At 52.1% G+C, this 63,701-nt stretch overlaps 1 protein-coding gene across 1 annotated transcript; it reads left to right on the top strand.

Moving 5' to 3' along the window:
• Positions 1-3,222: 3,222 nt before the first annotated feature.
• LOC123357889 (zinc finger protein 675-like) lies at positions 3,223-25,021 on the top strand (the record flags this gene model as incomplete). Its single annotated transcript, XM_045000806.1, has 3 exons — positions 3,223-3,442; positions 8,753-8,878; positions 24,494-25,021. Coding segments are annotated over exons 1-3 (874 nt in total), but the record flags the coding sequence as incomplete, so codon positions are not given.
• Positions 25,022-63,701: the final 38,680 nt, after the last annotated feature.

The raw sequence follows: 63,701 nt of genomic DNA, 5'->3' as shown, positions 1-63,701 counted from the left end.
TTCCAGAACTTCACCCCTCTAATGGTTAGAAACCTCCATCTAATTTCAAGTCTAAACTTCCTAGTGTCCAGTTTATATCCATTTGTTCTTGTGTCCACATTGGCGCTGAGCTTAAATAATTCCTCTCCCTCCCTGGCATTTATCCCTCTGATATATTTATAAAGAGCGATCAATCATATCCCCCTTTATCAACTAAACTTGTCATCTCCTCAAAAAATACACCAAGCTAGATTGACAGGATCTATGTTCTACAAACCCACGTGGATTGGCATTAATTACGTTGACCTCCTTTGGTTCTTTATTGACTCCCATATCAGCCACTCCATTATCTTGCCCAGGATCGATGTCAGGCTGAGAGGCCTAGAACCCAGTCATTTCTTTCTTCCAGTCTTCCGAAACTTTCCCAGTGTGCCAAGACTGATCGAAAGTCAACAGTAATGGCCCAGTGAGCTCCGCAGCCAGCCATTTAAAAACCCTTGGGTGTAAGTTATCTGAATCTGCTGATCTTAAAATGTCTAACGTTAGTAGCGTCTGGTTAACAGCCTACAGATGGAATGGAAAGAGTGTTACCATCACCACCCCATGAGCCTACAGCATCTGCTTTTCTCCCCCAAATACAAAACAGAAAATTATTGAACATTTCTGCGTTTTCTGCATTATTATTAATAGGTCTACCATTTCCAGCTACTAATGGACCAAAACTATTGTCTAGATTCTGTTCCTGATTTTTTTTAAAATCCTTCTTATTGTTCTTAACTCTCCTGTCCATAGAGTTCTCCTTGTGCCCCTCGGCTTCCCTTATCAATTTTCTACAATTCCTGGCTTCTGATATATATTAATTACTATCAGATTCCCCTTTCTTCCATTTGTTTTATATAAATTCATTTTACTTCTAAACAAGATTTTTTTCAAACCATCACAGCCCTCTTCCTGAATTCATAGACTCATAGAAGTTCGGGGTTGGATAGGGACCTCAGGAGGGTGGTATCTAGTCCAACCCCCTGCTCAAAGCAGGACCAATCCTCAACTAAATCATCACCAGACAGGGCTTTTGTCAAGCCTGACCTTAAAAAACCTCTAAGGAAGGAGAGATTCCACCACCTCCCTAGGGAACCCATTCCAGTGCTTCACCTCCCTTCTTAGGAAATAGTTCTTTTTGTTTCCTAATATCCAACCTAGACCTGCCCTCTTGCAACTTGTAGACCATTGATCCTTTGTTCTGTCATCTGCCACCACTGAGAACAGTCTAGATACATCCTCTGTGGAGCCCCCTTTCATGGTAGTTGAAAGCAGCTATCAAATCCCCCCTCAGTCTACTCTTCTGCTGGCTAAACAACCCCAGTTCCCTCTAGCCTCTCCTCATAGGTCATGTGCTCCAGCCCCTAAATCATTTTTGTTGCCGCTCCGCTGGACTCTCTCCAATTTATACACATCCTTCTTGTAGGTGTGGGTGTCCAATAAACTGGACACAGTACCCCCCCATACCCCACAGATGCCGGCTCACCAGTGCGGAGTAGAGGGGAAATGGATCACATCCCTAGATCTGCTGGAAAATGCCCCTATCTTATACAAACCAATAATGCCATTAGCCTTCTTGGCAACAAGAGGCACACTGTTGACTCATATTCAGCTTTTCTTTACCACCGTATCCTCCTAGGTCCTTTTCTGCAGAACTGTTGCCCAGCCATTCGGTCCCTCGTCTGTAGCAGTGAATGGGATTCATCCGTCCTACGTGCAGGACTAGGCACTTGTCCTTGTTGAACATCTTCAGGTTGCTTTTGGCCCAGTCCTCTAATTTGTCTAGGTCCCTCTGTCATCCTATTCCCTACCCTCCAGCGTATCTACCACTCCTCCCAGTTTTAATGTCATCTGCAAACTTGCGGTGAGGGTGCAGCCAACGCCATCCTCCAGATCGTTAATGATGTGGTAAAAAACCAGCCCCAGCAACGACCCCGATTTCCTTCTTTGAGGGAAGAACTGGCTTTGTCACTCAGGGCAGGGCAGTGGAGCTAACACGCTGGCATGGTGACACCCAGGACTGAGCCGTTTTAAATTAGGAAGGATGCGTGGCACGGAGCGCTGAACTTGTCTCGGCGACGGGGTCAGCCAAGCGGTGACGTGGGGACCGTATGATTATTTACCGGGTAGCTGCAGGGTGTGATGGGATGCTCCGTGCTCAGGGTCTAATCCATCACCATAGGTCGGGCAAATTTTCCCACAAGTCAGGATTGGCAGGGAACGGGGGGGAGTTTCCCCGTCCTCGGCAGTGTAGGGTGTGCAGGGCACATGGATATCCGCTCTGTAGCCCCAGGTGCGAACCGCGGAGTGGCCCGTTCCCGCTATCCTAAACTCCTCCCAGGGTTAGGGAATTGGAGGACTTGTGTTTTTTTACCGAGAGCACTGGGGGGAGCCAAGCCCCCCAAATCAAAAACAGAGGCAGATTATTCAGCTCAGTGTAGTAAAGATGTGAAAAAAATGATCGAAGTTATGTCACTGGCCCCTGTTTTTGCCAATGGATTTCTACAGTGGCTGGGGGGCTGGGGGCTGGAGGATGATCTGGCAGGGGGTCTGTCTGGGCTTTTCCCCCTCTGGCTGCAGGGGTCCCTGCCACGCCCAGAGTCTGGAGGTGGGGGGTGGGGTAGGTCCCTGGGCTTGGGTCAGGGGATCTTAGGCAGGGGGGGGTGGCGTTCGTTTGGTCCCGCTGGGGGCAGGAGCGGTGGCCTCGGGTAGGCAGTGGGGGACTGTCCCTTCGGAGGTCCCGGACAGGCAGTGAAGGTCTGGTGGGAGGTTATCAGGCAGGTGGGATGGCGGGGGTACTGGAGGGGGGGCCCAGGCTTGGCAGGGGTTTTTGGGGATCCCTGACTGGTGGGGAGTTCTGGGGAGAGGCCTGGGGGCTGGCCCCTGGCAGGCAGTGTGGGTCCACAGGGGGTCTCTGGGTAGTGAAGTCTGGGGGGGGCCTATGAGTAGGGGCTGCTTCCGGCCACTCTCATCCTCACTATTCAGATGGTGCTGGACTCCCGGCATCCCCTGGCCATAGCCGGTCACCCGCCCAGCTTGGCCATTGGGACCTCTGGGCCCCTGCCTCTGCTGTCAGGCTAGGAGGTGTCTCTGCGCCCGCACTAGGGCAAGAGGACGGGGACACGGGACTGGCGGGGCCGATCTGGACCTGTGGTGCCGCGAGCCTGGGGAAACTCCCTGCCAGGTGGACCCCGCGAGCACACGATGGCCTCCAGCCGGAACTGGGCCATCCAGCTTGTGGCAGCCACCTCACCGCAACAGGGGACGGGAAGGGAAGAAACCACGGTGGGGGAGTGTGGGGGAGATGGGAGGATCCCCCCCCCCGGCTTCCCAGCTTTCTCCCACAACCCCATGAGAAGCAGTGAGCAGCGTCAGGTTACGCAGGGGAAACTGCAGGCACAGGGGGACAAAAACATCCCCAAAAGTGAGACACCAAAGACTTAGAACCCAAGCATCCTGGCTCCCAGTCCCCCAGCCCCTGCTCCTAACCACTAAGACCCCCACTCCCACCCCAGAGCCAAGGAGATGATCCCCAGGAGTCAGATGAGGCCTGGCCTGGCTTGATGACAAGGGGTGGTGGCCTCCAGGTCCGTCCTGTTCCTATCCTGTCCTTGCAGAAGGCCACAGGGCAGATCTCCTCCCCAATACGAACGTGAGCAGGTGGGCGATGGGGTCCTCCTAGCCTCCCCTCCGCAGGGCACCCTGCTCCAGAATTTATTTGCAAGATTAAAGGGGATGAGAGAGGACAATGCCAGCCAGGGAAGAGAACCCAGGAGGTCCTGGCTCCCAGCCCCCACTGCTCTAACCACCAGCCACCCCTTCTCCCCTACCAGAGCCGGGGGGAGAATCACACGGAGTCCTGGCTCCCAGCCCCCCCCCCCCCCCCCCCCCCGCTCTAACCCCCCGCCCCCACTCCCCTCCCAGAGCCAGGGAGAGACACCCAGGAGTACTGGCTTCCCGGCCCCCCCTGCTGCTAACCACCAGCCCCCACTCCCCCCCCCAAGAGCCGGCGAGAGAACCCAGGAGTCCTGCTGGCTTCCCAGCCCCACCTGCTCTGGACCACCAGCCCCCAGTCCCCCCCAAAGAGCCGGGGAGAGAACCCAGGAGTCCTGGCTCCCGGCCCCCCCTGCTCTAACCCACCAGCCCCCACTCCCCCCCAAGAGCCGGTGAGAGAACCCAGGAGTCCTGGCTCCCAGCCCCCCTGCTCTACACCACCAGCCCCCACTCCCCCCCCAAGAGCCGGGGAGAGAACCCAGGAGAGTCCTGGCTACCAGCGCCCAGCCCAGGACTTGCAAACAGCCCGGGTCCATCCCCATGCCTGTGGGCGGCAGCTCCCGGGGTAGGAGCTGGCGAGTGGTGTCACGGTCCCGGCTCCCCCCGGCTCCAGCGATCGCGGGCCGGCCCGGCTCTGAGCGGCGGGTGAGGGGGGTTTGCAGGCACAGGAAGGGGCTGGAGCAGCCGGGAGCGGGGGGTTGCCGGGCGGAAGGAGGCAGGAGCCGAGAAAGAAAAGCCCGCAGCTGGGCATCCAGGCGGGGACAGAGCCCGGGGTGGGTGGGTCCCCCCTTTTGCTGGGGGGGGGGTCAGGAGGGGGAGGAGTAGGGGATGGGGCCGTGGGGTTTGTTTGGGCAGGTTGGAAAATTCCCCGGGGGAAGGGGGGGGATAATTGGATCCTGTCCCTGCTTTGTCCCACTTGCCTCGCACCACGGTTCACCCTCCGTCCATCAGCTCTCTGAGTCTCACCCCCGGATTTTCCCCCTGTTCTTGCTGATAATCCTGATTTGGAGGGGGTGGTCAACACCCATTGTATCTGCAGCGATTTGTCCTGGGGCCCCCGGGGGGGGGTAGGAAATTGTCGGCCCTGAGTCCGTCCCCCCCAAAGGGGTCAGTTTGAGGGGGTAGCCCTGAGACCCGGCTGCATCTGGGGTGGGGATGGGGGGGGCCGGTCTCTTTTATTGCCAGGGCGGGGCAAGGGCGGGAGCACGTGTCCTCCCATGGGGACGGCCCAGACCCCGTTACACAATCCCCCGAACGGCCAACAGCCGCCCCCAGCCTCTGGCCCAATCCCCCGCCCCCGCTTGCCCCTTCCCTCATCCAAGGGGACCTTCCAGGCTCCTCCTCCCCGGCCCCCTTAAAACTGGCCCCCCCCAGGGCTCCCCTGCGGCCCGTGGTGAATGGTGGCGCTGGGGGGAACCGTCGCTTTCCGATTATGCATTGGACAGTCACAATAAAATCCTGTCCAACCGTCCCCCTTTTCCAAATAGTTATTTTAACAGCGACATAAAATCCTCTCGAGCTTGGTTGTTTTTTCACTCACGTGATCAAACTACGGAGTCTGTGGACACGTTTTCTCTGCAAATTTTGATATAAAATTCCCTCTAAACCTTTGCCCCACGGCCTCTCTAGGTGTCTATTACTCATTACGCCCGGTTAAAACGCTTTGCCAATGAGAGGGACCAGCCACATCTTTAAATACCCGTCCATGCCAGGAGGCCTCCCCCTGTTTGGGGATCAGTGGGTCCCGGCTGGTAGCGGGAGAGTTGGCTGGACCCTTTTCTTTTCTCCAGCTGGCACGGGATGAGGCGGTCTCACTCTAGAGTGCAGTGTGCGGTCCAGAAAATATACCACACCCCCCATAACAAATGGTTCTTCTGAGGGGTTGCTTCCCGCAGTGCTAAGATGCAGCCACCTCTGGGGTGGATCCACGGTGGGCCATTATTTGCTTAATGACAGGGCCTAGATGACGTGTCTTTCACTATTTTGGCCTTCCATTCCCCTGTCTTAAAGCAGCACCCCTCAGGGCTCCCTATGGCCTGTGTGATGTGGCGGTCGGAGGCGGGTTGGTAACTTTCTGTCCACTTCTCAGGACACTGAGGAGGTGAAACCACCAATCAGATTTCAGCTTCTCTCCCCTCTGGAAAACTGTACGAGCTTTCCGGTTCTGTGGGGAAAGTGCTGGGGACTGGCAGGAAAGTGACGCTGCACAAACAGCCCCTCCTCATTTCTCCTCCCTGTAGCAATTGCCAGGAGAAAAAAATCCAGCCCTGGGGGAGCAAAGCCCCCCAGGAATGGCAGGATCTAGGGTGCCTGTCTGCAGGGAAAGGGTCTGGGGCAATTCATGTGTGAAATGAACTGAAGACTGTTCTGAAAGCCCACAACTGCACTTCTCCCCCAGACAGGCTGCAGAATGACGGCCCATGTTTCGCTCCAGCTGATCCCGGCCTCCCATGGGACAGGGTAGAGAAGTGGCTGCCGAGGAGCAAGTTCAGGTAGAGATTATCGGGGGGTTGCATGGTGGGTTCACTGCTGGAGGAGAGGGAGAGCAAATACAACGGTGGATGGTAAGGTTTGCACAGGTCTGGTCTGGAGGTTGGAGCGGGGCAGGAAAAATGCACAGGTGTGGAAGAAAGGGGAGGAGGACAGGGTGTGGCAAAACCTGCTGGGAGTTGTTTAATATATTGGGTTAGGTTCTAGGAACAGACCCAGGAGAGTTTGGCGGTGGAAAAATGCTCCAGTTTGTGAAAAAAGAAAATAGCCCACATACCTGAGACTAGGGAAAACTGACCAGAGTCCCAGTGCTGGAGCCTGAGCTCACTAACCAGCTGGCTGCTGTGAGATATGAAGTCGGGCACCCATGAGTCAGGCTTATTGGGAAGCTGCCTCTCCCCCCATATCCCGCTCCTCACAATGAGGGAGGGTTGTTGGGCTTCCTACCAGGGAGCTCTCCCTGGAACCATGCTAGGGGCTCCATTCTCCTGTATCAGTCGGTGGCTAGTAGGTGTGTGATGCTGATCTGCTGGTGAGAGGACAAGGGGCTCTCTCTTTGTCCCTCCACCCTGGTATTTGATGGATACGCTGAGCGGGGTGGGGGTGCGGAATCTGTTGAATGCGATCCACCCAGAGCTTCCATTTGATTCGCTCCTCTATGCCACAAAATAGGGGGGTTGGTGAGTGGGGCAGCAGGTACTGAGTGGGGGGCTCTTGCTCTTTCAGGGGCCCGGTGACCTTCGACGGAGGTGGCTGTTGCATTTCACCAGGGGAGAGGGGGCTCTGCTCGGACCCCACTCAGAGATCCCTCTACTGGGATGTCATGCAGTGAGAACTAGGAGCCGGTGACCTCGCTGTGTATAGGATTCCCGTCACCCCTACAGTGTAACCATTACGCTGCCCTGTTTCAGCATCACCCCACATGCCAGTGACACACAACAAACCCCCCCCCCCCCCCCCCCCCCCAGCCCTCTGCCCTGCCCTGCTACACAACACCTGCGGGAACAGCACAACGTCACACCTCGTCTCTTTGCTCAGGTAAACCTTGCGGGTGTCGGGGGTCTCGCCTAAAGAAAAGGAAACTGTCCTTATCCACGGCCTACCCCTCCGCCGTGTACGCACACGTCTTTCCCGTCTCACTGGTTTTGATTTCTTTCTGTTTCCCCGCGGGCCCCCACGACCACGCCGATTACCGAGGCACAGACATGCGCTTTCTTCGGTGGACGTCCGTGACCGTTCACAGTGCAAGAGGGCCAGGGTGGTTGGTTGTATCTTGATGGACAGTTCTCCCACAGACATAGCCCTGTCCACACCGGGGTATAGGGTGCTGTAACTTAACTCGTCCCAGGGGGGGCGGCTTATTCAAACCCCCGGTTCTGAGCATCATAATTGACATCAACTGTAGCGTGTCCCTAGCCGAGGGATATCGGTAGAAAAGCTAATGAGATATTGTTGGTCGATCATCATTGCGTGGTGCATGGATGCAGGACACCGGGCAACCACTGCAGACGTGACAGGAATGATTGTCGGCCACGGGAATGGGCTTCCTGGGGAGGTGGGTGGAATCTTGGGTTCAGAGGAAGAAGAGAGATCATGAGAGCTCGCTGCACAGACAATAGACGCATTTAACCACCTCAGAATCTGTCAGTGGCTGAAATAAACATCTGGGATCCCCTACAATGACCTTGGAGCTCTCTTCGTTCAGCAGGATGTGGTGGCCTCAGTGCAGAGAGAGGGCTCATGGCTTTACGACAGATTGTAGCTGACACCCGGCATTAGCCTTGCTCCCTTGCCGCCGAGAATTTGGATGGGATGTGAAGGACTGAATTAATCTCTCCCGTTTGGGGTAGTTCAGTTCTTGATTTTTATTTGACCTCTCGCCAGAACCATTTTTTGGTTTTGCTCGCTTCCCTAATGCATCCCGTTTTGCGGTTTCTCTCTCTGTCCCGGCTGGTGACGCAATGCCACGCGAGTACGAAGGAGCAGACGCCTCAGCAGGAAGAGGTCTGAGCGGAGTGGATAAAACTCGGAGCATTATCGCAAAGATCGGAAGGGAATGTGGTCCACGATTCACGAGCAGGGGAAATCCTGCGAGAATTCAGCACAGACCAGAGAGAGAGCAGGGAAACAGGCCAGGGGAGAAAGTGGGTAAATTAAATTTCTGGTTGGGGAAACTCAGAAGGACCTCAAGGAAACCCAAAGCCCAGCAGGAAATCCCCAGAGGAAAAGAGGAAAAAATACTTGCAGTGAGAGCGGGAAAGCCTTTAGATTGCTGTTCAGCCCTTATTAAACATCAGCGAATCCACTACGGTGTGAGAAGCCTTATGAATGCAGCAAGTGCGGGAAAACCTTCACGCAGAACCTCAAAACCTCATTTAGACTTCAGAGGATCCACACGGGGGAGAAACCCTACGAGTGCGGCGAGTGCAGGAAAATCTTCACTAACAACTCAAACCTTCTTGTCCACCAGAGACTCCACACGGGGGGGAGAAACCCTACCGATGCGGCGAGAGCGGGAAAAGCTTCACCCACAGCTCAGAACTTACCACGCACCTGAGAATCCACACCGGGGAGAAGCACTATCGGGTGCCGCGACGTGCGGGAAGGAACGCTTCAAGGCTCAGCTCGGCGCTCACATTACGCACCTGAAGATTCCACACCGGGGAGAAGCTCCTATCGGTGCTGCGAGTGCGGGAAAAGTATCGCTGTCTGCTCAGCGCTCATTACGCACAATAGAGTCCACACAGGAGAGAAGGACCCTATGAATGCTGCCAGTGTGGCGACAAAACTTCAGTGACAGCTCAGCCTTTCCTTCAGCACCAGCGAATCCACACGGGAGAGAGACCCTACGTATGCTGTGAGTGCGGTAAAAGGCTTCTCACTAGCAGCTCTAGACCTGACTACGCATCAGGAGGATCCACCCGGGAGTGAGGCCCGACGTGTGCGGTGAGAGCGGGAAAAGCTTCACTCAGAACTCAAAACCTCATCGCGCACCACGAGAATCCATGCAGTCCGTGAGAACCGAGAAGCCCTACGGATGCGTCGTAGTGCGTGGAAAAAGCTTCACGCGGAGCTCAAACCTCATCGCGCAAGGAGGGATCCACACCAAAGGGAATAGCCCTATGAATGCTGTGAGTGCGGGAAAAGCTTCATCCGACAACTCGGCTCTTATCACGCATCAGAGGATTCCACACGGGGGAGAAAGAAACCCTACGGATGCCTGTGAGTGCGGGAAAACCTTCACTCAGAGCTCAAACCTCATCGCACACTCGGAGGATTCCCACACGGGGGAGAGGCCCTATGAATGCCGCGAGTGGGGAGAAAAGCTTCACTCAGAGCTCACAACTTTCTACGCATCAGAGAATCAACACGGGCAGAGACACCCTCCAAATGCTAAAAGACCAGGAGGCCTTGTGGCACCTCAGAGACTAACAAATTTATTTGAGCATAAGCTTTCTCGGGCCAGGAGCAAGAACCGTCCCCATCCCGGTGCCAGTGGTAAGCCCATAAAGCCAGAGGTAAGGAACTGGCAGCTACCAGCCACCCCCCCCCGGCAGGGCTCCATTTGTCGTTTCTCCAACGCCGGGTTATTCTTCCAGTGAAAGACAAGGAGGGGTAAGGAGCCTTCCGTGGAATTTTTGTTTTATTGCTCGGATCCTGTTTGTGGACGTGCTATAAAACACCCACGCCCAAAGCTGAACCTTAGTAATGGCTTTGCTCATTCCCGCGTTGGGAAACCGTGACGGCGGCTCGAACTCTCCGTTTATCCCGCAGTTGGTCCAGGCGAGGGGGCGGTTTGCGGTTTTTGTCCGGTCACGGCGCAGACCTGACTGTCCTTTCTATCAAACTCCATTGTCCCACGAGTCATGGGAGTGAGGTCCCTCTTGCCACACAGCTGGGTGCGATCGTTATTTATACCCATCCTCAGTTTGCAAAGGGTTCCAGTTAGCGTCACCAGTGATGCAGCTTGTATCACTCCCGGTTGTGATGGAGCAATTAATTTTGGAAACTTTTTTTTTCATTATATTTATATTAATTTTTAAACGAAGAGGAGCTGGAACAGGGGGGGGGAAACGTGTCATTTCGGCTTCTGTGACCCTGGAAAAGGAGATGGGGGTGACTCAGAGAATAGGTCCATCCCTCCAGAACGGTTCTGGGCCATGCAGAGTTTATCTGCACCAATCGGTCCCTCCACCTATCAACATGTCATGGGATGCAGCGTTCTCAGTCTTTGGGGGGGGCTACAGGGACCCCCGCCCAGGGACGGCCCACCCAAGGGGCGCGCGGGGGGCTGCATTCCCAGCTGACCTGCCAATGGAGGCTCGCTGGGCGACGGATGCGGCACGGGGGAGGCAGTGCCGAAGCCAGCAGCCTGGGGGCGTGGGAGAGGAAATAACTAGACCGAGCTGCCAGGGGGCTGTTTGGGACGGATCAGAAGTGGGAGCCAGGGTGACACCTCCGGAGCTGGGGGGCCCCCTCCTCTGTTTGGCCCTGGAGTCACCCCTGGCCACTCCGGACTGGGAGCCTCCTCCTGACTGCTCTGCAGGGGGGAGGTGCTGATTGATGGGGGGGGTGGTCCCTCCCCCCCACCCGGGGTACCCGATTTCCACTGCAGCTGGGGTGGGACGGGACGGGGTGGGGAATCTGCGTGAGGTGCTGCCTCCCTGGGGCCGGAGCTGCCGGCAGCTGCTTGTGTCTGATACAAGCCTAGTTCAGGCTCCTGATCCTGGTGGAACTTTCTTAAAGAGACAGAGACCACGCGCACGGGCGCACACACATACACACACACACACACACACACACTCTGACACTCTCGTTCACACAGTCCCCCCAACATCACACCACCAGGGCTCCCTGCATCCAGGTCACTTCCCCACCTCGGGTGCTAGGTAGGGGGATGCAGGGAGCTCAGGAGGGAGGGTGCTAGGGATTAGGGCTGAAGGGCGCAGAGGGCAGGGGTTAGGGGGCAGGATGGAGAGGTTCGGGAGTGTAAAGGGGGGAGCAGGATTAGAGGTTGAAGGGGGCCAGGGCAGGGTGTGTTAGGGGGCAGGAGGAGAGGTTGGGAGTAAAGGGGGAGCAGGATTAGGAGTGAAGGGGGGCCCAGGGCAGGGTGTTAAAGGGCAGGAGGAGCGGTTGGGAGTGAAGGGGGAGCAGGTATTAGGGGTGAAGGGGGCCCAGGGCAAGGGGTTAGGGGGCAGGGAGGCAGCGGTTGGGAGTGAAGGGGAGCAGGATTAGGGGTGATAGGGGGCCCAGGGCAGGGGTTAGGGGGCAGGAGGGAGAGAGTTGGGAGTTGAAGGGGGAGACAAGGATTAGGAGTGAAGGGGGCACAGGGGAGGGGTTAGGGGGCAGGAGGGGAGCGTTGGGGGTGAAGGGGGAGTCAGGATTTGGGGTGAAGGGGGCACAGGGCAGGGGTTAGGGGGCAGGAGGAGTGGTTGGGAGTGAAGGGGGAGCAGGATTAGGGGTGAAGGGGGCCCAGGGCAGGGGGTTAGGGGGCAGGAGGTAGAGGTTGGCGAGTGCAAGGGGGAGCAGGATTCGGAGTGAAGGGGGCTGTGGCAAAATACCTGCCCCTCTGCTTGTTAGCTCAGTCCGTCCTAGCTTCAGAGGCACAGGCTAGGCACAAGGGAAAAAAAACCCTTCTCAATCTCCCAAGGCCGGGCTGATTCCTTCTCAGCCAGCCTCCTAGTTCTAGTTTCTTTTCCCCCCTGGGGAGAATGCCCTCCGTCCTGCAGCGAGTCTCAGAGTTCAGCTGTCCCTCCTTGCTGGCAGCTGCCCTGCTTCTCTCGTCCTCCTTCCCCCTGGCTTCCTTGTCAGGGAGGGTTTAAAAAGGTCTCTAGCAACTGGGGCCAGCTGAACCTGATTAGTTTCTTCCCAACCCTGCCCCACTGAACCTTATTTTGCTGGCTAAGACTTCCTGGCTAATTGTTACCCCTCTCCAGGTAGCTAATTGGCCTGAGTTTGCCACATATCCCCCCCCCCCCTGCTCAACACTATGGGGTTGGGCCACTTGGGTCGGAAAACAATGTACCCTTGACAGGCCATCCGCATTGCCATGTTGAGACCCGGACCGGTGCCGAACGCATGAAGTGGAAGGGCTGAAAGCGAAGCGACAGGAACCATCTCGTCACTCCCGCACGCGTATTCTTGTCCTTGTTCCTGGTGCATCCATTAGGCAGATCGGGGCATGGTCCGTAGACTAGGGCAAATCTCCGTCGACGAGTAAAAATAATCCGGAGGCTTTTCTATACGGCCCCACTTTAACCGCCAGACAATTCCTTCATCCACGCTGGCGTACTTCCGTTCTCCTTAGGCAGGAGCTTTTCCCTACTGAGGGTAGAGGACGGGGTGTTCGTTCATCTCCGACCATTTGGAAAAAAAAAAAAGAGGAAAAGCACTGCCCCCAGGCCTACTTCCGAGGCGGTGTTCCGTTCTGTAGGATGAACTCCTGCCCCCTAGTCTGGGGCTACTAGGCAACAGGGTCCGTGCAGAAGGGCCGTTCGTAGATCCCACAAAAGCGGCTTCGGCCCTGCAGCAGACCTTTTCACTATGTCCGGACGCCCCGAGCCCTGGTCAGGTCCGATAAGGGGCATGCCTTGGTGGGCAAAGTGGGGAATTGAAACCGCCTATAAGTACCCCACGAGTCCCAGGGAACGCTCGGGACCTGCTTCTTTCCGCAGTTTGGGGGGCCCGGGGCCACTTCAAAATATGGCGTCTAGCTTGTTGAGCTGGGGCCTCACCACGCCCCTCCCCACTACATACCCCAGGTATTTGGCTTCAGCTAACCCGATCGAACACTTTAGGGGTTCTGCGGACAAGACCCGGCCCTTCTCAGGGTATCTAAAACTACGCACTCTTACCTTACCGAGATGCGTCTCCCAGTCGGGGCTATATATGATGACATCATCAAGATAGGCAGCAGCGTACTCCCTATGGGTCCGTAACATCTTATCCACTAGCCGCATGGAAGGTAGCGGGAGCCCCATGTAATCCAAAGGGAAGAACGGTGTATTGATATAGTCCTTCTTCCCGGGGTTGCAAAGGCCGTCTTCACCTTGTCGGTCCTTCGCCAGGGGGAACTGCCAATAGGCTCCTTGGTAAGGTCCAGGGTAGACATGAACCGGGCCTTTCCTAATCTGTCGATCAGTTCGTCGATCCTGGGTAAGGGGTAGGCGTCAAACCGGGATACCTCGTTCAGCTTGCGGAAGTCGTTGCAGAACCTCATACTGCCGTCTGGCTTTGGCACCAGAACCACGGGACTGGACCACTGGCTATGAGACTCTTCAATAACCCCTAGGGCCAGCATCTTCCTGACCTCTTTCCGAATTTCCTCTCTTTTGGCCTCCGGGATCCGGTATGGCTTGACGTGCACCTTCACCCCGGGCTCTGTGAAGATGTGATGGTGCACTTCCGTAGTTCGACCGGGCTTCTCCGAGAACACGTCCTGGCCAAACTCGTGGAAAGCGGGGAGAGGGTGTCCCACCTGGGCCGCCCCTGGGCCCACAGGGTTTCTCCCACCCTTCCTCCTCTTTCCCGGGGAGTAGGCCATCAAATCCCGGGAAGTCACGTCCGATAAGGACAGGGGTAAGGGAGTTTCGGAACGACTCCTACCGTCACCTCGGTGGGGTTTCCGAGCACCTCAATGCGTACAGGGACGGTCGGGTAGTAGCCGACATCCCCATGTACACAGGATATCCCCGAGCGCGGGGGCCTGGGATAGTTGGCCCGGCTTGACCAGCTTCCAGAGACCAGCGTAATTGCACTGCCTGAGTCTATTAATGCTGTGGTCCCCTATCCCGTTCAGCTTAACGGGCCGAGTGTATCTATGAGGGAACCATCGTGTCCCCGACCAGACTGATTAGCCCGCACGGTCCCATATTTCCCCTAGTTCGCACTGCATAGGCTCCCCAAGGTCAGGGCATTGGGCAGCATTGTGCCCTAGTTCACCACAGGCATAACATCGGTATCCTCCCTTGGGCAGCCCCCTATTTTTCGGGCTGCCGGGATGCATTCCCGGAGCCCTTCTTCCCCAGTCCTCCAGTCTTTCCGGGCCTGCCGGTGGTTCCTTCACCTCCTGCCTCCCCTCCATTTTCCGGCCCGGGGCTAGGGCGAACGGGTGGCCTCGGCGTAGAGGCTGGCCTCTGATATTGGCGCCTCCTCCCCCGGGGGTCTGAGATAGTTCTTGGGCTGCCAAGTGTCTCTCCACGAGAGCAACCAGATCATCATAAGAGGAGGGGTCGTTTTGGCAGACCCACCCCGTATGTCCGGCGGCAACCCTCTCATGTATCTGTCCAATACCAGTAGTTCTAATACCTTCTCCGGACCATGGGCCTCGGGGCGGAGCCACTTCCGAGCAAGGTGTATCTGATCGAATAGCTGGGACCTCGGGGGTTTGTCCTCCCGGTACTTCCACTCGTGGAAGCGCTGGGCCCTTATGGCAGGCGTCAGGCCTGCCCTCGCCAGGATCTCCGCCTTCAGCCGAGAGTAATCCATGGCTGCTTCCGCGGGCATGTCAAAGTAGGCTTTCTGGGCCTCCCCGCATAGAAATGGAGCCAGCAGACCGGCCCACTGGTCCTCGTGGCCAGGCCTCCCGCCCGGCCGTCCTCTCGAACGCGAGGAGATATGCCTCTACATCGTCCTCTGGTATCATCTTCTGCAAGTAGTTGCTTGCCCGTAGCGGTCGGGTCCCCTGGGCCCCCTGCGTCATCGTGGTCAGGGCCTTCAACTGATTCACTACCTCGGTCAGGTTTGCTCGATCTTGGGCTGCCTGGCTCATCAACAGCTGGTTGGTCTCCTGTTGCACCCGTACGGACTCCCGCTGGGCAGCCACCTGCACTCGGGTGGCCTCTTGTTGGGCCGCAGTGGCCTGCATCAGTGCCTTCAGCACATCCTCCAGTTTAGAAGAAAAAAAATTTTTTTTTTTTTTTGGGGTCTTCACCCTGCCCAGTTACGGCTTGCCATGGAGCCTCACTCACTGGGCGGATCCCACTTCTGACACCATGTGTGGCAAGATACCTGCCCCTCTGCTTGTTAGCTCAGTCCGTCCTAGCTTCAGAGGCACAGGCTAGGCACAAGGGAAAAAAAAACCCTTCTCAATCTCACAAGGCCGGGCTGATTCCTTCTCAGCCAGCCTCCTAGTTCTAGTTTCTTCCCCCCCCCCCGGGGAGAATGCCCTCCGTCCTGCAGCGAGTCTCAGAGTTCAGCTGTCCCTCCTTGCTGGCAGCTGCCCTGCTTCTCTCGTCCTCCTTCCCCCCTGGCTTCCTTGTCAGGGAGGGTTTAAAAAAGGTCTCTAGCAACTGGGGCCAGCTGAACTGATTAGTTTCTTCCCAACCCCTGCCCCTGCTGAACCTTATTTTGCTGGCTAAGCCTTCCTGGATAATTGTTACCCCTCTCCAGGTAGCTAATTGGCCTGAATTTGCCACAGTATATTACATCAATACTATTAGTTGCAACCAAACTTTTGATCTCATCCAGTAAGGATATCCAGTTGGTTTGACAATCTATTGTGTCTAAACCTTTGTTAATGGGTACTAATTATATTACCTCCTTTAATTCGTTATTAATGAACACCAGTATCGGCTGCTCCATTCTCTTGCCCATTATCGATTTTAGACTAACACTCTTCTAATTAGCTGCGTTCATCTCTTTTACACTTTTAAAATATTGGCACAGCATTAGCTTTATTGCAGTCTTATGGAATTTCCTCAGTGTTCCAAGTCCTAATGAAAATCAACACTAACAGTCCTCCACGCTTCTCCACCGGGTCTCTCAAAACTCTTGTTATCTGGACCTGCTGATTTAAACACATCTAACTGTAATACCTGCTGTTTAACATACTCATGACTTCTTGTCGGAATGGAAAGAGTATCGTTGTCAACATCTTATGATATGTGTTACATCATTTGTTTTCTCCATATCCAGGAGAGAAATATTTATTGAACACTTTTACCTCTTCTGCATTATTTTTGATAATTTTGCCATTTCCATCTAGTAATTTACCACTACCGTTGTTAGGATTAATTTTGTACTTAATATACTTTTAAAACTTCCTTCTTATTTTTCATTGATTGATCATTGATTTCTGATAGCTTCCCTTACCAATTTTCTACAATTCTGACCTTCTAACTTATAGTCTTTACTATTGACTTCCCCTTTCTTCCATATATTTTATTTGGAGAGTGTTGGGATTCCTACCAGGGAGCCACCAGCAGGGTCCAGAGACAGCCCCATCTCCTGTATCAAGCTCTGGCTAGTGGGTATGTGATAAATGTGATGACCCTGCCTCTGTCTGTCAGGTGGGAGACACAAAGATTCTCTCTTTCTACCCTCTGATTCCTCCTGGCTGTTCTAGGCAAGGTGGGGTGGGACTCTGTTAACATGTGCCTCCCGGAGCTTCCATTTCCCTGGTGCTGCTGTTCTGTGTAAACAGTGGGATTGTGAGTGGGGCAGCACGGTACTGAGTGTTGGACTCTTGCTCTTTCAGAGGCTGGTGACCTTCGAGGAGGTGGCTGTGTATTTCACCAGGGAAGAGGGGGCTCTGCTGGACCCCACTCAGAGAGCCCTCTACAGGCATGTCATGCAGGAGAACTATGAGACGGTGACCTCCCTGGGTAAGGAGTCCTGTCCTCTGGGTTATTAGAAGCTGTGGGGTCTCTAAAGAACCTGAGTAGTAGTAATTTTATACCTTTATTTGTCATACAAGTTTTGACAAGTTTCCTTGCCCCCACTATTTTTGCCTCATCTCCCACCTACTAGTATAATTTTTGGACATGTGCTTTTTTTGGTGCTGTCAATCATTTTAAAACTGCATTGAATGTATCCTTATTGGCTTACATTAATAACTACATTAATCACTGTAGCTTTCATGCCTTTTCCTCATTGTAAGAGGAAAATATACGGCCTGTAGAATTCTAAATTGAGTAAATAGGTGTATGAGTCATGCCTGGCTTGTGTGGACAGTCAGATGAGCCTCTTTTGATAGGAGAGTGTAATAATGTTCCCATTCAGGACCCCACGGTGTGAAGGGAGAAACAGAGCTGTGGGAGGGGAGGAGAAGGGGGAAGTAGATAATTCTGGGGTGCCAGGACATGGGGAGTGGGTGTGTGTGCAGGGTTAGAGCTAAGAAGCAGCAGGGAGGGAGGAGGTTGTGAGAGACGAGGGAACACAAGAATCTCCCAAGGTGCCGGGAGGTGGTGCCGGCTGCCAGTAATGGGATGAAGGGGAGGGCAGTGTGGGGGAAGGGCACCCAGGGTGGGCTGGGTGGGTCAGTGGGAGGGAGGAGAGGTTTGGGGATCCAGAGCTGTGGGGAACCCAGACCTTTAACCCCGGATCCCTACCCAAGCCTTGTTGGTTTAGAGCCTCCACTCTAGTTTTATTTCTGTTCAGTTTCACTTCTTTATACATTCCCCCCCCCATATTATTATTTTAACTCTTGACCTCCCGCTCATTACCCCCCTCCCTGTATAACCTCCCCGTCTCTGTGCACAGCGACCCGGCCACCGACCCTGAGTCCTTGCTGCATCCTCCCTCCCAGAGCAGGGCCCCTACCCAGGCACAAATGGGCACTTTGTTGATGATGTCACAGGGTGGTGGTGTAGCCTGTACAATTTTTACACCTACAAGATGACGTATTGGGGGTACAGCTCGCCCTTGTACATGGCTACTCAAAGTTAATGGAGGAGATGAAATTGGGTGAAACGCACAGACACTTGATTTATAGTTGAAATCATAGGCAAGGATCAGTACACCTAACGATTAGAGTCAGAGAAGTATAGTAAAGACGGGCTTGCACGGTGTGGACTTACAAGCTATGGACACCATTGGAAACAAAGATCGAGGCGCAAGGGAGCCCATCAGAAGGGAGGCCCTGCTTCAGTTTACACTGTCTTGGGGACCTGACAAAATGAAAAACTGGTAACTAGGAGAGTTATTTTCTCTGGTTTCTTATGCTAAGAGGATGGCGATATACCATATCTGCTCCTTTACTCTGATTACAGTAACGTCAATAGCTGCCCCAAACCATACCTGGCCTTTGGGAAGTCCATAATTAAGCATCAAGCCTCAATTCTCATGATTTACATCACTGATTTATTAATCATTCTAATATATGAATGCGTCCAACTGCTGAGATACTGCATAGCAAACTAATTGCTAGAGCCCGCCCCAGACTTCCTTCTTTCAGAATCCTGTGGCGTATTCCACCCGCTTGTGGTTCCTCATTAGTCTCTCAAAATGAGGGTGCGAAATATCTGACCTGGGATTGTCTCCTTAGGCCTATTCAGGTAAATCCCACACCTCCCACAAAGGCTCCACCAAATACAACACCACTGGCCATCACATACAGCCCCTCTCCAGTGCATTATCAATGATCTACAAGCTGTCCTGGAAAACGATCCCTCACTCTCACAGAGCTTAGGAGGCAGGCCAGTGCTCGCTTACAGACAACCCCCGAACCTGAAGCAAATACTCACCAGCAACTACACACCACACCACAGAAACACCAACCCAGGAACCAATCGCTGTAGCAAACCTCGTTGCCTACTCTGTCCCCAGATCTACTCTAGCGACACCATCAGAGGACCCAACCACATCAGCCACACCATCAAGGGCTCATTCACCTGCACATCTGCCAACGTGATATATGCCATCATGTGCCAGCAGTGCCCCTCTGCCATGTACATTGGCCAAACCAGACAGTCTCTAGGTAAAAGAAGAAATGGACACAAATTGGACATCAGGAATGGTAACATACAAAAGCCAGTAGGTGAACACTTCAATCTCCCTGGTCATTCTATAACAGATTTAAAAGTCACTATTCTTGAACAAAAAAACTTCAGAAACAGCCTTCGAAGAGAAACAGCAGAACTAAAATTCATTTTCAAATGTAACACCATTAATCTGGGCTTGAATAGGGACTGGGAGTGGCTGGCTCATTACAGAAGCAGCTTCCCCTCTCTTGGAATTGACACCTCCTCATCTATTATTGGGAGTGGACTACATCCACCCTGATTGAATTGGCCCTGTCAACACTGGTTCTCCACTTGTGAGGTAACTCCCTTCTCTTCATGTGTCAGTATATAATGCCTGCATCTGTAACTTTCACTCCATGCACCTAAAGAAGTGAGGTTTTTTTACCCACGAAAGCTTATACCCAAATCAGTCTGTTAGGGCTTGGCTACACTTACAAGTTGCAGCGCTGGGAGTTACAGCGCTGGTCATGCAGCTGTGTAGGGCCAGCGCTGGAGTGTGGCCACACTGACAGCTACCAGCGCTGCAGTGTGGTCACACTTGCAGCACTTTCCAGCGCTGTATTGAGAGGTGCATTGTGGGCAGCTATCCCACAGAGCACCTCGTCCCGTTTTGGTGCCGTTTTGGCGCTGAGTATTGTGGGAAGGGGAAGGAAGTGTGTGGGTCATTCCGCTTCCTGTTCCAACGCCCCGTGGTGCATCGCTTCACATCCCAGCATTCTGTCTTTCTGGCAACGTTTGGCGCCATTGTGAGTGTATTTCTGCTCTGTGTGTGAATCGCGATTTCTGTGGGAAATGGAGCCCGAGCTGCTGAGGACTGTGCTGATGAGTGTCGCTAGCACAACACGTTTGGCAGTCGAGCTATTCCTTCAGCTCCAAAGTGACAGTGAGGAGTCTGACGATGATATCGATATCGATTCTCCTGCCGCGTGTGACACCAAAGTGCTTGTGGCATTCACAGAAATGCTCAGCACCGTTGAACGCCGCTTTTGGGCTCGGGAAACAAGCACTGAGTGGTGGGATCACATCGTCATGGAAGTGTGGGATGACGAGCAGTGGCTGCAGAACTTTCGTATGAGAAAAGCCACTTTCATGGGACTGTGTGCTGAGCTCGCCCCCACTCTGCGGCGCAAGGACACAAGATTGAGAGCTGCCCTGACGGTGGAAAAGCGGGTGGCTATTGCAATCTGGAAGCTGGCAACTCCAGACAGCTACCGGTCAGTCGGGAACCAGTTTGGTGTGGGAAAGTCGACCGTGGGAATCGTTTTGATGCAAGTTTGCAAGGCAATTAATCGCATCCTGCTAAGAAAGACCGTGACTCTGGGGAGCGTGCAGGACATTGTGGATGGCTTTGCACAAATGGGTTTCCCTAACTGTGGAGGGGCGATAGATGGGACGCATATTCCTATTCTGGCCCCCCCCCACCTGGCATCAGAGTACGTTAATCGTAAGGGGTATTTCTCTATGGTTCTCCAGGCGCTTGTGGATCACCTCGGGCGTTTCATTGACATTTACACAGGCTGGCCTGGAAAGGTGCATGATGCACGCATCTTTCGGAACAGTGGCCTGTTCAGGAAGATGCAGGCAGGGACTTTTTTCCCAGACAGGAAGATCACAGTAGGGGATGTCGAAATGCCCACTGTGATCCTTGGAGACCCCGCGTACCCGTTACTGCCTTGGCTCATGAAACCCTATACAGGGAAGCTTGACAGGAGCAAGGACCGGTTCAACTACAGGCTGAGCCGGTGCCGAATGACTGTGGAGTGCGCTTTTGGGCGTTTAAAAGCCCGCTGGAGATGTCTGTATGGGAAGCTAGACTTGGGGGAAAGCAGCATCCCCGCGGTTATATGCGCTTGCTGTACCCTCCATAATATTTGTGAAGGGAAGGGTGAAACATTCAGTCAGGCATGGACCACCGAGATTCAAGTCCTGGAGGCTGAATATGCACAGCCAGAGAGCAGGGCTAATAGAGAGGCCCAGCACAGGGCTACAAGGATTAGGGATGCCTTGAGGGAAGAATTTGAGGCTGAAAGCCAACAGTAATGTTTGCTGCCTTGCCTGGGAGTGAATTGCACTGTTTACACTGTTATTCTATTATCCCTAATAATAATATGATTTGCAGTGCCTCTTTCTTTACTGGGCTAAGGTATCTTTAACTATCTGCTATAATAAAGACTGTTTTCAAAGCCAAGAATTGTTTTATTGAAAAGAAAAAAACTTCCTTGACAGACAGACAGACAGACACACAACATTTCATGAAAACAAGAGGGCAGGGGTGTGGGTTGGTGAACTGTACAGTCACAAGTTTGCATATGTCCTGTCTGGAGTGCTGTTTAACGAATCCTGCACTTCAGGGTGCATATACTGCATGGTGATGGGGGTTGAGTGCAGAGGGTAAGGGTGGTGGTAGGTATCAGGACTGGTTGGTGAACGTACAGGTGTTGGAGGCAGCTGGTGGTGGTAAGAACCTGAATGCTGGGGAAAGGCGGTTTGAGCTGACATTGGGGCACAAGGCAAAAAGCTTTGGGACGGGGGGGGGTGGGGGCAGCACGGGACTGCTCTGCCTGCATGGCTACGATAGCCTGGAGAGAGTCCGCTTGGCGCGACAGGATGTCTAGTAGCTGGTTTGTGCTTTTCCTCTTTGCCACAGCGTTTCTACGCCAATGTCTCTGGCGGATCATGCTTTCCTTCTCTCTCCACTCCTTCAATTCCTTTCTCTCTGTAGCAGACTGATGAAGAACAGTTTTCAGCATGTCCTCTTTGCTCTTTCGGGGATTTTTTCTCAAATTTTGAAGCCTCTGTGCAGTGGAACATCTGCTCAGTCCAGTAGTCAAGGTCACTGTAGAAACCCAGAAATGACAACATTTAACAGGGGCAGCATTGTATCCACTATCTCCAGACATGAATTGTTACACTGAGGGAGTTCTCACTTTAGCATTCTTTTACCACACGCATAACACGACAGAAGCCACGAAATGGTGAGTGAGGGGTGCTTATAGAGGGAGAAGTGGGGCTTGATTGATAGAGGGGAGCTGGTTGCTTCGGGTAATCTGGAGTGATAGAGGGGTTGAGTGAAGATGCAGCTGCAGGGGTGATCTTCACTATCTCCCTATCTCTTCACTAAAGAGTCTCCCAACATTTTTCACAGGAGTTAATCCTGCAAGATGTCTCCCTGCTGCGAGTCACTAGGGAACAGCGGGAGGCGCTTTTACAGCAATGTGGATTCCGCCCGGGACCCTACGCGGCTTGCCTGTGTTCAGAAATGGTCCCCCCCCACTCGCAGCACAGTGGCGCGGACGCGTCAGCGTGACTGGGACAAGGAACACAGTGGCTCTGCCTATAAACCTGCGCAGGCATATTGCCCACGCTCTGGCTGAAACTTTTGCTGAGATAACTGAAGCAGATTACCGCGACGTGATAGACCACATCAACGGGCTATTCTAGTCTGGCATGCATGCAGCCATAACCCCCCTTCCTCTCCAGAAACATTTCCACCCAGAAAATAAAAGCCGCTTACCGTTAACCCGCTCCTCTGCTTGTCCTTCTGCAACTGCTGGCTGCTGCGATTGGGTACTTTCCTCCTGGCTTGAGAAGAGCTCCTGGCTGCATGCCCACTCTGGGGTGTCTTCCCCCATCCCAGTAGCTTCACTCGCGGTTTCCTCCCCCGCCTCCGCCTCCGCCTCCTCCTCCTGTCCCCCAGCCTGCTCAGAAGTGTCCATCGTTGTCCTGGGATTGGCAGTGGGGTCACCCCCAAGTATCTCGTCCATCTCCCTGTAAAAACGGCAGGTCGTGGGGGCAGCTCCGGATTGGCGATTCCCCTCGCGGGCTTTGTAATAGGCACTCCGCAGCTCTTTAACTTTCACCCTGCATTGTAGTGCGTCCCGATCATGGCCCCTATCCAGCATGGCCCTTGATATCTGCTCAAAGATATCGTAATTCCTACGGCCGGAGCGCAGCTGTGCCTGCACAGATTCCTCCCCCCAAACACTGATGAGGTCCATCAGCTCGCCATTGCTCCATGCTGGGGCTCGTTTGCCACGTGGAGGCATGGTCACCTGGAAAGATTAACTGATTGCACTCCACACCTGGCTGCAGCAAACAGGAAGGAGATTTTTAAAATTCCCGGGGCATTTAAAGGGCGGGTCACCTGAGGCAAGAGCAGTAGAGTGCAAACTGATGAGCAGAGTGGCTGAACAGGAATTCTGGGATACCTCCTTATTCCCTGGAGGACAATTAAAGCGCTGGTGAGTGTCCACACCTGCTGAGCAGCGCTGGATCACCAGCGCTGCACTCCTTATACCCCTGCCGGGATGGGTTTTCAGCCAGCGCTGCAACCAGGGAGTTGCAGCGCTGGTTGTGCCCTGCAAGTGTGGACGGGGTGTAATTGCAGCACTGGAAAGCCTCCACCAGCGCTGCAACTTGTAAGTGTAGCCAAGCCCTTAGTCTTTAAGGTGCCACCAGACTCCTTGTTGTTTTTGTGGATCCAGACTAACACAGCTACCCCCTGATACTTGACGATTCTAACATGTCATAACATAATTCTCTAATCAATTATATCTGTAATTATACGTAATTTACTCACACTTAGCAACATGAATTTTACAGCAGATAGAAACAATTAAAGAACCAGACTGATTAACAAGGTAAAAGTGGTGACCATAAAGATAAGACAATAAAGAAAGGAGGGTTTCACAACCACAACCATTGATAAGGGATTTATTGCCAGAGAGGATTATTTATAATAATAATACTAACTCTTCTGCCACTTTGAGCCAAGGAAGATGACCTTGGTATTCTACTGCTTAAAAATGAGCAGGGATTACAACCATGGAATATTCTTTGTGACAAGTATCCCACAAATTCCACCGACCTCCCTTGTTTTCTTTGCCTGCAGTAGGGTTTCCGATTTCCAAACCTGATGTGATCTCGCAGCTGGAACGAGGGGAAGAGCCGTGGGTCCCGGACCTCCAGGGCTCTGAGAAAGAAGTGCTTCCAAGAGCTGCCTGCACAGGTGAGGACTTGGTTAAACCAACTCAAAAACTGTGTGGGAATGCAGGAAACATTTGGGATGCCCTACAAAGACCCTGTGAGCTCTCCAAGTTCTGGATTGTTCCTTGCAGATGTGGAATCATTATGGCAGATGTCATTCATGGCTTCCCTTGCAGCAGGTTCCTCCCCGGTCTCGCTTTCCCTTGAGTGTTCTGGTGAGATGCGGACCAAAACTGATCCTTTCTCTCTCCTCTGGGGAAGGGTTTGGGGAAAATCAGCTCCTGATAGGTTTGATCTCTCCCACACACATTTTGGATTGTTCATCCCTTTTTCCATTCCTCTCTCTGAAATTTCCTTTCTTTCCGGCACAGGGAGTGACCTATGTCTGGATTCTCTCTCTCTCCCATCAGGTGATGGGATGGTGAGTGAGAATGAGGAGGAGAAACCCCAGCAGGAAGACGCTCAGCAAGTAGAACCACATGGAACGTTATCGGGAAGATCCAAAGGGAATGTTTATGGGAGTTGTGCACTCCCAGAAAAAGCAAAAGCCTGTGAGATTCAGCAGAGGCCAGAGGAAAACTTCAGTAGCCACTCAGACCTTATAACCCGCAACAGAATCCACTTGGAAGGGAAATGCTACACATGCCATGAGTGTGGGAAAAGCTTCAGTCGGAGCTCAGACCTTCTCGTACATCATAGAATCCACACAGGAGAGACGCCCTACACATGCGCTGAGTGCGGGAAAAGCTTCAGTCGGCATTCAAACCTTATCACACATCGTAGAACCCACACAGGAGAGATGACCTACACATGTGCTGAGTGCGGGAAAAGCTTTAATCACAGCTCTACCCTGAGCGCACACAGCAGAATCCACACGGGTCAGAAACCTTATGGATGCTCTGAGTGCGGGAAAAGCTTTAATCGGAGCTCTGCCCTGAGCACACATAGGAGAATCCACACGGGTGAGAAACCTTATGGATGCTCTGAGTGCGGGGAAAGCTTCGGTCAGCGTTCACACCTTATCTCACATCAGAGACTCCACACGGGAGAGACGCCCTACACATGCTCTGACTGCGGAAAAAGCTTTAATCAGAGCTCTGCCCTGAGCAGACACCGGAGAATCCACATGGGTGAGAAACCTTATGGATGCTTTGAGTGTGGGAAAAGCTTCAATCGGAGCTCACACCTGATCACGCATCAGCGAATCCACACAGGAGAGAAGCCCTACACATGCGCTGAGTGCGGGAAAAGCTTTAATCACAGCTCTGCCCTGAGCACACATCGGAGAATCCATACGGGTGAGAAACCTTATGGATGCTCTTAGTGCGGGAAAAGCTTCAGTCAGCGTTCACACTTTATCTCACATCAGAGACTCTGCAGAAGAGAGACGCCCTACACATGCTCTGAGTGTGGGAAAAGCTTCAAAAAGAGCTCACATCTTATTAGACATCGCAAAATCCACATTGGAGAACTGTTACAAATGCCTTGATTAGGGCTGGGAAAAGATTAAAAAAAAATCACATTTGCTAATTCTCACATAGTGATCTGTGCACCATCTTCACTGTGGTCTCTCAGGTCCACCAGATGAATTGCCTGCTTCTGCCTTTTGCAGCTCACCCTTCTTTGGGGTCAGTCCCATGATCTTTTCTATCAACTGCTTTCCTTTTGAGTCACAGGAGTGTGTGTCCCTCCTGCCAGGAATGTTCATCAGCTCCAGGTGGGGTACCCTGAGGCGAAAACTACCTGTGCCTGACATCCACTAGGGCTGCACATGGCGTTGGCTGCTCAAGTTAGTGATCTTGGTGTAAAAAGACAATTATAGTTGTAGAGCAGTTGCAGCCCAGGTGCAGGGGTTGGCATTAGCTTTCCCCGTGACCTGACCTAAACAAACCCTGAGCATCATGGTTATACTGTTCCCCCATTTCAAAGCAATTCTTAGTCATCAAGTTCCCCCCTTTGGGAACAAATTGTTTCAGTCCCAGTTGCTCTGCTGTTGCTTCAGGTTGTGCTGCAGAGCAGATATTTTTGCTACCATTTTCCTCACTTCAAATATATTGAACTATAACCAAGAGCAGGAACAGGACAGGGTTAGGGGAAAATGTCATTTCACCCTCTGTAACAGCAGAGGAAGATAGCGTAAGTCAGAGGGATTCCCTTATTCCCCATCACTTTCCCAGTCCCCCTGTTGTTCAGTTGGTTAGGTCAATATTTTTTCTAAAGGGCTGGGAAGAGGATTCCCTCCTAAATGACTTGGAACTAAGCAAAATACCCATGCATTGGGCTCCCAAAGCAGTTGTGGCCCAGGCCCTGCAGGAGGTCACTCCTGAAGAGATCTCCTTCCTAATCAGGTGCATGTTGCCTATTATTTGGGAAATGCAATCCCTATCTAGGTAGGGATGGGAAAATGGAAGCGACATTTTCGTTCAGCTCCCCCTGGGAGATGCTGCAAATGTGTAGAAAATGAAATCCTGTGTTGAATGTGCTATAGCTGCAGAAATATAACTATTTTTAATAGAGACCTGACATTTGGTGTCTTACAGGGATTCTAAGCCGCACCTGAATTTAGTCCCTAATTTAAATTTGTGGCACCAGATTAAAGAAATAAAAGATCATAGTTGGGGGAGTTGTACCTCACTATCGCCACTGATCTGTTGTGCAGTTGGTGAAGAATTCTACGCCAGAGAAGTGTCAAATTACTCCAAGTAACGTCAAAGGTGTGACAAGAACTCAAGTAGAAATTGCAGGTAGTGCTGGTTGATTTTCACCCCCGAGATGGAAGCTGCGGTGACCTGTGGCTCAGGTAAACTATCTTTAGAATCTGCTCCCTAGTTAAGTGGCATTGGTCACACTCCTGAAGGATGCCATGATTAAATTGGGCACAACTGTCTTTTACCATTGGATCCAAAGTTTCATGAAGCACAGAGAGAAACAGCTGATTCCTTCAGAGCCATTCCATGCCTATGGGTCCCAATCTGGCTGCCTTGTTGGACAAGAAGCACTTCCATGCTGGGCAAATGATGGTAGCCAACAAGGGAATGTATCAGATTCCAAGTTCAGACTGCAGGATACATGAATGCGGAGTCCAGAGTCTGTGGTTTTGTCTCTTTGTTTTGCTCTAGCATCTAATGCATTTGTATCGCTTCTCCTCCTGCTGCTACTTTGAAGGATTAGCAAGTGTGAAAATAGAGCACAGGTGGTTTTTCTCATGATGCAGCCTTCCCACGTCGTGCGAGACCCCTTCCCCCCACACTTCTGGGAGAAGCCCCAGGGAGAAATGAACTCACAGAAATGGAAGGCTCCTAGGTTATTGCAGAATGTGTCTTCACACAAAGCTGACTGGGTGGAAATGAGAATTAAGAGAAAACTGCCCTCTGGGTTTATATGTTGTAATTGTTGAATAAATTGGTACCAGCGACAATGAAATTAAACATGAAGTTAATTAGTATCACGGAAGAGGCTGATTACGTGCTAACTTTCAGTGTTACAATATAATTCAGGTTTTCTTGTTCTCTCCCTGCCCCCTCCTACTATACAGGAAATGGAGGCTAATCCTGAAATTAAACTCTCACTCCAAAGGAATTAAAGTGGGGGAATAGGTGAGAGAAATAGCATGTGTGAGAATAGAGACCCAGTATAGACTGTAATTATTTCTATTTCAAATGGAATTTTTGATAAATTTTAAATCTTCTGTTAAGAGGAAAATTACTTGAGACAGTATGTGTAACCTTTTACTCAGTTAGAGGGTAACAGCCACAGACTTCTCCAGGTCTCTTGTTTGCAAAGCAAAGATGTCACATCAGGCAGGAGATGTCAAAATCTACAATGGTGATGGATGCGTGATGGGAGCTTTTCTGCATTGGTTTTTCGGTTTGGTTTGTTTTTTTTAATGTACTAGGCGATCCTCCGTTTGGAGCAATGTTGAGCTGCTGGACCTCCTCAGCATTTGGGGAGAGGAGGCTGTTGCTGTCTAAGGATTAATATGCTTATTTGCATAGTTAGAACGTAAACAGCTTTAACAGCTTTTGCATTAGCTTCCTCGTCAGAGGTGTGACATTAGTTTCCTCTGCCAGAGGCACCACCAAAGGTGTGATCCGATATCTTTCAACACCAGGTCATCAAAACAGGGTGTGAGTATTAACCAAAGCTTTGGAGCACATAATCGTGTATTACCATATATATAGATATCTTGAATAACTGTGATACAATTATAATTTTGTAATTCTAACTGTTTGTTTTACCATTTACTTATTATTTAATTGATTTTAATAAAAAGTCTTTATAACTATACCTGTCGGAGTGTGAGCTTCCTGTCAGACCCCCAAAGGTCCTTTTATAAACTCTGTAAAGCCTAATTCAAAACAAACGTTATCTTCTAATCAAACACATTGGCAAGCCTAAACCCATATTAATTAATATCCATAATAATGATTATTAATATCAATTAAAATTAATTAAATAAAATTGAATTAAGTCAATAAATTAAATCAACACCACTAACACACCTCAAATCAGGCTACACTGTCCAGTCCCAGCTGTGCTCCAGCCTTAGAAATTATGATACATATGCACAGATTTCACGATGTATGACAGAAAGGGGCCATGACCGGGACACGCTGCAAGGCAGGGTCAAAGCGAAGGAGCTGTGGAACGCCTACTCCATGGCACGGGAGAACATAAGAACGGCCGTACCGGGTCAGACCAAAGGTCCATCTAGCCCAGTATCTGTCTACCAACAGTGGCCAATGAATTTATCCAGTTCCCTTTTAAACATTGTTATAGTCCTGGCCTTCACAACCTCCTCAGGTAAGGAGATCCACAAGTTGACTGTGCACTGCGTGAAGAAGAACTTCCTTTTATTTGTTTTAAACCTGCTGCCTATTAATTTCATTTGGTGACCCCTAGTTCTTGTATTATGGGAATAAGTAAATAACTTTTCCTTACCCACTTTCTCAACATCACTCATGATTTTATAGACCTCTATCATATCACCCCTTAGTCTCCTCTTTTCCATGCTGAAGAGTCCTAGCCTCTTTAATCTTTCCTCGTATGGGACCCTCTCCAAACCCCTAATCATTTTAGTTGCCCTTTTCTGAACCTTTTCTAGTACTAGAATATCTTTTTTGAGGTGAGGAGACCACATCTGTACACAGTATTTGAGATGCGGGTATACCATGGATTTATATAAGGGCAATAATATATTCTCAGTCTTATTCTCTATCCCCTTTTTAATGATTCCTAACATCCTGTTTGCTTTTTTGACCTCCTCTGCACACTGCGTGGACGTCTTCAGAGAACTGTCCACAATGACTCCAAGATCTTTTTCCTGACTCATTGTAGCTAAATTAGCCCCCATCATATTGTATGTATAGTTGGGGTTATTTTTTCCAATGTGCATTACTTTACATTTATCCACATTAAATTTCATTTGCCATTTTGTTGCCCAGTCACTTAGTTTTGTGAGATCTTTTTGAAGTTCTTCACAATCTGCTTTGGTTTTAACTATCTTGAGCAGTTTAGTATCATCTGCAAACTTTGCCACCTCACTGTTTACCCCTTTCTCCAGATCATTTATGAATAAATTGAATAGGATTGGTCCTAGGACTGACCCATGGGGAACACCACTAGTTATCCCTCTCCATTCTGAGAATTTACCATTAATTCCTACCCTTTGTTCTCTCTTTTAACCAGTTCTCAGTCCATGAAAGGACCTTCCCTTTTATCCCATGACAGCTTAATTTACGTAAGAGCCTTTGGTGAGGGACCTTGTCAAAGGCTTTCTGGAAATCTAAGTACACTATATCCACCGGATCCCCCTTGTCCACATGTTTGATCCCTTCCAAGAACTCTAATAGATTAGTAAGACACGATTTCCCTTTACAGAAACCATGTTGACTATTGCTCAACGGTTTGTTTTTCTGTGTCTGACAATTTTATTCTTAACTATTGTTTCGACTAATTTGCCCGGTACCGACGTTAGACTTACCGGTCTGTAATTGCCGGGATCACCTCTAGAGCCCTTTTTAAATATTGGCGTTACATTAGGTAACTTCCAGTCATTGGGTACCGAAGCTGATTTAAAGTTAATAGTTCCGCAACTTCACATTTGAGTTCTTTCAGAACTCTTGGGTGAATGCCATCTGGTCCCGGTGACTTGTTAATGTTGAGTTTATCAATTAATTCCAAAACCACCTCTAGTGACACTTCAATCTGTGACAGTTCCTCAGATTTGTCACCTACAAAAGCTAGCTCAGGTTTGGGAATCTCCCTAACATCCTCAGCCGTGAAGACTGAAGCAAAGAATCCATTTAGTTTCTCCGCAATGACTTTATCGTCTTTTAGCGCTCCTTTTGTATTTCGATCGTCAAGGGGCCCCACTGATTGTTTAGCAGGCTTCCTGCTTCTGATGTACTTAAAAACATTTTGTTATTACCTTTGGAGTTTTTGGCTAGCCATTCTTCAAACTCCTCTTTGGCTTTTCTTATTACACTCTTGCACTTAAGTTGGCAGTGTTTGTTCTCCTTTCTATTTGCCTCACTAGGATTTGACTTCCACTTTTTAAAGGAAGTCTTTTTATCTCTCACTGCTTCTTTTACATGGTTGTTAAGCCACAGTGGCTCTTTTTTAGTTCTCTTACTGTGTTTCTTAATTTGGGGCATACATTGAAGTTGGGCCTCTATTATGGTGACTTTTAAAAGGGCCCATGCAACTTGCAGGGATTTCACTTTAGTCCCTGTACCTTTTAACTTTTGTCTAACTGACCCCCTCATTTTTGTATAGTTCCCCCTTTTGAAATTAAATGCCACAGTGTTGGGCTGTTGAGGTGTTCTTCCCACCACAGGGATGTTGAATGCTATTGTATTATGGTCACTATTTCCAAGCGGTCCTGCTATAGTTACCTCTTGGACCAGCTCCTGTGCTCCACTCAGGATTAAATCGAGAGTTGCCTCTCCTCTTGTGGGTTCCCATACCAGCTGCTCCATGAAGCAGTCCCCTGCTGCTGGCTCACCAGCCCCTCCCACTCGCCTCCTCAGACCCCCCCACTCCCGCAGCTCACCTGTCCCCACCCACTGCCTGCCCACTTGCCTCCTCATCACCCCCCTTCAGTGCCCCCGGCTCACCTGCCCCCCTGCCACTCACCTCCTCAGCCCCCCACCTTCACCTGCTATTGTGTCATACAGGAGGCCTGTGATGTGCAGGCGGTCAGATTAGATGCTCTAATGGTCTCTTCTGGCTGTAAAGTCGACTAATTTCTGAAAAACTGAGTGTAGCATTGGGAGCAGCGTCTGATGTTTCCCTGTCTAGCCGGCTTGCTGCCTAGAACGAACGCTCCTCGAGTGGGGTGATCCACAGGGAGTAGCTCAAACCTGCAAAGTCCCTGGCCAGGGGCAGGACATTGGCACAGCAAGGGAGGGGTGGGGCAGTGACATCACAAAGGCCTTTGGCAGGACCTCAGACTATTGGTCCAAGGTGGTGGGGAGGTGGTGACCTCACAGAGAGATGCTGACATCAGCCAGGCAGGACAGGGGCGAGGGACCAGGGAAACCTCAGAGACCCCTGTGGCTTTGCTTCAGCAAGTCTCCTTCTCCAGGTCTCTCTCTGAGGACTGAGAGAGTATTCGGGTTCACGGACGTGAGTGCCAGGAGGAACCTCTTTCGAGTTTCCTCCTTCCCTTTCAGTGATTTTACTAGAAAACAGCCGTCCCTGTTTAGAAGGTAAGAGCCTCCTGGAGGTTTGAAACCTGTTCAGTCTGATCCAGCTGGTGAGAGTTGTATTCTAGGCATGGAAAACACGAGCTTAAGGAGGCAGAATTTTATTCCGCACCTGGGATTTTGTCTCTTAGAATCACTGGGGACATTGGGGTTTGTCCTTTTTGTTTCCCCTTTTCCTCCATCCCTCCCTCCCTCCCTCCTTTCTCTTTGTGTCTTGCTTCTTTTGTCCTTTTTCCTGTTCACCTCCCAACACCAGGAGGAGTGTGTGTGTGTGTGTGTGTGTGTGTGTGTGTGTGTGTTTTGCGGGGGAGTGCTCTGCAGCTCCCACTGTGGGAGGTCCACTCAAAAATGTGGGGCTGAAATAGTGCTCGGGCAGTGATCCCCACCAGTGACCTGGGCCATCCTTTGGGCTCGCTGGTGAGAACCCTCAGCCTCCCATCCTCAGTCTCTACCCTGATTGGCTGAGCAGGGGGTTATTGACAGGGAGGAGACTCAGGTCCTTGTTGTTCTCTTTTAAGACCAAGGAAATAAGTCAGAACCAGTTCTGTGTTTGATGAATTTTGCTGCTTCTCTGCATTAATTGTCTCTGAGCAGTTCATGATTCTCTCTAACATTGCAGTTCTCCTCAAATACTTACTGAATAATTCCTGTGCACTGTTGTTGGTCTGGAGCTCATCTGTGAGCACTTTATTCAGGTCATTCACTGTCTGAAATTCAAGATCCGATGGATAGTTTGAAAATCAGGGCTCTTGGGTCCTATTCCCAACTCTGCCACTGACTGGCTGTGTGACCTCAGACAAGTCAATTCTCCTTTCTCAGGCTTAGCTTCTCCCTCTTTCAAGTAGGGATAATAATGATCCGCTCCTACCTACCTCACGGTGTGTGGAGGCAGGGCTGGCTCTAGGTTTTTTGCCACCCAAAGGAAAAAAAAATTTAGCTGCTCCCACCCACCCCCTCCTGCTGCCCAACCCCTGGGCTCCCCCCCCCATTTGAACCCTCTGCTGTCCCCGCTCTGGGCCTCTCCCCACCCACAGCCCCCTGCTGCCCCAGTCCTGGGCTCTCCCCCCCACCCACACACCCCTGCCACCCTAGCTCTGGGCTCTGCCACCCTGACCTGCACCCTCCTGCCGTGGGCTCTCCCCCACACACACCCCATGTTGCCCCAGCTCTGTGCTCCCCCTCCCCACCAGTGCTCGCCCACCCACACACCCTCTGCTGCCCCAGCCCTGGGCTCCCCCTCCCCCACCTGTACCCTATGGGGGGCGCAATTTTATATTTTTGCCTTGGGTGCAAAAATAGCTAGTTACGGTTCTGGGACCCCATATTGCGCTAGGTGCTGTACAATCCCTGGCCAACACTGGGACACCCAGGCGGTTCCCCTCAATTTCCCTGAGCCTCTGCTGCCCAAGTTCTTCTGACTCCATCTGGATCACCCCCCCCCCCCGCAAAAACCCACCTTTCCAAACAGTCCTTCTTTCCCTGCCCCCTAATTCCACTTTCACACCCTGGGACCATCTCCTGTCTTTGTGCCTCCCCCATCCCCAGGTGAGCAGAGATGGAGGCAACTTCAGCCACTGGAGCCAGCCCCAGCGAGCGCTGCAGCCCGCCCGGGGGGTGTTTGCAGACACAGGAAGGGAGCAGCTGGGAGAGGGGGGTGCTGGGAAGTAGGAGGCAGGAGAACAAAGCCCAGAGACCCAACATGGGGCAGCTCCTGGGGGCGGGGCTCAGGCGCAGGCCGGGGGCAGGGCAGCTCCTGGGGGCGGGGCTCTGGCACAGCCCGGGGGCGGGGCAGCTCCTGGGGGCGGGGCTCTGGCACAGCCCGGGGGCGGGGCAGCTCCTGGGGGCGGGGCTCTGGCACAGCCCGGGGGCGGGGCAGCTCCTGGGGGCAGGGCTCTGGCACAGCCCGGGGGCGGGGCAGCTCCTGGGGGCGGGGCTCTGGCACAGCCCGGGGGTGGGGCAGCTCCTGGGGGCGGGGCTCTGGCACAGCCTGGGGGCGGGGCAGCTCCTGGGGGCGGGGCTCTGGCACAGCCCGGGGGGCGGGGCAGCTCCTGGGGGCGGGGCTCTGGCACATTGTGATGCAGGAGCCCGGGCCCAGCAGCTGCTCCCTGGTGGCCACGTGCTGCCGGCAGCGCTGGAGCCGCCCGGGCCGGAGCGGAGCCGCTGTTCTCAGCTGCAGCAGGAGCTGCCCCCGGCCCCGCTGGGCTCCAGGTGGGGACAGAGCCTGGGGCCCGGGGTTCCCCTGGGTGCGGCGGGCAGGAGGGGAGGGGAGAGGCCGGAGCTGCAGGCGGGGAAGGGCGGGGGGGCAGGCGGGGGGTTGATCCGTCTCTGGGCACCAGGGGAGCCCCGGGGCAGAGTGTGTGTGTGAGTGTCCCGGGCCCAGGCGTGCGCATGGGGGGAGCCCCGGCACCCCAATGCCCTGAGCCCCGGCTGGGGAGGCTGCTCCCCCCTCCCGTGGGGGCTCCGGGGGGGGGAGGCTGCGGCGGCTGCAGGCGGGTGCTCGGCCCCCCCGGGAATGACCCGCTGCCGGCAGCTTGTGGCGCCTCCTCCGCTGAGCTTTTCCCCGGGGGCGGCCTGGGCGCAGCTGCGATCAGCTGTTTGCTGGGCAGGCTCCGCTCCGCTGCTTCCCCCCCCTGCTCCTGGGGGGCTGAGTGAGCCCCCCCCAAACAGCCCCAGGGGTCGGTGGGGGGGTGGGGCCAGCAGCAGCAGAGCCCCCCCCCGCTCCCCTGGGGCTGCCCCGCCCCGCTCGGGCTGGGGGCTCTGCCAGGGCCCCCGCGTGAATCGCTGCTCCCTGCCCGCCAGGCTTGGCTCCGGCCACAGCAGCGGCGGGAGCCCCGGGGAGCCCAGCTGGGCTGGGGCTGGGGGAGGTTGGGGGGAGGAGAAGCTCCAGATACCGGCGGGGGAGGGGGAGAGGAGCCCAGACCCCAACAGGAGCTGCACTGGGCGGGGGTGGGATGGAGGGGGAGAGGAGCCACCCTGGGGCAGGGAGGAGAACCCCGGACCCTGGCAGAAGATGTGGGGCTGAAGTTCCCGGCTCGGGAGCCCCAGCCACCTTAGTGGCAGAAGTTACAAGGCTGAAGCCCTGACCCCCCCCCCCCCCGTGTGGAGCTGGCCTGAGCCCCTCTCGCTCCCATCCCCCCCGTGGAGCTGGCTCTCACTCTCTGGCTGTGGAGAAATTCAGCCCAAATCTCCCCATGTTGGTATCTCCATTTCCCCCCATCACCCAGCCATGAATGGATTTAGCCCAGGAGGCAGGGTCAGTGTTGGCCCCATTGAGCAGACGGGATCTAGGGCACAACGAGGTGAAGTGACTTTCCCAAGGCTAAGCAGGGAGTCTGTGGCAGAGCAGAGACTCAAACCCAGGATGCCTGAGCCTGAGTCCGGTGCCTTAACCACTAGGCAACCTTCCCCCCGAAGGAGAGGGAACCTCCTCCACCACTTTGAGTGTGTGGGTGGGAGCAGCCACTAGACAGAACTGCCAGGAGGTGGGGAGGGGGGTTGGATAGTTGGGGGGGAGATTAGGGGGTGGGGGGGTCTCTGGAGGGGGAGGTCAGGGGCCAAGGAGCAGGGGGGTTGGATGGGTTGAGGGGTCGGGGCAGGCAGGGATCAGAGGGAGTTGGATGGGTCGGGAGTTCTGGGGGTCGTGTCAGGGGGCGGGGAGTGGTTGGATGGGGTGTGGGAGTCCCGGGGGTCTGTCTGGGGGCGGGGGTGTGGATAAGGGTCAGGGAGACAGGTAGGGCGTAGGGTCCTAGGGAGGCAGTTGTAGTGGGGGGGTCCCAGGAGGGGGAAGTCAGGGGACAAGGAGCAGGGGGGGTTGGGGGTTCTGAGGGGGGCAGCCAGGGGGCAGGAACGGGGAGGCAGTGGATGGGGTGGGGCTAGGGCGGGGCTCCCTGGGTGCGCACCCTAATGAAATGTGCTGCACACGCCTATGGTCACGGGGGTGAGCTACTCGCATCCTTTTCCTGTTTGTGCCATTTCTTTCCGTCTCAAAACCTGAGAACAATTCTCTCTAGTTCTTCCCCTTCTCTCTCCCCTCCCCACATGTGGCTAGAAAATCCAAGGAGATTCCCTCGTTTTCCCTAAAATTACTGACTCTCTAGTCTCTCATTTTCCCTATTTTCTCCATAATTCTTAAATTCTCCTCAGCTTTGGGATGTGAACCCAGCCCGTTTATCTGCAGCAATTTGTCCTTGGGTAGGTGGAATTTGCTGTCCTGTGTCACTCCCCTAACGTGGGTGGTGGTTAGTAGGTGCTGGCTGGGGGAGCCCGCAGACACGGCTGCCTCTGGGGGGGAGATGGGGGGGCCGATCTCTGCCAGCGACAGGACATGGCCGCACAGGAGGGGAAGGGAGGAGCCAGTGTCCCTATGGAGCCTGCCCAGCCCCTTTGGTTCTGCTCCTTTCCAGCATTTTGTTCAGAGACTTTATTACTGGGGAGGCTGAAAAATCTCCCTGTGGGCTTAGCCTGGCAGGAGGGGCCAGGTTTCCCCTGCATTAAAGAGATGGAGCATGTTCCCAGCATGGCAGAACCTAGGCTGTGTCTCTGCAGGGAAAGATCCTGGGGGAATTGTGATGTGACATGAACTAAAGCCTGTTCTGAAACCTCTGCAACTGCCCTTCTCCCCCTGCCAGGCTGCAGGATGTCGTCCATGTTTCGCTCCAGCTCATCCCATCCTCTCATGGGACAGGGAAGGGAAATGGCTGCAGAGGATCCCGTCCAGGTAGGGGTTATTGGGGAGTTGCTGGTGGGTTCCTGCTGGAGGGAGAGGGACACCAAATGCACCGGAGGAGGGAGGCTTGGGCAGTCTGGTTTGGGGGTTGGAGTTTGCCAAAAAATTCCCAGGAGGGAGAATGGGAGGAGGCCAGGGTGTAGCAAACCTGTTGGGACTTGTTCAATATGCGGCTTCCATTCTAGGAACAGACCCACGAGGTTAGAAGGTGGAAATGCTCTAATTTGTGGGACAGGAAACAACCCCCCTAGGTGGGGCTAGGAAAATGGGCCAGAATCCCAGGGCTGGAGCCCGACCTGATTAACCAGCGGCTGCTGTGAGATGTGAGGGGGCACCCACCAGGGAGGCTGGGCGGGGGGGAAGTTCTTAACCTTTTTCTTTCTAAGGCCCCCAACGTGCTATAAAAACTCCACGGCCCTGCATGTGCCTGGTTCTCTGCATATCACTATCATGTATGTGACTCACTAAGATTTGACTCCATTACTGCTATTAGTATCATACTTGGAGCTGCATTTATTTTCATAGAAATTTTGAGTTACTTTACAGACAGATTTAAAAATACAGTCTGAAGATAAATGATCTTCATCTGCACAGTGTCTAAAGTTTGAGTTTAGCTATTTTTTTTCAAACAAGCCCTGCTAAGGTAAGTACAAGCAAAATGTACAGTCAGTTATTTGCTAGAACCATTGTAAATAACGAATGACAAAGCACAATTCGGCAATAACAGTAATAATGATAATTACTCCAGCCAGGCCAGGTGAGGCATTTTAGAACTCATTACTCAGAGAACTGAATTTCAGCACAAAACAGAAATAAAACGATGAAATGCGCAGACCAGTTAAAAAGCTAAAATACCAGCACTGTCATCCTGACCGAATGTGAAGAATAAAATTACAGAGACTCTATGTACTTTGTGCACTTTGACAGGAAGTAAAAGGAAGTATTAACAGTAACTGAAGTGTCTGTGGTGGGGTGTGTGTGGGGGGGGTGTGTGAGACACACCCGCTGTCACTTCCAGCCCAGCAGCACTCACTAGACCGAAGGCTCGTTCACACGGCAGCAGGGGCCAGCAGCTCCCACTCCTGACCCAGAGGCAGCAGCACAGAATCTTGTCCCCCCACCTCAGCTCAGCAGAGACTGGGCACAGAGGCAGGAGGGTGGGGCCACCCCACCCCCGCACAGCACAGGAGGCTCCTGGGAGCAGCTTGGCCGGGGCAGCTCCAAGTGGGGGGGTGGGGGCAGGGCTGCAGGAACAGGTGCAGGGGCAGACAGCTGAAGAGAAGTGGGGGGAGGAGAGACAGGACACCCCTGCTGGAGGAACCCCCTCAGCAAGGCCCCCCTGGACCGTCATGTCGTCTGCCCCCCACTGAGTCTGGCCCCGTCCAGCTCTTCACAATGAGAACAGCGCTGGGCTCCCTGCCAGCGAGCTCTCCCTGCACCTGCCAGGGCCTCCATCTCCTGTGTCCGTCTGTGGCTAGTGGGGGGGGATGGATCTGCTGGGAGAGACAAGGGGCTCTCGCTTCGTCCCCTCCCCCTGGCGTTTCCTGGCTGCTCTGAGCGGGGTGGGGGTGGGACTCTGCCTGTGAGCCACCCAGAGCTTCCATTTGATTGGCTGCTCTGCCCCATGAGTGTGGGGCGGTGAGTGGGGCAGCAGGTCCTGAGTGTTGGACTCTTGCTCTTTCAGGGGCCAGTGACCTTCGAGGAGGTGGCTGTGTACTTCACCAGGGAAGAGGGGGCTCTGCTGGACCCCACTCAGAGAGCCCTCTACAGGGATGTCATGCAGGAGAACTATGAGAACGTGACCTCGTTGGGTAAGGAGTCCTGTCCCCTGGGTCATTACAAGCTGTGGGGTCTCTAAAGAACCTGAGTAGTAATAACTTTATACCTTTATTCATCATACAAGTTTTGACAAGTTTCCTTGCCCCCCCCCCTTTTTGCCTCATCTCCCACCCACTAGAATAATTTTTAGACATTTGTCATCAGTCATTTTGAAATTGCATTTAATGTGTCCTTATTGGCTACATTAGTAACTACATTAATAACTGTTTTTTAAATTAATTAATAAAATTATAAATAAATAAAAAAATAATATTTTTAAAATTATTAAAAAATAATTTAAGTAATAAAAATAGGTGTATGACTCATGCATGACTTGTGTGACAGTCAGATGAGCTCCTCTTTTGATAGAAGTGAGTATAATGTTGCTATTCGGGACCCCACGGGAGAAGGGAGAACAGAGCCGTGGGAGGGGAGGAGAAGGGGGGAGTAGATAATTTTGGGGTGCCAGGACATGGGGTGGGTGTGTGCAGGATTAGAGCTAAGAAGCAGCAGGGAGGGAGGAGGTTGTGAGAGACGAGGAGGGAACACAAGAAGCTCCCAAGGTGCCGGGAGGTGGTGCCGGCTGAGAGTAATGGGAAGAAGGGGAGGGGAGTGTGGGGGAAGGGCACCCAGGAAGTGGGCTGGGTGGGTCAGTGGGAGGGAGGAGAGGTTTGGGGATCTAGAGCTGTGTGGGATCCCAGACCTTTAACCCCGAATCCCTACCCAAGCCTTGTTGTTCTAGAGCCCACGCTCCAGTTTTCTTTCTGTTCTGTTTCACTTCATTATACATTTCCTCCCCCAAATATTATTATTTTAATTCTTGACCTCCCTCTGCCGCTCATTACCCCCCTCCCCGTATAACCTCCCCATCTCCATGCACAGCAACCCCGGCCACCGATCCTGAGTCCTTGCTGCATCCTCCCTCCCAGAGCAGGGCCCCTACCCAGGCACAAATGGGCACTTTGTTGATGATGTCACAGGCTGGTGGTGTAGCCTGTACAATTTTTACACCTATAAGATGACGTATTGGGGCACAACTTGCCCTTGTACATGGCTACTCACAGTTAATTGAGAAGATGGAATTTGGTGAAACACAGAAACTTGATTAAATACAGACAGTTATAACTGAAATCACAGGCAAGGATCAATCCACGTAACAGTTAGACTAAGATCAGTATAGTAAAGAGGTGCTTGCACTGTGCGGATGTACAAGTTATGACACCAATGGAAACAAAGATCGAGGGGCAAGGCAGCCCGTCAGAAGGGAGGCCCTGCTTCAGTTTACACTGTCTCGGGGACCTGACAAAATGAAAAAATGGTCACTAGGAGAGGTAATTTATCCACTTCCTTATGGTAATAGGATGGCGATATACCATATCTGCTGCTTTGCTCTGATTACAATAATGTCAATAGCTGCCCCAACCCATATGTGACCTTTGGGAAGTCCATAATTTAGCATCAAGCCTTAATACTCATGATTTACATCACTTAGTTATTAATAATCCCAATATATAAATGTGTCCAACTGCTGAGATCCTGCATAGCAACCTAATTGCTAAAGCCCACCCCAAACGTCCTTCTTTCAGAATCCTGTGGCGTATTGCACCTGTTTGTAGTTACTCCTTAGTCTGTCAAAATGAGGGTGCAAAATATCTGACCTGGGATTCTCTCCTTAGGCCTGGTCAGGTAAATCCCAGACTTCAGCAGAACTTCTCCCACAAAGCCTCCGCCTCATATAAGGCCCTTAACTGTAGCAAGCTGAATAACCCATTTACCTATGTTCACCTCCTTGTCCCTCCACGCATGGTCCAAGCTAATAAGCAATTCTCTGATCATGACATCTTACCTCTAGCGAGTATGAAATTGCCCACAAGACGTGAGACTGGGTCGTAGATCGTAAACTCAGGTCGGGGTCAAGAAGAGTGAGAGTTTGGAGAGAGTCTTGTCCCCCCTCTCCCCATCTGCAGCACCCACAAGCTGTCTTCCCTCCCGGCTCCTTGGATCTCTGAGCCTGTCCCTCCTGAGGCTGCGTGGCCCAGTTCTTGTTTCTGACCTTCTCCTTTTCCGGAAGAATGAGAGGCTGTTGCTCCTGAATGTTAGTGTGTAATTCCCCAGCCTTCTCCTCCCACTGGGGGAGTTTAATTCTCCCTCCCGTTACACCTGAGTCACTAGATTTCCTAATTCCCCAAAATGTGCTTTTGCGATGTCACAGTTCTGGGGTAGCGAAGCCTTTGACCTGCCTCCATGGTCTGCTCACGGAATGGCCCCTCAGGTATCAGGCCTCCAGCCAGCCCCTCTCTGTGGGTAGGGACCCACCTGCCTCTCCTTTTTGACCAGGGTGTGAGGATTGCAGCTTGTCCTCCACTGTGTTCACTGGACTAACGTCCAGTTCCTGTGCTTTGCTTTCTCTCCAGGGGCTGTGAGCAGTGTGTGTGTGTGACAGAGGTGGGACTTTTGGTGATACTTGTATGATGCCAATGCACACCTCAGTTTCCTGCTGTGATTGGTATTGCTGTGATTCTAAAGAGCAGGAGACGTGAGGTGTTTTGTCACACAGCTGTCATGGGGTGATATGAATGGGTCATTAAGGACTGGCTGGGAGTAACGTACATCAATGGAATACCCGACAGAGACAAGGGAATGACTGTCACCCAGGGCTGCCCAGAGGATTCAGGGGGCCTGTGGTCTTCGGCGGCGTGTCCCCCTTATCTGCTCTGACACTGCAGAGCATTTTCCCCGTGTCCCCCTTACCAGCTCTGATGCCGCAGAGCATTTACGCTGTGTCCCCTGTTCCTGTCCCCCGTCCTGTTTGACTCAGTTTATATAGTAATATTCTCAGCTATACCTTTGCTTAACCAATCATTGTACTGAAATTTAACTAACCAATCCTAACACATTGAAACATAATTCTCTAACCAATTGTCTCCCACTATCCTCAGTAACTTACACCTAGCAAAGTTAATTATACAGCCGACAAAACCAGTTAGACATCCAGACTGATTAACATTGTAAAAGTGGTGGCCATAAAGATAAAACAATACAGAAATGAGGGTTTCACAACCACAAGCATTGAGAAGTGATTTCTTGCCAGACAGGCTGCTGTCAAACTAGGTTTTCTTTAACCATTTTAAGATCTGTTTCTTTATCTGGTGGTGATGGGCGCTATCGGGACAGGATCGTCTTCCTAACAGCCCAATAGCACCTTATTTCAGTGTGACTGGTTTGGGATGTGAGGATGTGACCCTTCGCTTCCCAGCTTATGGCTGCCCCTGCTGCTTAGCCAAAGGCCTTAGCCTAAGAACAAGGCCTCAGACGGTCACAGTAAGAGAAGGCCCAGACACAGGCAGACTGTGATTTTGATTCTTTGTTTTCATACTCCTGTAAGTAGCTAAGTGATAAAAATACACCTAAGTTCTTAAAGTCTAGGCTTTACAGGCAGGCCTGAATATCTCTATTCTAACAGTGGGGTCTATCCCTTCCCCCATTCTGTGTCTGTCTTGTCTATTCAGATTGTAAATTCTTCAGGGCATGGGCCATCTACTATTCTGGGTTTGTACGTGTCCTAGCACAATGGGGACCCACTGTTAGTTGCTCCTTAGCACTAAGGTAATTCATATGATTTATAATCATAATAACTCTCCTGCCACTTTGAGCCAAGGAAGCTGGTCTTGGGATATTACTGCTTAAAAATGAGCTGGGGTTAAAACCATGGACTATTCTTTGTGACAAGTTTCCCACAAATTCCACTGACCTCCCTTATTTTCTTTGCCTGCAGTAGGGTTTCCAGTTTCCAAACCTGATGTGATCTCCCAGCTGGAACGAGGGGAAGAGCCGTGGGTCCCAGACCTCCAGGGCTCTGAGAAAGAAGTGCTTCCAAGAGCTGCCTGCACAGGTGAGGACTTGGTTAAACCAACTCAACAACTGTGTGGGAATGCAGGAAACATTTGGGATGCCCTACAAAGACCCTGTGAGCTCTCCAAGTTCAGGATTGTTCCCTGCAGACGTGTAATCATTATGGTAGATGTCGCTCATGGCTTCCCTCCTATTCTGACTGACAACTAGCAGCAGATCCCTCCCCGATCTCGCTTTCCCCCGAGTGTTCTCGTGAGATGCAGACCAAAACTGATCCCTTCCTCTCTCCTCTGGGGAAGGTTTTGGGGAGAATCAGCTCCTGATAGGTTTGATCTCTCCCACACACATTTTGGATTGTTCATCCCTTTTTCCATTCCTCTCTCTGAGATTTTCTTTCTTTCCGGTGCAGGTAGTGATCTATGTCTGGATTCTCTCCGTCTCCCATCAGGTGATGGGATGGTGAGTCAGAATGAGGAGGAGAAACCCCATCAGGAAGATGCTGAGCAAGGAGAACCACATGGAACTTTATCAGGAAGATCCAAAGGGAATGTTTCCGGGAGTTATGCAGTCCCAGAAAAAACAAAAGCCTGTGAGACTCAGGGGAGGCCAGAGGGAAACTTTAATAGCCACTCAGACCTTATAACAAGCGACAGAATCAACTTGGAAGAGACACGCTACACATGCCATGAATGTGGGAAAAGCTTCAATCGGAGCTCTGCCCTTATCAGACATCAGAGAATCCACACAGGGGAGAAGCCCTAGACATGCTCTGAGTGCGGGAAAAGCTTCAAACACAGGTTAAACATTGTCTCACATAGGAGAATCACACTCTGAGTGCAGGAAAAGCTTCAATCAGCGTTCAAGCCTCATTAGACATCAGAAAATCCACATGAGAGAGAACTGTAATAAATCCCTTCACTAGGGTTGGCCAAAAAAATTTTTTTTTAAAAATCACATTTGCTCATTCCCACATAGTGATTTTTGTACCATCTTCACCGTGGTCTCTCAGCTCCACCAGATCAGTTGCCTGCTTCTGCCTTTTGCAGCTCATCCTTCTTTGGGGTCAGTCCTGTGATCTTTTCTATCAACTCCTTTCCTTTTGAGTCACAGGAGTGTGTGTCCCTCCAGCCAGGAATGTTCATCACCTCCAGGTGGGGGGAGAGAGGTTTGATCCCAACAAGCTACACTGAGGCAAAAACTACCTGTGCCTGACATCCACTAGGGCTGTACATGTCGTTGGCTGCTCAAGTTAGTGATCTTAATGTAAAAAATTGTAGAGCAGATGCCGCCCAGGTGCAGTGGTTGGCATTAGCTTTCCCCTTGACCTGACCTAAACTCCATCACTTTTCCTTTTCTGAACAAACCCTGAGCATCACGGTTATACTGTTCCCCCATTTCACAGCAATTGTTAGTCATCGAGTTCTCCCGTGGGGAACAAATTGTTTCATTCCCAGTTGTTCTGATGTTGCTTCAGGTTGTGCTGGGGAGCAGATATTTTTATTATCATTTTCCGCACTTAAATTATATTGAACTATAACAAAGAGCAGGAACAGGGCAGGGATAGGGGAAAATGTCATTTCACCCATTGCAATGACAGATGTAGTTAGGGTAAGTCAGAGGAATTCCCTTATTCCCCATCACCATCCTCCTTCAATCCGTGCTAGAACCTAAGAATCCTTTTCCTTTCCCCCGTTGTGGGATGGGAGACTTCCAAAAGTGCTCCCTGTGCTATAGCACATGGCTCAGCTCAGAGAATAAACCCCAAATATCCCCTGAGCTTTGCTTTTTGAATTCTGTGTTTCTGATTACTTCAAGCCTGGGCACTGTGATTATTTACCAGTTTCTCTAGCACTGTTCCTACCACTGTTTCTGTAACATATTTTGTTTTTTATGGGACAGGGTTGTTATTCCTTTGCCTAACCCCAACCTGGAAGGCCAGGGGGTCTGTTTTCTCTGGCCCCTCCCCACAGACAAATCTGACAGGGTTGAACCTGCCAGGAGCAAACAAAAAGCCCCACCGGTCACACACACAAAGCAGATAGATACACACAAGACACAGAAGAAACTGAATTATTTGAGCTATCAACATTTCCACTTTCCCACAGCATGTTAGTTCTGAAGGTTGTTTTAATTTATTTTCTTGGAACCAGAAATGGGGAAAGAGACACTGGAGTCAGTGGAATTACAGCAGGAAGGGATAAGTCTCATGATTCGTCACTAACCAAAGGCTTTGTAAACAGAGCGATAATGTTACTGAATGGTCTGGCTAACCCCCTGCAGTTAGAAACAATCAGCTCTACGGGTGGTAAATTGACAGAGGCTCTGCTGCTGATCATGAAATAAAAGCACATTACCTTTAAACAGCTGCTACTTCAGTGCCTCTGGAAGTACAGAAAACAATGATCTGTGTTAAAGGAAAGTTGCCATTTCTCAGAGCCCCAATTTCTATTGTGTGTGTACAGGAAGGTTTGAATGTGTAGCAGGTAGTTTGGTAAAGCTTAGCTATTTTATGTGTGTAACAGGCTCCTGCCCACCTCCAGCAGAGGTTTCAATCACATACGATGGCAACTTACCGAATGTCACACAAATTAGTCTATCCCTCCCCATGTTCAGTCTCTGATCGGAATGTTCGAATGAGGCAGAGAACTTGGAAAGTATCGCAGTAGGAATACATTAACAAGTGGGATTAATCAGAGCTGGGCTGCAGACAGAGCCTGTTCTAGAGCTGGTGAAGAGACAGGGACATGCTCCCGCTCGTGCTGGCTCTGAAATAACAGCAGAAGCAGATCGAAGAGAATGAGCTCATGGGCAGCTGCCCTGTCAATGCATCACTCACCTGGCAGGTGTTACACAAAACACAGCACTTCCCCCCACTGCTACCACTTCATTATACTGTCCATTGGGCTGTTTGTCCTGAAGGACTTTGATCTCTCCGGGTGGTCCATGGTGATTCATAACAGAGCCATTGGGGAGCAGGAGTCATCCCAATGGAAATCTCTCCACTTCTTTCTCAGTGTTATCTCCAAAGCCAGGGCTAAGAAGGTATTAGCCTTACTCCTGTCTTGATTTTACGTAGGATTTTGATCACCTTCTGGGGCTTGGCAGCTTAGAACTTTTGAGGGCTTTTCTCTGCCTTTTTGGTCCCCGCTGCAGTCAGTACATTCTAGACATGGGCATGGTGACCTTCCTGAGGATCTTGACAGCTTTAGCCAGCTTCTTGGTGGCTATTTTCCTGCTCACAGCCACTGTCTTCTTCTCATGCCTTGTCCTGGGGGCCCAGCTGCTGGTTGAATGGGAAGGAGCCAAAGTGCTGGTGACTTTAGCCCGCACCAAGTGGCCTTTGCTCGTCAGACTCCTGAACCCCAACTGGATGTGGTTTTTGTTCTCCTGCACAGCACAGCCCTGGCGAAGAGGGATCTGCAAATGTACATTCATATGATCCCTTTGTTTAATTGATGAAAACATAAACTAGACACTTAGAGGATTGGAACTGATTTCAGCTGATGGACAGGTTTGCTAGGTTTTTATGCATTTGGACAGTGAAATGTTGAGTGTTTACATTCATTTCAAGCATCCCCGTATAGTGGAGCTCCTGAACATAATGGACAATGGAAATGAAAATGTTTTCCCTGTTTTTAAAAAAATAAAAGAATAAGAGGCTTATTAGAGAGCACTTGGATTTGAAGCAAGGATCACTTGATCTGCCGTCAAACACTCTACCACTGAGCTATACCCCCTGAGAACAGATGCTTTCCCCATTGTAGCTGAAGCACATCAGTGATTCCAATAGCAGGGGCAGGCTCTCTCTGGGGCACAGAGATTTTTCGGGGAGTTGGTGGCTCCTTTCTTTCCTCACCCTGGAGTAAACTCAGCTTTTTATTCCATGGTACATGTTTTATGGACTAACAACAGCAGCTTGAAGAAAGAGGAGAGTGAATATCTCACTCTCAGGGCTGAAGGTGGCCACGTCCCCTCTGTCTGACCGTTGCCATTGCAGGAGAGAAGGTTTCAATGGAATTGAATGCCCTGGCTCAGACTAGAGACACAGAAAGGTTTTGCTGTTCGTTGAACAGCAAAGGGAATTGTGTCTGTATGTGAAAGTGAGGAGGGACATGAAACGCCCACAGGGTGGCGCAATGCCCTAAGCTAAGGCAGGAGGGTGAAGGAATGGGGCCGAGGAATGACTGAAGTGGACTCACCTGGGATTGAAATGACATTGGTTTGTGTAGGGCAGTGAGAAATGTGACATTAATTCAGATGCAGGGTTGAGGCTTCTTTAGCTGCTTGTCGAACTTGAACTTGATTTCCCAGAAGGGAGAAAGGGAAAGTCTGGGGCGGCCTTGAGTCCCTGGCTGGAGCAGTGTATGAAAAAGGCTCCAGAGACGCAGCTGGCAATTACAGGCCACTAAGGCTAACGTCAGTACCAGGCACATTGGGTGGAATTGTAGAGCCCAATGATGAGACACATCGGTGAACGGAATTTGCTGGGTGTAGCGGGTGGTTACCCGCTCCTGCCCTGCAGGGCTTGAAGCAGCCCAGGAGAGGGCTGGGGCTGGGGCAAGGAGCCTGGGCTGATTGGGGGAAGCAGGCTCAGCTGTGGCCATGCCCCAGTCAGGCCCAGCTGGCCCCTATAAGAGGCTGTGAGCCAGGAGCCCAGTCAGTCTCCCTCTGCTTGTAGCGAGAGAAGGGCCTGGCTGCAGGGACCCAAGCAAGACACCTAGAGTGGGAGCAGGGCTGGGGAAGGGCCAGAGGAGCTGGGAGCTCTGGCCTGGAAAGCCCCAGGCTGCAGGCCTGACTCTAGGCTGAATAGGTGCAGGGCTGCAATGGGGCAGCCCAGGGCGAAGCAGAGGCGGCAGGTCCAAACCCCTTTGCCTGTGATGAGTGGCTCACACTGCAGTCTGCCCCAGTGAACGGGGGCTGGATGGAGACTGGGCAGTAGCCAAGACTGAGGTGAAGTGGGGATAGTGGGTGAGGGTTCCCCTGGGAGGGGGAGACCAGACCTGTGGGAGACCAGAACTGGCAGAACTGTGGGGGTACTGCCAGGGGGCAGCACCTGGTAAAAGAGGGTCCTGGGAGGAACAGGGGGCCAGCTGCGGTAAGGCGGATCACCAGCCTGCAGAGGGTGCTCTGACAGCTGGAGAGCTAATTCCCAAGATGACCAGCAGGAGGTGCCGCCAGTGAGTCTGCCCCCGCTTACATTGGGGAAGAATGAACATGGTTTTTGTAAAGGAAAATCATGCCTCGCGAATCTACTATAATTCTTTGAGGGAGTCAACAAGCATGTGGATAAAGGTGATCCTGTGCATATAGTATACTTAGATTTTCCGAAAACCTTTGACAAGGTCTCTCCCCGAAGGGTCTGAAGCAAAATGGGATAAGATGGAAGGTCCTCTCTGGGCTAGGTAACTGGTTCAAAGGCAAGAAACAAAGAGTCTAAGTGGTCAGTTTTCAGAACGGAGAGAGGTAAATGGTTTCCCCCTGGGGTCTGTACTGGGACCAGCACTGTTCAACATACTCCTGAGTGATCTGGAAAAAGGGGTAAACAGTGAGGTGGCAACATTTGCAGATGATACAAACCAACTCAAGTTAGTTACGTCCAAAAGAGAGTGCAAAGTGTGACAAAGGGATCTCACCAAACTGAGTGACTGGGCAGTAAAAAGGCAGATGAAATTCAATGTGGATCAATGCAAAGTAATGCACATGGGAAAACATGATCCCAATTCTACATCTAAACTGATGGTGTCTAAATTAGCTCTTACAACTTAAGAAAGAGATCTTGGAGTCACTGTGGATACTTCTCTGAAAACATCTACTCAAAGAGCATCGGCAGTCAAAAAAGCAAACAAAATGTTGGGAAGTCATTAGGAAAGGGATGGCTAACAAGACAGAAATATATTATTACCTGTCTATACATCTGCGGTATGCCCACATCTTGAATACTGGAGCTGGTCCCCCATCTCAAAAATATATATTGGAATTGGAAAAGGTGCAGAAAAGGGCAACCAAAATGATTGGGGTGTGGAACAGCTTCCATGTGAGGTGAGATTAATAAGACTGAGGGGAGTTTTCAGCTTGGAAAAGAGATGACTAAAGGGGGGTTAGGATAGAGGTCTATAAAATGATGACGAGTTTGGAGAAAGTAAATAAGGAAGTATCAGAGGGGTAGCCGTGTTAGTCTGGATCTGTAGGGAAGTGCTATTTACTCCTCATAACACAAGAACTGGGGTCACCCGATGAAATGAATAGACAGCAGGTTTAAAACAAACCAAAGGAAGTATTTCTTCACCCAACACACAGTCAACCTGGGGAAACTTTGCCAGAGGATGCTGTGAGGGCCAAGACTATAACAAGGTCCACCAAAGAACTAGATAAGTTGATGGAGGAGAGATCCATCATTGGCTATTAGCCAGGATGGGCAGGGATACAAAACCATGCTCTTGAAGTGTCCCCAGCCTCTGTTTGCCGGAAGCTGGGAATGGGCCACAGGGGATGGATCGCTTGATGATTCCCTGTTCTGTCGATTCCCTCGCGGGCAGCTGGCATTGGCCACTGTGGGAGGATAGGATTCTGGGCTGGCTGGACCATTGGTCTGATCCAGTATGGCTGTTCTTATGACCAATAGAGGGCAGTCCCCACCAGCAATATTTATATTTGGTGCACTGAAAGGGCCAACTTTCCAAAGCTGACCAATATGATCAGTGAAAGTGTTTTGGAGAAAAAACTAAACAGAAGAACATAAGAACATAAGAAAGGCCGTACCGGGTCAGACCAAAGGTCCGTCTAGCCCAGTATCTGTCTACCGACAGTGGCCAATGCCAGGTGCCCCTGAGGGAGTGAACCTAACAGGCAACGATCAAGTGATCTCTCTCCTGCCATCCATCTCCATCCTCTGACGAACAGAGGCTAGGGACACCATTCTTACCCATCCTGGCTAATAGCCATTTATGGACTTAGCCACCATGAATTTATCCAGTCCCCTTTTAAACATTGTTATAGTCCTAGCCTTCATAACCTCCTCAGGTAAGGAGTTCCACAAGTTGACTGTGCGCTGCGTGAAGAACTTCCTTTTATTTGTTTTAAACCTGCTGCCTATTAATTTCATTTGGTGACCCCTAGTTCTTGTATTATGGGAATAAGTAAATAACTTTTCCTTATCCACTTTCTCAACATCACTCATGATTTTATATACCTCTATCATGTCCCCCCTTAGTCTTCTCTTTTCCAAACTGAAGAGTCCTAGCCTCTTTAATCTTTCCTCATATGGGACCCTCTCTAAACCCCTAATCATTTTAGTTGCTCTTTTCTGAACCTTTTCTAGAGCTAGAATATCTTTTTTGAGGTGAGGAGACCACATCTGTACACAGTATTCGAGATGTGGGCGTACCATGGATTTATATAAGGGCAATAATATATTCTCAGTCTTATTCTCTATCCCCTTTTTAATGATTCCTAACATCCTGTTTGCTTTTTTGACCGCCTCTGCACACTGCGTGGACATCTTCAGAGAACTATCCACGATAACTCCAAGATCTTTTTCCTGACTCGTTGTAGCTAAATTAGCCCCCATCATGTTGTATGTATAGTTGGGGTTATTTTTTCCAATGTGCATTACTTTACATTTATCCACATTAAATTTCATTTGCCATTTTGTTGCCCAATCACTTAGTTTTGTGAGATCTTTTTGAAGTTCTTCACAATCTGCTTTGGTCTTAACTATCTTGAGTAGTTTAGTATCATCTGCAAACTTTGCCACCTCACTGTTTACCCCTTTCTCCAGATCATTTATGAATAAATTGAATAGGATTGGTCCTAGGACTGACCCTTGGGGAACACCACTAGTTACCCCTCTCCATTCTGAGAATTTACCATTAATTCCTACCCTTTGTTCCCTGTCCTTTAACCAGTTCTCAATCCATGAAAGGACCTTCCCTTTTATCCCATGACAGCTTAATTTACGTAAGAGCCTTTGGTGAGGGACCTTGTCAAAGGCTTTCTGGAAATCTAAGTACACTATGTCCACCGGATCCCCCTTGTCCACATGTTTGTTGACCCCTTCAAAGAACTCTAATAGATTAGTAAGACACGATTTCCCTTTACAGAAACCATGTTGACTATTGCTCAAGAGTTTATGTTTTTCTATGTGTCTGACAATTTTATTCTTTACTATTGTTTCAACTAATTTGCCCGGTACCGACGTTAGACTTACCGGTCTGTAATTGCCGGGATCACCCCTAGAGCCCTTTTTAAATATTGGCGTTACATTAGCTAACTTCCAGTCATTGGGTACCGAAGCCGATTTAAAGGACAGGTTACAAACCTTAGTTAATAGTTCCGCAACTTCACATTTGAGAAGAATGTAAATGAAAATTGGGAGCTATTGTTTAAGGAGATTGTTAGATGGGGCATAAGTCACGCTGCATAATTAGCTGAGCTTTCAATGGCCTTCCACTCAACTCGCTGACATTTCTCCCTCTGCAAATGTGGTACCCATTTTAAAACCTAGATCCAATCAATTACAACATGTCCGGGAAGATTCTAGGCATCAATGATCTGATCATTGGGTTGATGGTGATAAACAAGAGATTCTCATAAGGCTCCCTCCCTCCCTCTTCCCAAGAGCCACCCTCATCCTCTCTCCCCTTTCTGCTCCTGCATCCTTTGCAAACTTTCGAAGACAGATGCCTTGTGATGGCCTTTGCTCTTGGGGAAGTTGTCTAGTGGTCAGAGTTTTGGTCCTTTGGGGGAAAGGGCGTGCAAGATGTCAGGGGAGCCCAGGGCCCCCCATCGGCTCTGACCCAGGCCACTCTGAGGGCAACACTTCCTACCACCTCGCTATTGTCCAAAGTTTGCAGTTTGTCACAGGAAGCTCTGAACGGTGTCAGCTCACTGCTTGGCACCTCTTTGCGGCCGGGTATGGCATGGCAGCTTTCTCCTTCTTGGAGTGGCAGCTGTGTCTGTTACGCTGACAGATCCGGGTCAGTGACTTGTCGGTGGGTGGGATCAAACTGGGAACTCAGGAACTTAGTGTGTGGGCCTCTACAGCATGAACTGAAAGCCACCTGGCTGCTAGAGGGAGAGATAAAATGAGTTTTTCTACAGTCTTAGCTAAGTGATCTCGGTGCCACTAGCTGGGACACCCCACCACACCCTGGAGGTGTGTGGGTTACATACTTCCCCTAGCTGAGGAAGCACATCCTGAGCTTCGGAGAGTTCCCAGCTGTAATCCCGGACGACCCCTGGAACGATGCAGCCTGTGGTGGGACACTACTGAGAGTATCAATTCAGGACAAATTGCTTGTAGCAGGGTAGTCACAGCCCGAGGCTGGGTGCCCTTTACTATTAAAGCACGTCACAGCAGCCATGCAGAGAGGACTTTGGTTTTACCCCACTGGCTAATTGGACATCATAGAACCAATTCCCTCAGCTATCCCAGTTCCCTTCTATCACCACCAGCCCCGCTCCTTATGAAGATGAATGGTTATGAAAACCGATACCCCAGTAAAAGAAAACAGGTTCTCTCAAAGGACCAAGCCCCAGATCCAGGTCAATAGACGAGTCAGATCTTACCCACAAATCACGCTCTTGCAAATCCTTTAGCATCTAAAATCTAAAGATATATTCATAAAAAGAAAGAAATATAGATGAGTTAAAATTGTTAAACAAAATCAATTACATTCAGTAATGGGAAAGTTCTTGGTTCAGGCTTGTAGCAGTGATGGAATAAACTGCAGGTCAAATCAAGTCTCTGGAGTACATCCACAGCTGGGATGGGGCATTAAGTCCTTTCTATAGAGCTTCAGTTTGTAGCAAAGTCCCTCCAGAGGTATGAAGCAGGACTGGAGACAAGATGGAGATGAGGCATCAGCCTTTTATAGTCTCTTGCCATGTGGTCTTTGCTTTCTTTGTCCCAAGGACACTCTATCCAGCATGTGCCATAGAAAAACCTTAGAGGTATGTCCATAGGCAGGTCCCTGCAGACCTTGCTGAGTCACAAGGCGTATCTGCCTTCTCTCAGTGGGTCGATTGTAGAGCTGATGGTCCTTAATGGGCCATCAAGCAGGCTAGGCAGAACTGACACCAACTTATCTGGGGTGTTCCCCAGAAGCAGAGCACAAGTTTGAAATACAGGCAGCATAGAGCCAATATTAATAATATTGAATTTGTTGCATCCGATGAAGTGGGTATTCACCCACGAAAGCTCATGCTCCAAAACATCTGTTAGTCTATAAGATGCCACAGGATTCTTTGCTGCTTTTACACATCCAGACTAACATGGCTACCCCTCTGATACTTAATATTCATAATGTCAACTACAAAAAATGACAGACATCTAGAGATAGCATAATTATTATCAGCCAATCAGAACCTCTCCGTAGACCCCTTACATGACAACCTTTCTACAATTGGCAGCAAATATAGAACAGTGGTCGCAACAGTGATCTACACGGTTACAGATTGTCAGTAACGTCACAGGAGGTGACACGGCATCAGTGAGACTGATATTGGAAAACTGCCTCCAGTTTTGGCATCCTCATTTGAAGAAGATGTTGTGAAATTGGAGCTGGGGCAGCAAAGAGCCACCAAATGTTCTGAGGGCTGGAGGAAAATGCCTCCTAGTAAGCTATTGAAAGAGCTCAGCCTGTTTAGCTGATCAAAAGAAGATTGAAAGGTGACTTCATTGAAGCGTTGAAGTGCCTTAATGGAGAGAAAAGATTGGGTATTAAAGGGCTCTTGAATCAAGCAGAGAAAGGCATAATGTCTGGAAGGTGAAAAGAGACAAATTCCTATTACAACTAAGGCACAAATATTCAACAGCGAGGATGATTCACCTCAGGAACAAGCTACCAAGGAAAGTGGTGGATTCTCCATCTCCTGATGTCATTTCATGAAGACTAGATGCCTTTCTGGAATGTGTTTGCCCCCAAAGTAGCAATTGTGTCCTACAGGAGGCCTGTGATACGCAGGGGGTCAGATTAGATGCTCTAATGGTCTCTTCTGGCCATAAAGTCGACTCATTTCTGAAAACTGAGTGTAGCATTGGGAGCAGCGTCTGATGTTTCCCTGTCTAGCCGGCTAGCTGCCTAGAACGAACGCTCCTTGAGTGGGGTGATCCACAGGGAGTAGCTCAAACCTGCAAAGTGCCTGGCCAGGGGCAGGACATTGGCACAGCAAGGGAGGGGTGTGGTAGTGACATCACAAAGGCCTTTGGCAGGACCTCAGCCTATTGGTCCAAGGTGGTGGGGAGGTGGTGACCTCACAGAGAGATGCTGACATCAGCCAGGCAGGACAGGGGTGAGGGGCCAGGGAAACCTCAGAGACCCCTGTGGCTTTGATTCAGCAAGTCTCCTTCTCCAGGTCTCTCTTTGAGGACTGAGGGAGTATTCGGGTTCACGGACGTGAGCGCCAGGAGGAACCTCTTTCGAGTTTTCTCCTTCCCTTTCAGTGATTTTACTGGAAAACAGCCGTCCCTGTTTAGAAGGTAAGAGCCTCCTGGAGGTTTGAAACCTGTTCAGTCTGATTCATCTGGTGAGAGTTGAATTCTAGGCATGGAAAACGAGCTTAAGGAGGCAGAATTTTATTGCACACCTGGGATTTTGTCCCTTAGAATCACTAGGGACATTGGGGTTTGTTCTTTTTGTTTCACCTTTTCCTCCATCCCTCCCTCCTTTCTCTTCTTCTCTTGCTTCTTTTGTACTTTCTCCTGTTCCCCTCCCAACACCAGGAGGTAGGTAGGTGTGTGTGTGTGTGTTGTGGGGGAGTGCTCTGCAGCTCCCACTGTGGGAGGTCCACCCAAAAATGTGAGGCTGTGTATCTATTGGGTTTCCGGGAAACTGGGCGGGCGGAAGCCTGCCCCATGCTAACGGATCCTCCCCCAGCCTAAAGGGAGGATCTACGGGAGCGCAGAAACCCACTAATTTTGGGGGAGAACTAATGAAAGAACAGGGACAGGAGTGCGGTCAAAGGGTCATAAGAAGGGAGCCTGACGGGGACACCGAGCAGAGAACCCCGGACAGCGCCCACTGCTCCTCGAAGGCATCAAGGGAGCCAGCGGACACTGCCCAGAGGAACTCCGCCCGGAGATGTGAACTGACTAAGGACTGGAAACAAGCCCCACAGTCGCAGGAGTCTCCTTTGGCCAACCGCCTCTCCCTGGTCACGTAGATGGCCATCTTAGCCAGAGCGAGGAGGAGGTTGACCAGGAGGTCCCGCAACTTTGTGGGGCCACCGATAGGGAGTGCATGGAGAAGGAGGTGAGGGGAAAAGTGCAGCCAGAAACGTAACAGGATATTGGTGAGGAGCCAGTGTGGGGCTGTGTAGGGGGGTGGTCCCCTGCTTCTGCCCTGAAGGGCTTGAAAAAAGCCTTGGGAGGGGGCTGTGGGTGGGGCAAGAAGCCTGGGTTCATTAGGGAAAGCAGGCTCAGCTGGGGCCAAGCCTCAATCAGGCCCAGCTGGCCCCTATGAGAGGCTGTGAGCCAGGGGCCCAGTCAGTCTCTCTCTGTTTGTAGAGGGAGAAGGGCCTGGCTGCAGGGGGCTGGAGACAAGGTACCTGAGTGGAGCAGGGCTGGGGAAAGGCAGAGGAGCTGGGGAGCTCCAGGCTGGAAAGCCCCAGGCTGCGGCCTAGCATTGGGCTAACAGGTACTGGGGGTTGCAGGGGGCAGGCCAGGGGTTGGCCAAGGCAGCAGGTCTAAACCCTCCTTGCCAGTGATGAATAGGCTGATACTGCAGCCTGCCCCAGGGTGCAGGGCTAGACAATGACTGGCAGTAGCCTGGTACTGAGATGAGGTGGGGATAGTGGTTGGGGGTTTCCCTGGCAAGGGGAGACCCTGAGAGAAAGGGGTGACTGCCAGGGGGCATCATTTCAGATAAAGGGGCACCGGGTCCTGGGATAGACATAGGGGTGAAAAGCACAAGTGGGTCACCAGCCTGCAGAGTGTGCTCCAGAGCTGGGAGAGCTAATTCCTGGAAGTCACCAGCAGGAGGTGCCGCAGGGGTGAGTCTGCTCCTCTACAGGCTGAAATAGTGCTCGGGCAGTGATCCCCACCGGTGACCTGGGCCATCCTTTGGGCTCTCTGGTGAGAATCCTCAGCCTCCCGTCCTCAGTCTCTACCCTGATTGTCTGAGCAGGGGGTTATTGACAGGGAGGAGACTCAGGTCCTTGTTGTTCTTTTTTAAGACCAAGGAAATAAGTCAGAACCAGTTCTGTGTTTGATGGATTTTGCTGCTTCTCTGCATTAATGGTCTCTGTGCAGTTCATGATTCTCTCTAACATTGCAGTTCTCCTCAAATACTTGCTGAATAATTACTGTGCACTGTTGTTGGTCTGGAGCTCATCTGAGAGCACTTTACTCAGGTCATTCAATGTCTGAAATTCAAGATCTGATGGTTAGTTTGAAAATCAGGGCTCTTGGGTCCTATTCCCAACTCTGCCCCTGCCTGGGCGTGTGACCTAAGACAAGTCAATTCTTCTTTCTCAGCCTCAGCTTCTCCCTCTTTCAAGTAGGAATAATAATGATCTGCTCCTACCTACCTCAACACACTCACTCTTCCCCAACACACACACTGTCTCTCCCCACGCACACACAGTCTCCACATTGCAGTTGAAAAGCAGCTGGCAATCTAGTAGGATGCCCATGGAACAATGGGGGAGAGAAACCTGCATCACTGAAAGTGCAGCCATGGAGACACCACACACCAGCCTTGCCTAGCTGGGAAGAATCAAACCTCCACAGAAACACCCTGTGGCTTCTAACCCAGCTCCCTAAGGCCTCAGCCACAGCCACTTAACACAGGGGCCTTTCTACACTCTGGTTCTGTTCTCACTGAAGGGTCATTTCAAATTGTTTGCTCAAACCAGCTTCCCCAGCACACTCACTGCTGTGCAGTTCTGTACGTGTGGCCATGGCTGAACAGCCAGAGTTCCTGCCCGTTTCTCTACTGGCTGGAGCATGGCTAGAGTGTGTTTGTGGTTAATGACGTTGCTGTAGATGGTTCGTTTCCTGTCTATATCTCCAGCACATCAGTCCCTGGCTGGGTCTCCTGGGCAGTGGAAAACATCCCTTGTTTGGCCCTGCCAAGGGGATCGTGCAGAGCTGAGATGTCCCTCGGCTTGGATCAAAGGGGGAGTTGGATGGAATTTATCACACAACCCTCCCTGCTCCCCAGAGCCCCACGGGAGAAGCTAGAGAAGGGGGAGTCATTCCTCCCCTGTGCTCCCAGAAGAGCTGCTAGGGCTCCTTCCTGCCAGCTACTCACCCCTGGATCCATCCTCAGCTCCTGGGATCTTCCTGCTCCAGAGGCTCCAGAGGCCTGGGGGGGGCAGGGCGTCACTGCACCGTCTGACACACAAGGGAGGTTTCTGGAATTGAAGGAAGGAGCAGAGAATGGAGAGGAAAGAAACAGAGAGAAAACGCCTCGTCTCTCCCCTCCCCCTCCCAGCAAGACATGTTACCAAGGACCCGCGTGAGGGGAAATGGTGCCCTGGGCAAACCTTGTACTTTGGCACTTCCCCGTCGCCCCTGGATGATCCCCCTCCCCCTTTACCCCCAGCGCCTGCACTCCCGACCCTTGCACCTCCCCCACCCCTAACTCTTCCCCCTCCTGTGCCCTAACCCCTATGCTGTGTCCCCTCTGCCCTTAACTCCTGCACCCCCTCCTGTGCCCCCAGCCACTGCTCCTCTCCTGCACCCCTGTCACCCCTAACCCCTGCACCCCCTCCTGTGCCCCCAGCCACTGCCCCTCTCCTGCCCCCCTTCACCCCTAACCCCTGCACCCCCTCCTGTGCCACCAGCCACTGCCCCTCTCCTGCACCCCCTTCACCCCAACCCCTGCGCCCCCTCCTGTGCCCCCAGCCACTGCCCCTCTCCTGCACCCCCTTCACTCCTAACCCCTGTGCCCCCTCCTGTGCCCCCAGCCACTGCCCCCCCCCTGCACCCCCTTCACCCCTAACCCCTGTGCCCCCTCCTGTGCCACCAGCCACTGCCCCTCTCCTGCACCCCCTTCACCCCTAACCCCTGCACCCCCTCCTGTGCCACCAGCTCCTGCACTCCCGACCCTTGCACCTCCCCCACCCCTAACTCTGCCCCCTCCTGTGCCCTAACCCCTACGCTGTGTCCCCTCTGCCCTTAACCCCTGCGCCCCCTCCTGTGCCCCCAGCCACTGCCCCTCTCCTGCACCCCCTTCACCCCTAACCCCTGCACCCCCTCCTGTGCCCCCAGCCACTGCCCCTCTCCTGCACCCCCTTCACCCCTAACCCCTGCACCCCCTCCTGTGCCACCAGCCACTGCCCCTCTCCTGCACCCCCTACACCCCTAACCCCTGCTCCCCCTCCTGTGCCACCAGCCACTGCCCCTCTCCTGCACCCCCTACACCCCTAACCCCTGCACCCCCTCCTGTGCCCTAACCCCTATGCTGTGTCCCCTCTGCCCTTAACTCCTGCACTCCCCTCCTGTGCCATCAGCCACTGCCCCTCTCCTGCACCCCCTTCACCCCTAACCCCTGCGCCCCCTCCTGTGCCACCAGCCACTGCCCCTCTCCTGCACCCCCTTCACCCCTAACCCCTGCACCCCCTCCTGTGCCACCAGCCACTGCCCCTCTCCTGCACCCCCTTCACCCCTAACCCCTGTGCCCCCTCCTGTGCCACCAGCCACTACCCCCTCCTGCACCCCCTTCACCCCTAACCCCTGCATCCCCTCCTGTGCCCCCAGCCACTGCCCCTCTCCTGCCCCCCCGTCACCCCTAACCCCTGTCCCCCCTCCTCTGCCACCAGCCACTGCCCCTCTCCTGCACCCCCTTCACCCCTAACCCCTGCACCCCCTCCTGTGCCACCAGCCACTGCCCCTCTCCTGCACCCCCTACACCCCTAACCCCTGCGCCCCCTCCTGTGCCACCAGCCACTGCCCCTCTCCTGCACCCCCTTCACCCCTAACCCCTGCACCCCCTCCCCCCTCCTGTGCCATCAGCCACTGCCCCTCTCCTGCACCCGCTCCACCCCTAACCCCTGCACCCCCTCCTGTGCCACCAGCCACTGCCCCTCTCCTGCACCCCCTTCACCCCTAACCCCTGCGCCCCCTCCTGTGCCACCAACCACTGCCCCTCTGCTGCACCCCCTTCACCCCAACCCCTGCGCCCCCTCCTGTGCCACCAGCCACTGCCCCTCTCCTGCACCCCCTTCACCCCTAACCCCTGCTCTCCCTCCTGGGCCACCAGCCATTGCCCCTCTCCTGCACCACCTTCACCCCTAACCCCTGCGCCCCCTCCTGTGCCCCCAGCCATTGCCCCCTCCTGCACCCCCTTCACCCCTAACCCCTGCACTCCCTCCTATGCCCCCAGCCACTGCCCCTCTCCTACACCCCCTTCACCCCAACCCCTGCACCCCCTCCTGTGCCACCAGCCACTGCCCCTCTCCTGCACCCCTTCACCCCTAACCCCTGCACCCCCTCCTGTGCCACCAGCCACTGCCCCTATCCTGCCCCCTTCACCCCAACCCCTGTGCCCCCTCCTGTGCCACCGGCCACTGCCCCTCTCCTGCACCACCTTCACCCCAACCCCTGCGCCCCCTCCTGTGCCACCAACCACTGCCCCTCTGCTGCACCCCCTTCACCCCCAACCCCTGCGCCCCCTCCTGTGCCACCAGCCACTGCCCCTCTCCTGCACCCCTTCACCCCTAACCCCTGCACCCCCTCCTGTGCCACCAGCCACTGCCCCTCTCCTGCCCCCTTCACCCCTAACCCCTGCACTCCCTCCTGTGCCGCCAGCCACTGCCCCTCTCCTGCACTCCCTTCACCCCTAACCCCTGCACCCCCTCCTGTGCCATCAGCCACTGTCCCTCTCCTGCACTCCCTTCACCCTAACCCCTGCACCCGCTCCTGTGCCATCAGCCACTGCCCCTCTCCTGCACCCCCTTCACCCTAACCCCTGCACCCCCTCCTGTGCCACCAACCACCAAGATACACCCCGTAATCCAAAGTGTGGGAGGTGCGGGGCAGGAACCACGCACCGCTCCTGCCATTGTGGGTACATGGGTAGCTGCTTCTGCCCTAGCACCTGGCTCTAGTGTGTAGCCAGAAGCCCTGGCGAGCATGCGGAGGGATCCTGCTAGCAAAGGGAGCGTTTGATTTTAGAGTCTGATCCAAACAGACCCAGCAGAGAACACAACAATAGCCCTGCCTCTGCCATCCCAGCACAGGGCCCATAAACAAGAGAGGCAGAGACGTGCTCGTTACCGTGCATGGGGTGGAGAGGGAGCACAGACCAGGGACGGGGCATGGAGAAAAACCACAGAGAGGGAGAGAAGGAGAAAGTGAGGCAGGAGGAGAAGCCAGGACTGTGTCTCTGGAGGGAAGGCCTGGGGAGGGGCGTTCGGATGCAGCATGTTAATGAGACCCTTGCGAACACAAGGGCAAGAAGCAGGGAAGGGACTGCAGAGGACAAGCCGGGCTACTCACTCAGTCTCCCCTGTGGCATTGGGTAGCAGGGCCCAGGAAATGAAAATTTCTTAACTACACAGAATTGTTAACTGCTCCCAAATCCATTTGTGCCACGGCTGCAAGCTTAGAAGAGCTTAAGCTGTGAGCTGCATGGACGGCCTCAAGAAACCTCTCTTGTGCGGAGCCTCAAGCAGGTTTGCATTGTGTGACCCCGATGAAAAGCCCAGCAGAGAAAGCTTGCAACTGTCCCAGCTGTTTCAGCTGCATTTAGGGCCTTTAAATCACTCAGGCTGCATCTTCCAACTAAAATGCATTAACAATACAGCTCAGGCAAGCGGCTGGGGACCGTGCAGGCTGCCCGGGCCAGCTGATAGCACTTCCTGCTGACGGCTGCTTTTCTAGGCATGTGTTTTGCTGTTGGACAGAGACCCAGACTTCCTCCCATCTAACCCCCCCTGCTCCCTGACTGCCCCAGCCCCCAGAAAGTCCCCCCCCAAACCCTCCAACCCTCCCCCTGCTCCCTGACTGCCCCCCAGGACTCCTCTTACCACCTGGCAGCTCCAGCCGCTGGCTGCCTCTAGAGCCAAAGTTAAACACGTGCCAGCACACAGCCCCTCCCCCGCAGCGTGCTGAGGCAGCGTGTGTGTGTGTGTGTGTGTGTGTGCAAGGGGGGGGGTCTGGCTGCTGGAGGCCCAATGGGAGCGGCTCAATCAGGCCCCGGCGGCCAATCAGCAGTGCCGCACTCTGCAGGGGGGGGAAATTCCAGATCTTTCCACCTTATTCCAAATTCCTACTAAGGCGCCACTTTGGGGGAATGTGCTCAGTGGGGGAGTGGCAGCCCCCCTGCTCCCCCCAGCTACGCTCCTGCTTGTGGGGGCCCCTGCAAGACCCAGGGCCTAGGGCAAATTGCCCCACTTGCCCCCGCCTCTGGGCGGCCCTGCTAGCAGCTCTTCTGGGAGCGCAGGGGAGGAATGACTCCCCCTTCTCTAGCTTCTCCCCGTGGGGCTCTGGGGAGCAGGGAGGGTTGTGTGATAAATTCCATCCAACTCCCCCTTTGATCCAAGCCGAGGGGCGTCTCAGCTCTGCACGATCCCCTTGGCAGGGCCAAACAAGGGATGTTTTCCACTGCCCAGGAGACCTCAGCCAGGGACTCAAGGCCGCCCCAGACTTTCCCTTTCTCCCTTCTGGGAAATCAAGTTCACGTTCTACAAGCAGCTAAAGAAGCCTCAACCCTGCATCTGAATTAATGTCAATTTCTCACTGCCTGACAGAAACAAATGTCATTTCAATCCCAGGTGAGTCCACTTCAGTCATTCCTCAGCCCGATTCCTTCACCCTCCTGCCTTAGCTTAGGGCATTGCGCCACCCTGTGGGCGTTTCATTTCCCTTCTCAGTTTCACACACAGACACAATTTCCTTTGCTGTTCAACGAACAGCAAAACTTTTCTGTGTCTCTAGTCTGAGCCAGGGCATTCAACTCCATTGAAACCTTCTCTCCTGCAATGGCAACGGCCAGACAGAGGGGACGTGGCCACCTTTAGCCCTGGCAGTGAGATATTCCCTCTCCTCTTTCTTCAGGCTGCTGTTGTTATTCCATAAAACATAAACCATGGAATAAAAAGCTGAGTTTACTCCAGGGTGAGGAAAGAAAGGAGCCACCAACTCCCCAAAAAATCTCAGTGCCCCAGAGAAAAGCTGCCCCTGTTATTGGAACTAAGGATGTGCTGGAGATATGTTGGGAAAAGGGACTGTCTGAATTGCCCAGGCAGGAAACGAACAATCTACAGCAACATCATTAACCACAGACACACTCTAGCCATGCTCCAGCCAGTGGGGAAGTGGGCAGGAATTCATAACGTCAACTATAAAAATGATACACATCTAGAAATAGCATAATTATAATCAGCCAATCAGAACCTCTCCATAGACCCCTTACGCGCCAACCTTTCTACAATATTGGCTACAAATAGAACAGTGGTCGCAATGGTGATCTATACAGTACAGATTATGTCAATAACGTCACAGGAGGCGACACGGCATCAGTGAGACTGATACTGGAATAGCCTCCAGTTTTGGTGTCCTCATTTGAAAAAGATGTTGTGAAATTGGAGCTGGGGCAGCAAAGAGCCACCAAATGTTCTGAGGGCTGGAGAAAAATGCCTTCTAGTGAGCTATTGAAAGAGCTCAACCTGTTTAGCTTATCAAAAGAAGATTGAAAGGTGACTTCACTGAAGTGTTGAAGTGCCTTAATGGAGAGAAAAGATTGGGTATTAAAGGGCTCTTGAATTGAGCAGAGAAAGGCCTAAGAAGACCCAGTGGCTGGAAGGTGAAAAGAGACAAATTCCTATTACAACTAAGGCACAAATATTCAACAGCGAGGATGATTCACCACAGGAACAAGCTACCAAGGAAAGTGGTGGATTCTCCATCTCTTGATGTCATTTCATGAAGACTAGATGCCTTTCTGGAATGTGTTTGCCCCCAAAGTAGCAATTGTGTCATACAGGAGGCCTGTGATATGCAGGGGGTCAGATTAGATGCTCTAATGGTCTCTTCTGGCCATAAAGTCGACTAATTTCTGAAAAACTGAGTGCAGCATTGGGAGCAGCGTCTGATGTTTCCCTGTCTAGCCGGCTTGCTGCCTAGAACGAACGCTCCTTGAGTGGGGTGATCCACAGGGAGCAGCTCAAACCTGCAAATTGCCTGGCCAGGGGCAGGACATTAGCCCAGCAAGGGAGGGGTGTGGCAGTGACATCACAAAGGCCTTTGGCAGGACCTCAGCCTATTGGTTGAAGGTGCTGGGGAGGTGGTGACCTCACAGAGAGATGCTGACATCAGCCAGGCAGGACCGGGGCGAGGGGCCAGGGAAACCTCAGAGACCCCTGTGGCTTTGCTTCAGCAAGTCTCCTTCTCCAGGTCTCTCTCTGAGGACTGAGGGAGTATTCGGGTTCACGGACCTGAGCGCCAGAAGGAACCTCTTTCGAGTTTTCTCCTTCCCTTGTAGTGATTTTACTAGAAAACAGCCGTCCCTGTTTAGAAGGTAAGAGCCTCCTGGAGGTTTGAAACCTGTTCAGTCTGATCCATCTGGTGACAGGTCACTTCCCTTCTCTGTACCTCAGGCTCCTCCCCATCTGCCCAATGGGAACAGGGGCAATTCTCGAACTCTGGGCAGTCGTGAGCCTGAGTGAGATAAGGGGTGATAAAGCCCTGTGTGAAGGAGAAAGGGGAGTTTCACGGTGTTTAGCACCAAGGAATTCTAAAGTTTGCTAAAATGTCTAGTCTGTGGAAACAAGAAATGGTCGGGGCCAAACTTTTTAACCACTGCCTTTTCTGAAGCCCATTCAGGGGTGTGAGTCTCTGTCTTTTCGGTACCTGGGGTTCTTTGCCAGCAGGAGAGAAGAGGTTCCTGCCTCCATTTTTGTGGCCTTAACAAACCAGGTGTTGTGCCCCAGTTCTCGTCAGTGATCCCTGAATAAGAACATCTTCCCATCCATGAACAAGACAGGACCTATCTTTCAAAGGGGAACAAAGAGACCCCTGGGCCTTACAGACTAGCTAGCCTCACTTCCATAGCTGGAGAGATACTGGAATACATTCTTAAACACTCAGTTTGTCAGCAGCACCTACAGGATAATTTGATTCTTAGGACAAGTGAGCATGAATTTGTCAAAAACAAATCATCCCAAACCCAGCCTCTTTCCTTCTTTGGCAGGGTTCCAGGCCTAGTGGAGGTGGGTAAACAGTATGAATGATGATTTGGAAAATGGAGTGGAGAGTATCGTTCTAAAATGTGCAACTGACACCAAGCACTTTGGAGCACAGGACTGGAATTCAAAACGCCCGTAACAAATTGGAGACTTGGTCTTCTTGAGCCAAACCCCATGGCTGGGCCCCTTTCTCTAGACTGGGCTGAAGTGAAACCCCAGAGCCAGACACTCCTCCTCCTGGGCAGTGCGCTCTCACCTTGAATGGTCAGATGCTGCTTAGCGCTGTCAGAGCAACTTTGGCTGGGGGATTCTCCCAGCACTTCCAATAGCGGGAAGGTACAAAATTCCCATTTGCCTGCTGGGGACGGAGCCCTAGAGGGGGGAGCAACTTGCCCAGAGTCCCACCGGAAAAGGAAAACAACCAGCAGTGGAACCGATAGGAAACCCAGCAAT

The sequence above is a fragment of the Mauremys mutica genome, unplaced genomic scaffold (genome assembly GCF_020497125.1).
Source record: "Mauremys mutica isolate MM-2020 ecotype Southern unplaced genomic scaffold, ASM2049712v1 001173F_np12_obj, whole genome shotgun sequence".
Taxonomy (NCBI): Eukaryota; Metazoa; Chordata; order Testudines; family Geoemydidae; genus Mauremys; species Mauremys mutica.
Note: the sequence above shows the minus strand (reverse complement) of the source record. Positions and strands in the feature narration are given on the sequence as shown.